Source organism: Schistocerca cancellata, chromosome 6 (assembly GCF_023864275.1).
Source record: "Schistocerca cancellata isolate TAMUIC-IGC-003103 chromosome 6, iqSchCanc2.1, whole genome shotgun sequence".
Lineage (NCBI taxonomy): Eukaryota > Metazoa > Arthropoda > Insecta > Orthoptera > Acrididae > Schistocerca > Schistocerca cancellata.
Genome location: NC_064631.1, coordinates 550,207,599 through 550,279,687, shown reverse-complemented (window position 1 = coordinate 550,279,687; position 72,089 = coordinate 550,207,599).

The following is a 72,089-nucleotide window of genomic DNA, read 5'->3' as shown; positions in this document are numbered from 1 at the left end:
TTCTGAAAACATTCGAATGCAATTTCAGTTCGTAAAAAAGCGTTTTATTCTCTTCAGCTTAGAAGAAAAAGCGGGGAAATTGAAGCAGTTGTTGATGACTTCAACAAACGAGTCATCAGGCACACAATAGACAAGTTTACACTGTGCAAAGGGTTGTGCCCACTGTAAGAAAACTTCTGCCAGTTCTTGAACAGAAAAGTGTTAAAGTCCATTGGTTTTATGTGGAGAAAAGTTGAAAACAAGAGGACTTTATTATTGGAATGTTGGGACTTTTGTGTATTGACGGTCCCGTTTTCTCGTCGAGTTGAAAAATATCAGGGAGGCTGGCACAGAAATTTTTTATTTGGACGAATCCTGGATGGAAAGTAACCTAACGTGCGGCAAATGCTGGCAAAAAAAAAAGGTGTTGTGGGTGTTATTGCGTGGGGAAGCGCCTCCAGAAGACTAATAGTTGGAAGAGTGAGTTCTAAAAACGGATACGTTAGCAGACAGAGCTAAAGTCCTGGGCCAAATCAACCCAGGGAGATTACCACGGGCAGATGAATTCCGCAATTTCGTAAAATGGTTCGAAGAACTTGTGCTCGCATCTTCTTCCACATTATGTAATAATCATGGACAGTGCACCTTATCACAGCAGACAACTCAACAAACCGCCCACCAAATACGATAGGAGAGTATCTATGATACGGTGGCTGCAGATTGGAAAAATCCAACCCACCCATCATTTTGCACGAGAATGCGCGGGCGCATACAGCGCAAGCTGTGGCTACTCCGTTCGGTCGATGGGACTGGGAAGTACTGTACCATCCACCATACTCCCCGGACTTAGTCCTGGTGACTTTGATTTGATTCCAAAGATGAAGGAACCACTTCGTGGCACTCGCTTCAGAACGGTTCCAGAGATTCGACAGGCAGTAGACCGCTCCATTCGCACCATCAACAGAACAGGCTCTGCTAACGGTATACTACGCCTCCCACTTCGCTGGCAACGGGTTCTACACAGCGCTGGTGACTACTTTGAAGGACAGTAACAGATGCAAACATGTAACTCTTTTGTATCGGTTTTGAATAAATAGTTGCCACTATTCAAGTTCCAACCCTCGTACAAAACGTCCTGCCCTGTTTTGAACTTTCTCGATGTACTCCGTCAATCCTCTAAAAGATGGTGGACAAGCGTAGTGTGGGCAGTCTCTTTAGTAGATCTGTTACATTTTCTAGGTCTCCTGCCAATAAAACGCAGTCATCGGTTAGCATTCCCCACAACATTTTCTACGGTTAAGTTATCTTAATTGTAATTCCTGGGTATTTAGTTGAACTTACGGCCCTTAGATTTGACTGATTTATCATGTATCCGAAGTTTAACGGATTTCTTTTAGCACACATGAGGATGACCTCACACGTTTCGTTATTCAGGGACAATTACCAATTTTCGCACTATACAGATATCTGGCAATAAGGTATGTAAACGAACGACTGATGTGGATAGATTTGACAGTGTCTAGCAAGAAAATTAGGATTGTGTCAGTATATTCGCATTGTGAAGGGACAGATCAAGATAAGATGAATAGTTTTTATGAGGCACTCAGTGATGTAGTTGTTAGAGTAAAGGACAAGGACAGTGTTCTGCTCATGGGTGATTTTAATGCCAGGATTGGAAATCGAACAGAAGGGTATGAAAACGTTATGGGTAAATTTGGAGAGGATATGGAGGCCAACAGGAACGGGAAACAACTCTTGGATTTCTGTGCCAGTATGGGCTTAGTAATCACAAACTCCTTTGTTAAACATAAGAACATTCACCGGTATACTTGGGAAGGCAGGGGAACCAGATCTGTCATTGACTATATAATAACAGATCAGGAATTCAGGAAGGCTGTTGGGGACACACGTGTATTCAGGGGATTCTTTGATGACACTGATCATTATTTAATCTGCAGTGAAATTGGGATTGTGAGGCCGAAAGTGCAGAGGTCAGGTCCATATGTAGAAGGATAAGAGTGGAGAAACTTCAGGATAAGGAAATCAGGCACAAGTACATAACAACGATCTCAGAAAGGTACCAGTTAATTGAATGTAGTCAATTACAGTCATTGGAAAAGGAATGGACAAGGTACAGGGACACAGTACTAGAAGTGGCTAAAGAATGTCTTGGAACAGTAGTGTGTAAAAGTAGGATGAAGCAAACAGCTTGGTGGAATGATACAGTCAAGGCAGCCTGTAAAAGGAAAAAGAAGGCGTATCAAAAACGGCTACATACCAGAACCCAGGTAGACAGAGAAAGTTATGCTGAAGAAAGAAACAAAGCCAAACAGATAATTGCAGCATCCAAGAAGAAATCTTGGGAAGACTTTGGAAACAGGTTGGAGACTATGGGTCAAGCTGCGGGAAAACCATTCTGGAGTGTAATTAGCAATCTTCGAAAGGGAGGTAAGAAGGAAATGACAAGTATTTTGGACAGGTCAGGAAAACTGCTGGTGAATCCTCTGGATGCCTTGGGCAGATGGAGGGAATATTTTGAAGAGTTGCTCAATGTAGGTGAAAATACGATCAGTAATGTTTCAGATTTCGAGGTAGAATGGGATAGGAATGATGATGGAAATAGAATCACATTTGAGGAAGTGGAAAAAATGGTCAATAGGTTGCAGTGCAATAAAGCAGCTGGGGTGGATGAAATTAAGTTGGAACTCATCAAATACAGTGGAATGTCAGGTCTTAAATAGCTACACAGGATAACTGAAATGGCCTGGGAGTCGGGAGAGGTTCCATCAGACTGGACAAAAGCAGTAATCACACCAATCTTTAAACATGGGAACAGAAAAGATTGTAACAACTACAGAGATATCTCTTTAATCAGCGTTGTGGGTAAAATCTTCTCAGGTATTGTTGAAAGGAAAGTGCGAGTATTAGTTGAAGACCAATTGGATGAAAATCAGTGTGGGTTTAGGCCTCTTAGAGGTTGTCAGGACCAGATCTTTAGCTTACGGCAAATAATGGAGAAGTGTTATGAGTGGAACAGGGAATTGTATCTATGCTTTATAGATCTAGAAAAGGCAAATGACCGGGTTCCTAGGAGGAAGTTATTGTCTGTTCTACGAGATTATGGAATAGGAGGCAAACTTTTGTAAACAAGTAAAGGACTTTACATGGATAGTCAGGCAGCAGTTAGAGTTGACGGTAAATTGAGTTCATAGTTCAGAGTAGTTTCAGGGGTAAGACAAGGCCGCAACCTGTCTCCACTGTTGTTCATATTTTTAATGGATCATATGTTGAAAACAATAGACTGGCTGGGTGAGATTAAGATACGTGAACACAAAATAAGCAGTCTTGCATGTGCGGATGACTTAGTTGTGATGGCAGATTCGATTGAAAGTTTGCAAAGTAATATTTCAGGGCTAGATCAGAAATGTAAGGACTATGGTATGAAGATTAGCATCTCCAAAACGAAAGTAATGTCAATGGGAAAGAAATATAAACGGATTGAGTGCCAAATAGGAGGAACAAAGTTAGAAGAGGTGAACGGTTTCAAGTACTTAGGATGCATATTCTCACAGGATGGCAACATAGTGAAAGAACTGGAAGCGAGGTGTAGCAAAGCTAATGCAGTGAGCGCTCAGCTACAATCTACTCTCTTCTGCAAGAAGGAAGTCAGTACCAAGACTAAATTATCTGTGCACCGTTCAATCTTTCGACCAACTTTGTTGTATGGGAGCGAAAGCTGGATGGATTCAGTTTACCTTATCAACAAGGTTGAGGTTACGGATATGAAAGTAGCTAGGATGATTGCAGGTACTAGTAGATGGGAACAATGGCAGGAGGGTGTCCACAATGAGGAAATCAAAGAAAAACTGGGAATGAACTCTATAGATGTAGCAGTCAGGGCGAACAGGCTTAGGTGGTGGGGTCATGTTACACGCATGGGAGAAGCAAGGTTACTCAAGAGACTCATGGGTTCAGCAGTAGAGCGTAGGAGGAGTCGGGGAAGACCAAGGAGAAGGTACCTGGATTCGGTTAAGAATGATTTTGAAGTAATAGGTTTAACATCAGAAGAGGCACCAATGTTAGCACTGAATAGGGGATCATGGAGGAATTTCATAAGGGGGCTGTGCTCCAGACTGAACGCTGCAAGGCATAATCAGTCTTAAATGATGATGATGATGATACAGATATCTTTTCTAAATCGTCTTGCAATTCGTTTTTATCATGTGATGACTTTACTAGTCGATAAACGACAGCGTCATCTGGAAACACCCTAAGACGGCTGCTCACATTGTCTCCGAAATCGTTTATATAGATGACGAACACCAGAGAGCCTGTAACACTACCTTGGGGAACGCCAGAAATCACTTCTGTTTTACTCGATGACTTTCCGTCAATCACTAGGAACTGTGATCTCTCTGGCAGGAAATCACGAATCCAGTCACTTAACTGGGACGATATTCCATAAACACGCAATTTCAAAATGGTTCAAATGGCTCTGAGCACTATGGGACTTAACTGCTACGGTCATCAGTCCCCTAGAACTTAGAACTACTTAAACCTAACTAACCTAAGGACAGCACACAACACCCAGCCATCACGAGGCAGAGAAAATCCCTGACCCCGCCGGGAATCGAACCCGGGAACCCGGGCGTGCACGCAATTTTACTACAAGTCGCTTGTGTGGTACAGTGTCAAAAGCCCTCTGGTAGTCTAGAAATACGGAATCAGTTGAAAGCCCTTGTCAATAGCACTCAACACTTAGTTTGAGTAAAGAGCTAGTAGTGTTTCACAAGAACGATGTTTTCTAAATCCATGTTGACCTTGTGTCATAGATCGTTTACTTCGAGGTAATTCAAAATGTTCGAACACGATGTGTGTTCCAAAATATGGTGCATATCGACGTTAATAATGTGGACCTGTCAATTAATGAATTACTCCTACTACCTTTTTGACTATTGGTGTGACCTGTGCAACTTTTCAGTCTTTAGGTACGGATCTTTCGTCGAGCGAACGGTTGTATATGATTTTTAAGTATGGAACTCTTGTATAAGCATACTTTGAAAGAAACCTAATTGGAATACAGTCTGAACCGGAGGACTTGCTTTTGTTAAGTGAGTTAAGATTCTTCACTACTCCGAGGATATCTACTTCTACGCTATACATGTTGGCAGCTGTTCTTGATTCGAATTTTGAAATACTTACTTTGTCTCCTTTGGTGAACGAATTACGAAAGGTTGTGTTTAGTAACTCTACTTTGGAAACATTGTTGTCGGTAGTATTTCCATTGCAAATCGCGCAGAAAAGCCATTGACTGTGTCTTGCCGCTAGCGTACTTCATATTCGACCAGAATCTCTTTGGATTTCTTGCCAGGTTTCAAGGCAAAGTTTCGTTGTGGAAACTATTGTAAGCATCTCGCATTGAAGTCCGCGCCAAATTTAGAGGTTCTGTAAAAGATCGTCAATCTTGGGGTTTTTCGTCCGTTTAAATTTGGCATGTTTGTTTCGTTGTTTTTGCAACAGTGTTCTAACGTGTTTTGTGTACCAAGGAGGATAAGCTCGGTTGTTTGTTAATTTATTTGGTATAAATCTCTCAATTGCTGCCGATACAATTTCTTTGAATTCAAGCCAAATCTGGTATACACTGATATTGTTAATTTGGAAGGAGTGAAGATTGTCTCTCAGGAAGGCGTTAAGCGAAGTTTTATCTGCTTTTTTGAATATTTTTCTTTTATTTTTGGAGGATTTGGGGGTTTAAATATTTAGTCCCGCCAGAACAACCCTGTGTTCACTAATCCCAGTATCCGTTTTGATGCTCGTTATTATCTTAGGATTATTCGTTGCTAAGAGGTCAAGTGTTTTTTCACAACCGTTTACTATTCGCGTGGGCTCATGTACTAACTGCTCGAAATAATTTTCAGAGAATGCGTTTAGCACAATTTCGGATGATGTTTTATGCGTAGCTCCCGAATTAAACATGTATTTTCGCCAACATATCGAGGATCAACTGAAGTCAACACCAACTATAATTGTATGAGGTGGGTACGTGTTTGAAATCAAACTCAAGTTTTCTTTGAACCTTTCAGCAACTGTATCATCTGAACTGGAAGGTCGGTAAAAGGATCCATTTATTATTTTATTCCAGTTGCCAATGACCTCTGCCCTTATTAACTCACAGGAACTATCTACTTCAATTTCGCGACAAGTTAAACTACTTCTAACAGCAAAAAAACGCCATCGCCAACTGAGTTCAGCCTGTCCTTCCGGAACACCGTTAGGTTCTTCGCAACAATTTCGGCTGACCTTATTTCCGTCTTCAGTGCCAATAACGATTTGAGCATCAGTGCTTTCTATTAGCGCTTGGAGCTGTGGTACTTCCCCAACATAGCTACGACAAATTAAAACTGTTATACCGTTGGTTGCTGCATCTACGTTCTTCCTGTGTTCGGCTTGCAACGTTTGTGGCTGAAGCCTTTTTTGTGTTTTCCCGAGACCCGATAACCTGAAAAACCACCCAGTCCACGCCATACAGCCTCTGCTACCAGTAGCTGCCTCCTGGGTGTGGTGGACTCCTGATCTATTCAGTGGAACCCGAAACCCAGCCTCAAAAATGGCTCTGGGCACGATAGGACTTTTAACTTCTGAGGTCATCAGTCCCCTAGAACTTAGAACTACTTAAACCTAACTAACCTAAGGACATCACACACATCCATGCCCGAGGCAGGATTCGAACCTGCGACCATAGCGGTCGCGCGGTTCCGGACTATAGCATCTAGAACCGCTCGGCCACCCCGGCCCGCAAACCCAGCCTCTCTATGGTGCAAGTCGAGGAATCTGCAGCTTACACGGTCGCAGAACCGTCTAAGCCTCTGATTCAGACCTTCCACTCGGCTCTGTACCGTAGATCCGCAATCGGTCCTGTCGACTATGCTGCAAATGGTGAGCTCTGCTTTCATCTCGCAAGCAAGACTGTCAGCCTTTACCACTTCTGTTAGCCGCTCGAAAATGGAGTTATCATTAACATAAAGACTACAGCTCATCATCCACTATCATCAAACAAATATACACTCCTGGAAATTGAAATAAGAACACCGTGAATTCATTGTCCCAGGAAGAGGAAACTTTATTGACACATTCCTGGGGTCAGATACATCACATGATCACACTGACAGAACCACAGGCACATAGACACAGGCAACAGAGCATGCACAATGTCGGCACTAGTACAGTGTATATCCACCTTTCGCAGCAATGCAGGCTGCTATTCTCCCATGGAGACGATCGTAGAGATGCTGGATGTAGTCCTGTGGAACGGCTTGCCATGCCATTTCCACCTGGCGCCTCAGTTGAACCAGCGTTCGTGCTGGACGTGCAGACCGCGTGAGACGACGCTTCATCCAGTCCCAAACATGCTCAATGGGGGACAGATCCGGAGATCTTGCTGGCCAGGGTAGTTGACTTACACCTTCTAGAGCACGTTGGGTGGCTCGGGATACATGCGGACGTGCATTGTCCTGTTGGAACAGCAAGTTCCCTTGCCGGTCTAGGAATGGTAGAACGATGGGTTCGATGACGGTTTGGATGTACCGTGCACTATTCAGTGTCCCCTCGACGATCACCAGTGGTGTACGGCCAGTGTAGGAGATCGCTCCCCACACCATGATGCCGGGTGTTGGCCCTGTGTGCCTCGGTCGTATGCAGTCCTGATTGTGGCGCTCACCTGCACGGCGCCAAACACGCATACGACCATCATTGGTACCAAGGCAGAAGCGACTCTCATCGCTGAAGACGACACGTCTCCATTCGTCCCTCCATTCACGCCTGTCGCGACACCACTGGAGGCGGGCTGCACGATGTTGGGGCGTGAGCGGAAGACGGCCTAACGGTGTGCGGGACCGTAGCCCAGCTTCATGGAGACGGTTGCGAATGGTCCTCGCCGATACCCCAGGAGCAACAGTGTCCCTAATTTGCTGGGAAGTGGCGGTGCGGTCGCCTACGGCACTGCGTAGGATCCTACGGTCTTGGCGTGCATCCGTGCGTCGCTGCGGTCCGGTCCCAGGTCGACGGGCACGTGCACCTTCCGCCGACCACTGGCGACAACATCGATGTACTGTGGAGACCTCACGCCCCACGTGTTGAGCAATTCGGCGGTACGTCCACCCGGCCTCCCGCATGCCCACTATACGCCCTCGCTCAAAGTCCGTCAACTGCACATACGGTTCACGTCCACGCTGTCGCGGCATGCTACCAGTGTTAAAGACTGCGATGGAGCTCCGTATGGCACGGCAAACTGGCTGACACTGACGGCGGCGGTGCACAAATGCTGCGCAGCTAGCGCCATTCGACGGCCAACACCGCGGTTCCTGGTGTGTCCGCTGTGCCGTGCGTGTGATCATTGCTTGTACAGCCCTCTCGCAGTGTCCGGAGAAAGTATGGTGGGTCTGACACACCGGTGACAATGTGTTCTTTTTTCCATTTCCAGGAGTGTATGTTAAGCAGGGAAAATTGGGAGAGGATCCAAAAATATGTAAGAGATAAACTGGTGCAAAACGCAGATGAAACTCTAGACCTAATGGCACACAGACTTCAGCAAATATTACAAACTTCCCAACGAAAATACATGGCGATTTTCACTAACCAGCGTAAGACAGATGCTCCCTAGAGCTTCGAGCTATTTAGAGTAAGACAGAATATGACATGCAAGAGGAAGTTCTACCAGACGACAATTACCATTCGAGACAGACAGCTTCGATTACAATAATACAGGGACTCAAAAACTACCATCAGAACCGAAGTAATCACGACTAGACAAGAACTTCTGGAGCAGAACGTCACGACACATCTACAACAGAACACATGAGGAATACCATACGAACTTATAACTAAGAAAATTAAGTCCCCTGTTGTCCTGGCTACGCTAAGGCAGGATGACGGAACTATGACACGGGGCATGGAGAAAAACAGCACAATATCTGCTCGACAATTTCATCCCCGACAACGATCCACCAACAGATACACAAGCACACACACATTAGGGAGACAATATATAGGGATTACACTACAGAAACCGTCACCTGCCCGTTTGCACGAGAAGAGGTCGCGCTAGCAAAACGCTGGCTTAAAAAAACGAGAAAGCACCAGAAGCAGACTATATCCACTCGGAAACATTATGCCGGGTATCACCACAGATAGCCCCAAATTTAATAAATCTAATAAATGATGCCCTGAGGCTGGGCCAGAGGGTGCCTCTAGTCTGTAAAACAGCCAACACATTAATTACAAGGTGCATTCAAGTTCTAAGGCCTCCGATTTTTTTTCTAATTAACTACTCACCCGAAATCGATGAAACTGGCGTTACTACTCGACGTAATCGGCCTGCAGACGTACACATTTTTCACAACGCTGACGCCATGATTCCATGGCAGCGGCGAAGGCTTCTTTAGGAGTCTGTTTCGACCACTGGAAAATCGCTGACGCAATAGCAGCACGGCTGGTGAATGTGCGGCCACAGAGAGTATCTTTCATTGTAGGAAAAAGCCAAAAGTCACTAGGAGCCAGGTCAGGTGAGTAGGGAGCATGAGGAATCACTTCAAAGTTGTTATCACGAAGAAACTGTTGCGTAACGTTAGCTCGATGTGCGGGTGCGTTGTCTTGGTGAAACATCACACGCGCAGCCCTACCCGGACGTTTTTGTTGCAGTGCAGGAAGGAATTTGTTCTTCAAAACATTTTCGTAGGATGCACCTGTTACCGTAGTGCCCTTTGGAACGCAATGGGTAACGATTACGCCCTCGCTGTCCCAGAACATGGACACCATCATTTTTTCAGCACTGGCGGTTACCCGAAATTTTTTTGATGGCGGTAAATCTGTGTGCTTCCATTGAGCTGACTGGCGCTTTGTTTCTGGATTGAAAAATGGCATCCACGTCTCATCCATTGTCACAACCGACGAAAAGAAAGTCCCATTCATGCTGTCGTTGCGCATAACATTGCTTGGCAACATGCCACACGCGCAGCCACTTGGTTGTCCGTCAGCATTCGTGGCACCCACCTGGATGACACTTTATGCATTTTCAGGTCGTCATGCAGGATTGTGTGCACAGAACCCACAGAAATGCCAACTCTGGAGGCAATCTGTTCAACAGTCATTCGGTGATCCCCTACAACAATTCTCTCCACTTTCTCGATCATGTCGTCAGACCAGCTTGTGCGAGCCCGAGGTTGTTTCGGTTTGTTGTCACACAATGTTCTGCCTTCATTAAACTATCGCACCCACAAACGCACTTTTGACACATCCATAACTCCATCACCACATGTCTCCTACAACTATCGATGAATTTCAATTGGTTTCACACCACGCAAATTCAGAAAACGAATGATTGCACGCTGTTCAAGTAAGGAAAACGTCGCCATTTTAAGTATTTAAAACAGTTCTCATTCTCGCCGCTGGCAGTAAAATTCCATCTGCCGTACGGTGCTGCCATCTCTGGGACGTATTGACAATGAACGCGGCCTCATTTTAAAACAATGCGCATGTTTCTATCTCTTTCCAGTCCAGAGATAAAAAATCGGAGGCCTTAGAACTTGAATGCATCTCGTATTAAAAAAGCTACAGATAGGGATCCATCAGAACCAAAATCCTACCGACCGATTTGCGTGTTAATTACATTGGCTAAAGTTCATGAGAGACTCCTAAGTAACCGCCTCCAGGCTCCCAGGGAACTCCTAGGCCTTGGTTAACACCAATTTGGCTTCAGACTGGGAAAGTCTATTGATGACGCGATTAGTCGGGCTTTCCATGTTGTACAAAAGACATTACAGAAGTACGCAGTTATGATTCTTATTAACATTGCTGACGCCTTTGATAATCTTTAGTGGCCAGCAGTGTTTGGACGATTCGGGGACCACAGATACCTGGATCCCTGTACAATAGTCTTCGAGACAACTGTTGGAACAGTGTGGCTGAGTGGCAAGAGGGCAACTGCAAAGGTTGTAAAAAGGATAACCAAAGGATGTCCAAGAGGCTCTATCTGCAAGTCCATCTTCTGGGATATCACAATTGAACCGCCCTTGAATTTAATCGAGGGAGACGAACGTTCAGACGGGATCGTTGTGTATGCTGACGACCTGTTAGTTGTTATATCAGCCAACACAAGAGCAATGCTGGAAAATAAGGCCAGTGGTATGCTACATACAATACAACAATGGTGCAACCAAATTATCCGTAGCAACACAAAAAAACAGCATACATAATGCTTACAAAACCGCTTCAGAGACACCCGACAATTACAATAAACAACAAAAACATAAAACGCGATGAAGTAACTACATGTCTTGGGGTAAACACTGACGACCGACATAGCTTCAACAAACACATACTACTAATCAAAAACAAAGCCGAAAGTATACTTCAGAAACTAGCGACACTAAATTCGACACGATACAGACTACCGTACACGCACATAAGAATGTACCACTGGGCACTTTTCGAGTCGGTATTGGACTTTGCAGCTAGTACATGGGCACATACATTCGCTCTCGTCATGAATAGGGTCACTGTCAGGCGGGGGCAAAGGAGTGGGCTACTTAGTCTATCTGGGGTACTTTTTTTCTTTTGTATGTGGTGCTTGGAATGTACCTGATCGATACAACCATCAGATATCGGGCTCCAAAAAGCAGATAAAATTCGCTTAACATCTTCCTGAGAGACAATCTCTTAACAATGTAAGTGTAGGCCAGATACGGCTTGAATTCAAAGAAATAGTATCGACAACAATTCAGAGATTTATACCAAGTGAATTAACAAACAACGGAGCTGATCCACCATGGCACACAAAACAGGTCAGACACTGTTGCAGAAACAACGAAATAAGCTTGCCAAATTCAAACGAATGCAAAATCTCCAAGATTGGCGATCTTTCACAGAAGCTCGAAATTTAGCGCGGACCTCAATGCGAGATGCTTATAATAGTTTCCACAACTAAATTTGGCTCGAAACCTGGTAGAAAATCCAAAGAAATTCCGGTCGTATGTAAAGTGTGTTAGCAGCAAGACACAATAACGCCTTCTCTGCGCGACAGCAACGGGACTACTATCGATGGCAGTGCCACTAAAGCAGATCTTAAACACAGCTTTTCGAAATTCCTTCACCAAAGAAGACGAAGTAAATGTTCCAGAATTCGAACAAAGAACAGCTGCCAACATGAGTAACTTAGAAGTACATATCCTCGGAGTGTTGAAGCAACTTAAATCACTTAATAAAAGTAAGTAATTGGATACAGTCTCCGGTTGAGACTATGATCCAATTACGTTCCTTTCAGAGAATGCTGGTGCAATACCTCCATACTTAAGAATCATATACAACTGTTCCCTCGACGAAAGACCCGTACCCAAAGACTGGAAAGTTGCGCAGGTCATATCAATAGTCAAGCAAAACAATAGCAGTATTCCACTAGATTACAGGCCCATATCATTAACGTCGATATGCAACAGAATTTTGGATCATCTATCGTGTTCGAACGATATCGACACATAGTCAACATGGATTTAGAAAACATCGTTTTACTCACACGAAGAGTTGAGTGCTGTTGACAAGGGATTTGTAATTGTATCCGTATTTCTAGATATACAGAAGGTTTTTTACACTGTAGTTCATAAGCGGCTTGTAATCAAATTATGTGCTTACAGAATATCGTCTCAGTTATGTGACTAGATTCGTGATTTCCTGTCAGAGAGGTCTCAGATCGTAGAAGCTGACGGAAAGTCATCGAGTAAAACAGAAGTGATTTCTGGCGTTCCCTAAGGTATTACAGGCCCTCTGCAGTTTCTAATCTATAAAGATGATTTAGGAGACAATCTGAGCACCCATCTAAGGTTGTCTGTACACGATGCTGTCGTTTAACGTCTAGTAAAGTCATCAGAAGATATAAAGCAAATACAAAACGATTTAGCAAAGATATCTGTTGTTGTTGTTGTTGTGGTCTTCAGTCCCGAGACTGGTTTGATGCAGCTCTCCATGCTACTCTATCCTGTGCAAGCTTCTTCATCTCCCAGTACCTACTGCAACCTACATCCTTCTGAATCTGCTTAGTATATTCATCTCTTGGTCTCCCCCTACGATTTTTACCCTCCACGCTGCCCTCCAATACTAAATTGGTGATCCCTTGATGCCTCAGAACATGTCCTACCAACCGATCCCTTCTTCTGGTCAAGTTGTGCCACAAACTTCTCTTCTCCACAATCCTATTCAATACTTCCTCATTAGTTATGTGATCTACCCATCTAATCTTCAGCATTCTTCTGTAGCACCACATTTCGAAAGCTTCTATTCTCTTCTTGTCCAAACTATTTACCGTCCATGTTTCACTTCCATACATGGCTACACTCCATACAAATACTTTCAGAAATGACTTCCTGACACTTAAATCTATACTCGATGTTAACAAATTTCTCTTCTTCAGAAACGCTTTCCTTGCCATAGCCAGTCTACATTTTATATCCTCTCTACTTCGACCATCATCAGTTATTTTGCTCCCCAAATAGCAAAACTCCTTTACTACTTTAAGTGTCTCATTTCCTAATCTAATACCCTCAACATCACCCGACTTAATTCGACTACATTCCATTATCCTCGTTTTGCTTTTGTTGATGTTCATCTTATATCCTCCCTTCAAGACACCATCCATTCCGTTCAACTGCTCTTCCAAGTCCTTTGCTGTCTCTGACAGAATTACAATGTCATCGGCGAACCTCAAAGTTTTTATTTCTTCTCCATGGATTTTAATACCTACACCGAATTTTTCTTTTGTTTCCTTTACTGCTTGCTCAATATACAGATTGAATAACATCGGGGAGAGGCTACAACCCTGTCTTACTCCCTTCCCAACCACTGCTTCCCTTTCATGTCCCTCGACTCTTATAACTGACATCTGGTTTCTGTACAAATTGTAAATAGCCTTTCGCTCCCTGTATTTTACCCCTGCCACCTTTAGAATTTGAAAGAGAGTATTCCAGTCAACATTGTCAAAAGCTTTCTCTAAGTCTACAAATGCTAGAAACGTAGGTTTGCCTTTCCTTAATCTTTCTTCTAAGATAAGTCGTAAGGTCAGTATTGCCTCACGTGTTCCAGTATTTCTATGGAATCCAAACTGATCTTCCCCGAGGTCAGCTTCTACTGGTTTTTCCATTCGTCTGCAAAGAATTCGTGTTAGTATTTTGCAGCTGTGGCTTATTAAACTGATAGTTCGGTAACTTTCACATCCGTCAACACCTGCTTTCTTTGGGATTGGAATTATTATATACTTCTTGAAGTCTGAGAGTATTTCGCCTGTTTCATACATCTTGCTCACCAGATGGTAGAGTTTTGTCAGGACTGGCTCTCCCAAGGCCGTCAGAAGTTCTAATGGTATGTTGTCTACTCCGGGGGCCTTGTTTCGACTCAGGTCTTTCAGTGCTCTGTCAAACTCTTCACGCAGTATCGTATCTCCCATTTCATCTTCATCTACATCCTCTTCCATTTCCATAATATTGTCCTCAGGTACATCGCCCTTGTATAGACCTTCTATATACTCCTTCCACCTTTCTGCTTTCCTTTCTTTGCTTAGAACTGGGTTTCCATCTGAGCTCTTGTAGAGCTGTATAGTGCGAAAATTGGCAGTTGATCCCAACTAACGAAAAGTATTCTTTAAACTTTGGTTACACAATAAATCAATCAAAACTGAAGGCCATAAATTCAACCAAATACCCAGAAATTACAATTACAAACAACTTAAATTGGAAAGGACACATAGAAAATGTGGGGAAGGCGAACAAGGAGTGCGTGCGTTTTATTGGCAGAACACTTAGAAAAAGCAACAGATCAACTAAAGAGCCTGCCTACACTACGCTTGTCCGTCCTCTTTTGGAGTACTGCTGTGCGGTGCGGGATCCTTACCAGATAGGATTAACGGAGTACACCGTAGAAGTACAAAGAAGAACAACACGTTTTGTGTTATGGAGAAACGGAGGAGAGAGTGTCTCAGACATGATACAGGATTTGGGGTGGACATCATTAAAACAAAGGCGTTTCTCGTTGCGGGATCTTCTCACAGAATTTCAATCAACAACTTTCTCATCCGAATGCAAAAATATTTTTTGACGCAGACTTACATAGGGAGAAACGATCATCATAATAAAATAGGGAAATCAGAGCTGTCACGGAAAGATAAATGTGTTCCTTTTTTTCGCACGCTGATCGAAAGTGGGATAACAGAGAATTATAGTGAAGGTGGTTCAATGAACCCTCTGCCAGGCACTGAAGTGTGATTTGCAGATTTCCACATAAATGTAGACATGGACTGAGGTGTAGAGACAGAGTGTATCACAATGACAACGAGGAAGAGAGAGATATTGATAGTGAGAAGAGTTAGCAGCGGTAGGACGGAAGGAATGAGATATTAGCAGTAAAAGAGAACAAGAGGGAGACAATGACAGTGAGAGGAGATTGTAGCAATAGGACAGAAGGTGACACAGTAGCCAGTGACAGAGAGATACAAGGAGGTAAATAAATTGAGTTGGACTGAATGCGTCAGTGAGAAAGTGCAACTGGGAGTGGATGGATGTCAGCGACTTAATAGCGATGGACTAGTGGGTATGAGTGAGTTACAGTTAGGGAAGCTTGTGGGAGTTTGAGGTGAGTTGCCTGTTAAAGAAAAAAGCGCCAATGTGTTCGCATGCCAAAATTTTTGGAAAGTTTTTACAAAGTGCTGAGGGAGGCAGAATGAGCCAGTTGGTTGCCCACTTTCCATTCAGAGTCTTCTAAATAAACAGGAACATATTCAGTTGTTTCATGATGGTGCCGTTTTTTCACCAGCATTGTGGAAAGAGCATAGTGTTACACTTCCACACTCACTACGGCTGTTTCTCGAAGCAGAAGAAAATCTGTGGTAGTCGCAGAGGCCACTTACGCAACCACTTGCCCTGATGACTCAAGTGGCAGAACGCTCCACTGTTGTGTATCCAAGTGAAGGACTGCATGCTTATCTGGCACGGCGGAAGGTATCACGGCTCTTTGATGGAGCCGGCCCGGCTTTTGTAGTTCTCTGGAAAGCCTGCAGTTGGCGCTAAACAACAGGCGATGCGAGGCGGACTGCTGTTCCGGCTCTCACTGTACAAGGCCATCAGCAGCCTCCAGACGCTGAGACTTCTGTTGCAGTTTCTGGTGAATCTGAACGAAAAATATCATCAAACCAGTATCGTCATACATCGACTCGATAACGGCCTCAATTCGCCGGGGAAGAGTATCTACAAATTTCTTTAGGTATGCAAAACATCAAGTTACAGGGACTCATCATTGATCCCGTATAGCCAACAAACTGCAGGGATGTTGAATGCTGCGTTTCGCCCTCTGCTACAAGTAGTCTTAGACATTTTACAAGCATGTGGGATAAAACTCGGGTAATCTAGCAGGACACGTGAAGTGCGATAGGGTGACTGAAACTTCTTCAAATCAGGAGTGTATATGTGCAGCCATGTCAACACAGCTGTTGTCACCTTGGAAGATGGGGTGTCCACACCACACATATTATGAAGATGGAGAAGAAAGGTCAACACACTGTCACCGAGAAGTAATAAATATCCTGGATCAGGTTCACAATAACCTGTATGAATGGACCAAAGTCATTGTGCAAAAAAAACATGTGCAAAACATCTCCGAACCACCTTTGAAGTGAACTTGGCTTTCCAGACACTGCATGTTAAACACCTCCACCTCCTCGATGCCTTGCGACATTTGAAAAGGGGCGAAATGTTGACTCCAGTCAGCTAATATCCAGTTTCTACGAGGGGTGCTCAATAAGTATTGCAGTACACTTTTGTCTCGGCCATTTTGGTTGAAAAAATACGGAATTTGTTGTGGGACATCTTGTAATATTCCCACTTCAGCCTCTGTAGTTTCATGAAGTTATTATAGGTGGCGGCGCTATATGTAGCCTTCAAAATGGCATCTGTGACGGAGGTGCGTTCGCCGGCCGGTGTGGCCGAGCGGTTCTAGGCACTTCAGTCTGGACCGCTACGGTCGCAGGTTCGAATCCTGCCTTGGGCATGGATGTGTGTGATGTCCTTAGGTTAGTTGGGTTTAAGTAGTTCTAAGTTCTAGCGGACTGATGACCTCAGAAGCCTCAGAGCCATTTGAAACATTTTGGAGGTGCGTTCCAAGCAGAGAGCTGCCATTGAGTATCTTTTGGCGAAAAACCAGAGCTTCGCAGATATTCACAGATACTTGCAGAATGTCTACGGAGACATGGCAGAGAGCAAAAGCATGGTGAGTCGTTGGGCAAGGTGTCTCCTCATTGCAACAACGGTGTGCAAACAAGTCTGATCTCCCATCTGCCAGCAGGGTGCGAACAGCTGTGATTCCCGCAATGTTGGAAGGTGCGGACATTGTCATTCGAGGTGATCGACATATCACAGTCAAACACCTCGCTGCACAATGGATGCCGGTGTTGGTAGTTCTGACACACTGATCCACCGGTTGGGGTCCTCAGAGATGATTGCTCGCTGGCTTCTTCGCCACCCAACACAAGACTATAAATAGCAACGAAGGAATTCCTTGCTCATTACAAAGCTGATCGTGATAATTTCTTGTCGAACATCTTCATAGGCGATAAAACATGGCTTCATCACTTCGAACCGAAAGAAAAACGGCAATCCATGGAGTATCATCACAGTACCTCTCCTCCACAGACAAATTCAAAGCCACACCCTCAGCCAGTAAAGTCATGCCGACGGTCTTCTGGGACTCTGAAGGGGTTATTCTGTTTGATATCCTCCCTCATTGGGCAACGATCAACTCTGAAGCATGTGCGCTACCCCGAGGAAACTGAAGAATTCAGTGTGTTTGTAGCCAAAAAAATGCAAACGAACTTCTCCTTCTCTATGACAATGCAAGGCCTCACACAAGTCTGCACAACCAAGAGGAGCTCACAAAACTCAGTAGTCTGTTCTTTCTCGTCCACTGTACAGCCTGGACTTCCATCTGATTGGCCCGATGAAGGATGTACTCCATGCGAAGCAGTGCATTGATGATGGGGTGGTTATTGATGCAGCAAGACGTTGGTTCCGACCTCGACCAGCAGAGTGGTACCATGCCCCAGTGCAGGCCCTCCCAGGAAGGTAGTGTAAGCTGTCGGATTAAACGGAGATTATGTTGGAAAACAGGATTCTGCAGCCTAAAGAGTGGGGAAAACATGGTGTACTGAAATCCTGAATTAAATCAACCTGATTTCAGCAAAAAATGTTACGTTATTCATTGAACGCCCCTTACATGATTTTATCCCGTTGAAGACTTAAAGATCCATTTCATGCAGTCCCTTCGCAGTATTCTCTAGGAAATTGGTTGGGATGGACTTACATCCACTGACAGTAGCAATTCCTATCGGCTTCCAAACCAACTTTTTTTTATTTTTTAAATAAATAAAAAACTGCCGTTGACAAGGCGTGATACTCATCGTCAGTCACTATCGGTTGATATTTTAGGATGAGTATTGTTATGCTGTATTACACTACTGGCCATTACAATTGCTACACCAAGAAGAAATGCCGATGATAAACAGGTATTCATTGGACAAATACCAGAACTGACATGTGATTACATTTTCACGCAATTTGGGTGCATAGATCCTGAGAAATCAGTACCCTGAACAACCACCTCTGGTCGTAGAAAAGGCCTTGATACGCCTGGGCATTGAGTCAAACAGAGCTTGGATGGCGTGTACAGGTACAGCTGCACATGCAGCTTCAACACGATACCACAGTTCTTCAAGAGTAGTGACTGGCGTATTGTGACGAGCTAGTTGCTCGGCCACCATTGACCAGACGTTTTAAATTGGTGAGAGATCTGGAGAATGTGCTGGACAGGGCAGCAATCGAACATTTTCTGTATCCAGAAAGGCCCGTACAGGACTTGCAACATGCGGTCGTACATTATCCTGCTGAAATGTAGGGTTTCGCAGGGATCGAATGAAGGGTAGAGCCACGGGTCGTAACACATCTGAAATGTAACGTCCACTGTTCAAAGTGCCGTCATTACGAACAAGAGGTGACCGAGACGTGTAACCAATCGCAACCCATACCATCTCGCCGGGTGATACGCCAGTATGGCGGTGACGAATGTGCGTTCATCGCGATGTCACCAAACACGGATGCGACCATCACGATGCTGTAAACAGAACCTGGATTCATCCGAAAAAATAACGTTTTGCCATTCGTGCACCCAGGCTCGTCGTTGAGTACACCATCGCAGGTGCTCCTGTCTGTGACGCAGCGTCAAGGGTAACCGCAGCCATGGTCTCCGAGCTGATAGTCCATGCTGCTGCAAATGTCGTCGAACTGTTCGTGCAGATGTTTGTTGTCTTGCAAACGTCCCCATCTGTTAACTCAAGGATCGAGACGTGGCTGCACGATCCGTTACAGCCATGCGGAAAAGATGCCTGTCATCTCAATTGCTAGTGATACGAGGCCTTTGGGATCCAGCACAGCATTCCATATTACCCTCCTGAACCCACCGATTCCATATTCTGCTAAGAGTCACTGGATCTCGAGCAACACCAGCAGTAATGTCGCGATACGATAAACCGCAATCGCGATAGGCTACAACTAGACCTTTATCAAAGTCGGAAACGCGATGGTACGCATTTCTCCTCCTTACACGAGGCATCACAACAACGTTTCACCAGGCAACGGCGGTCAACTGCTGTTTGTGTATGAGAAATCGGTTGGAAACTTTCCTCATGTCAGCACGTTGTAGGTGTCGCCACCGGCGCCAACCTTGTGTGATTGCTCTGAAAAGCTAATCATTTGCATATCACAGCATCTTCTTCCTGTCGGTTAAATTTCGCCTCTGTAACACGTTATCTTCGCGGTGTAGCAATTTTAATGGCCAGTAGTGTACATGGCTGTGGGTGGTGTGTCATTTCTTGTCGACACGTTGTAGAAACGTCGTTGATTTCACCAGGAATCAGATAGCTTCATTCAAAATGTGGTCATGGGCACTTCCAAAGACGATAGCTCCTTTCTATCATTCTGTCACACTGTGTTGCCTCCATACAACCGACTGACACATACAGATCACTTCACTGTAATGGAGAGTCATGTGGCTTCTCAGTATCAGTTCTACGCTCTCTAGAGCTCTCCAAAGCGATTAGTGTGCCATTTTAAGAGAGTGCCTCTTAGTTTCACTGGTGAGCTTGTCTGCAGTAATTTACCAACAAACGGAAGCCTCCGTCCTCAGTTTTACACCTAAACACTCTCCACATACTAGTCCAGTGAACCTCTAACCACCACCATCTACCTGACCACGTAATCTGCCCAGAGACAAACACATCCTTGTAGCTTTAACAGAAGACTCCTCTTCCTGTCCTTATCAGGGTTCCTTCCCACAGTTGTCCCCGCCTTTCCAACACCTTGGTTCAGAGTCATCATTCTCATCTTTTTCATCCAAAATGCTTCGAAACGCTCTCCCACAAAAACTCTCATCATCACCTGCTCGTCTTCTAACTATATAAAATCAACTTTTAATACAAGCTCAAGAAAGTTGCGTTATTTTCACTTATAAACATTGTGTAGTTTAACGTAATTAACGAATTGTGCTATTTTAAATCACTTTTATATCTTTTTCATTCGCTTGATCAAGAGCCAATATGAAACTTCCTAGCAGATTAAAACTGTGTACTAGAGCAAGACTCGAACTCAGTACCTTTGCTTTTTACAGCTAATTCCTATACCGACAGAGCTGCCCAAACATGTCTCTCGACCTGTCCTCACAGCTTTACTGCCGCCATTACCTCATTTCCTATCTTACTAACTTCACAGAAGCTCTCTTGCCATACTTGCAAGATTAGCACTGCTGGAAGAAAGGATATTGGGGAGACAGGGCTTAGTCACAGCCTGTGGGATGTTTCCAATATGCAGTGGAGTGTGCGCTGATATGAAATTTCCTGGCTGATTAAAACTGTTTGTTGGACTGAGACTCGAACTCAGGAAATTTGCCTTTCAAGGGCAAGTACTCTACCCACCTTTTTAATATACACTCCTGGAAATTGAAATAAGAACACCGTGAATTCATTGTCCCAGGAAGGGGAAACTTTATTGACACATTCCTGGGGTCAGATACATCACATGATCACACTGACAGAACCACAGGCACATAGACACAGGCAACAGAGCATGCACAATGTCGGCACTAGTACAGTGTATATCCACCTTTCGCAGCAATGCAGGCTGCTATTCTCCCATGGAGACGATCGTAAAGATGCTGGATGTAGTCCTGTGGAACGGCTTGCCATGCCATTTCCACCTGGCGCCTCAGTTGGACCAGCGTTCGTGCTGGACGTGCAGACCGCGTGAGACGACGCTTCATCCAGTCCCAAACATGCTCAATGGGGGACAGATCCGGAGATCTTGCAGGCCAGGGTAGTTGACTTACACCTTCCAGAGCACGTTGGGTGGCACGGGATACATGCGGACGTGCATTGTCCTGTTGGAACAGCAAGTTCCCTTGCCGGTCTAGGAATGGTAGAACGATGGGTTCGATGACGGTTTGGATGTACCGTGCACTATTCAGTGTCCCTCGACGATCACCAGTGGTGTACGGCCAGTGTAGGAGATCGCTCCCCACACCATGATGCCGGGTGTAGGCCCTGTGTGCCTCGGTCGTATGCAGTCCTGATTGTGGCGCTCACCTGCACGGCGCCAAACACGCATACGACCATCATTGGCACCAAGGCAGAAGCGACTCTCATCGCTGAAGACGACACGTCTCCATTCGTCCCTCCATTCACGCCTGTCGCGACACCACTGGAGGCGGGCTGCACGATGTTGGGGCGTGAGCGGAAGACGGCCTAACGGTGTGCGGGACCGTAGCCCAGCTTCATGGAGACGGTTGCGAATGGTCCTCGCCGATACCCCAGGAGCAACAGTGTCCCTAATTTGCTGGGAAGTGGCGGTGCGGTCCCCTACGGCACTGCGTAGGATCCTACAGTCTTGGCGTGCATCCGTGCGTCGCTGCGGTCCGGTCCCAGGTCGACGGGCACGTGCACCTTCCGCCGACCACTGGCGACAACATCGATGTACTGTGGAGACCTCACGCCCCACGTGTTGAGCAATTCGGCGGTACGTCCACCCGGCCTCCCGCATGCCCACTATACGCCCTCGCTCAAAGTCCGTCAACTGCACATACGGTTCACGTCCATGCTGTCGCGGCATGCTACCAGTGATAAAGACTGCGATGGAGCTCCGTATGCCACGGCAAACTGGCTGACACTGACGGCGGCGGTGCACAAATGCTGCGCAGCTAGCGCCATTCGACGGCCAACACCGCGGTTCCTGGTGTGTCCGCTGTGCCGTGCGTGTGATCATTGCTTGTACAGCCCTCTCGCAGTGTCCGGAGCAAGTATGGTGGGTCTGACACACCGGTGTCAATGTGTTCTTTTTTCCATTTCCAGGAGTGTAATTTATCAGCAAAATGGGGCTATACATCTGTCCATTTGGAGAGCCCGAGGGCAAGGAGGGCAGGGGTCATAATTGAGACATGGCTACAGTGCCCTCGGACCTCTCCTCTGTCCGATGCATTGCAGGGGAGTACATGTGGTAGTTGCAGTGGGACAGGGGAGACTTCCCTTTATGTATTCAATGCCAATTAGGGTGACGTGGGAGGAGAGAGCAGAGTGTTATGGTGCTATGAGAATATTATAATTTTTAACTAAGTCAAGTGGAGATTTAAATACCTTGCAAAACAGTTTTATTTGCTGTTTCAGTCACAAAAAACTTTATAGCAAGTATGACCAATTTTCAGTTATGTCCTCATCAGATAATCTGCCCATATGTTGAGCTGTAGTCTGGGAACTTAAAAAGCTTGTCAGCAGCTGCATGTTTAGCTTCCTGGAAACTCAGACAATGCCCCCTTACAGATCACGAATTACAAAAGATGAATATCAGGATGAAGAAATAATGAAAAAGCTGTTTGAAGTTTTTTGTGGTGAAAAATAAACGATTTTGTAATAAATGATAATCATTCACTCTGTTGCATTATGTTGCTAATCTAGACAATATAAATGTCCTTTTTTCAGGTGCATGAGTTAATCATGACAAAAATAGTAATATCTTAAACTGTAAGTTCAAAACTGAGCCTGATGGCACAGAGTTTAAGACAGTGGATTTTTAATCTGGAGGAGCAAGGTAGAAGTCTACAGCTATTCATACTTATTTACTTTGGTCTCCTTAAACCACCTTACACACATACCAGAATGGTTTCTTCAACAAAGCCAGATCTGGTTTCATTCATGTCGTTTGGCCAATTCATAAGTTGGGTTGGGTTAGGTTGTTTAGGGAAGGAGACCAGACAGCGAGGTCATCAGTCTAATCGGATTAGGGAAGGATGGGGAAGGAAGTCGGACATGCCCTTTCAAAGGAATCATCCCGGCATTTGCCTAGAGCGATTTTAGGGAAATCACGGAAAACCTAAATCAGGATGGCCGGACGTGGGATTGAACCGTCATCCTCCCGAATGCAATTCATAAGTCATTGACAAGATGTGCATGATGGGGGTACTAATCATTGTCCATGAAGATGAATACCTCGCCAATATGCTGCCGATATGGTTGCACTATCGGTGGGAGGATGGCATTCGTGCATCGTACAGCCATTACTGTCGCCTTCTATGACCACCAGTAGCATGTATCAGCCCCACATAATGACACCCCAAAACAGCAGGGAACCTACACCTTGCTGCACTCACTGGGCAGTGTGTCTAAGGCGTTCAGCCTGACTGGTTTGACTTCAAACACATTTCAACGAATGTCTGGTTGAAGGCATATGCGACACTCATCAGTGGAGAGAACATGATGCCAGTCCTGAGCAGTCCATTCGGCATGTTGCTGGGCCGATCTTTACCACCTTGCATGGTGTTGTGGTTGCAAAGATGGACCTTGCCATGGATGTCGGGAGTGAAGTTGTGCATCATGCAGCGTATTGTGCACAGTTTGAGTCATAACACAACGTCCTGTAGCTGCCCAAAAAGCATTATTCAACATGGTGGCATTGCTGTCAGGGTTTCTCCAAGCCATAATCCGTAGGTAGCAGTCATCCACTGCATTAGTAGCCCTCAGGCAGCCTAAGCAAGGCATGTCATCAACAGTTCTTCTCTCTCTGTATCTCATCTCCTCCATGTCCAAACAACATCGCTTTGGTTCACTCAAAGACACCTGGACACTTCTCTTGTTGAGAGCCCTTCCTGGCACAAAGTCACAATGCAGGCACGACCAAACTGTGGTATTGACCATCTAGGCATGGTTGAACTACAGACAACACGAGCAGTGTAGCTCCCTCCTGGTAGAATGACTGGAACTGATCGGCTGTTGGACCACCTCTCTCTAATAGGCACTGCTCATGCATGGTTGTTTACATCTTTGGGCAGGTTTAGTGACATCTCTGAACAGTCGAAGAGACTGTATCTGTGATACAATATCCACACTCAATGTCTATTTTCAGGAGTTCTGGGAACTGGGGTGATGCAAAACTTTTTTGATGTGTGTATTATATTGGCTGCAACTATTATCTCTCTTCATTAATATGCTTCCATAGCTGAACAGTCTGCACACCTTGAGGGGGTTCCATGTTTTATTCATGGCTGGGTCGGAGATTTTAACTGCTCAGGAACTAAGTGTTGTGTTGTCCTCATCATTATTTTATCATCGTCAACTTGCAAATCACTGATGTGATGTCAAATAAAAAGTCTTTCTCTAAGCAGCTGAGCAAACCCAGTTGGGGTCTCACAGCCAGTAATGCGATACAATCATTTCATTTCATTAATATGCTTAAGACAATGGTCAAGCTTCCAAAAAGTTCATTAACATCTTAAGTAGAGCATTTATGAATGTCAATAACATGATTGTCCAATGTACCAAATGTTGCAGAACGTTAAATTTCATGTTGTTGTTGTGATCTACAGTCTAAAGTAAAATTGATGGAGTTTTCTATTCCGTGCAAGCTTCTTCATCTGCAAATAACTACTGCAACTTACATCTTTTTGAACATGTTTGGTGTACTCATTCCTCAGCTTCTGCAATTCACCTCCTCCCCCCCCCCCTGCCGCCACCAATCCCCCTTCCAATACCATATTAACAGTTTCTTGATGCCTCAGAATATTTCCTAACAAGCAGTCTCTTATTTTTAGTCAAATTGTGACATAAATTTCTTTTCTCCTCAATTCAGTTTAATACCTCCTCATTAGTTATGTGATTCACATTTCACTTCCATAGACAGTTACAATCGATATAAATACCTTCAGAAAAAACATCCTACCACTTAAATTTATATTCAATGCTGACAGATTCCTCTTTTGTAGGAATGGTTTCATTGTGGTAGCCAGTCTGCATTTTATATCCTCTCTGCTTTAACCATAATTGTTTATTGTGCTACCAAACTAATATAGTTCATCTACTAGTTTTAGTGTCTCATTTCCTAATCTAATCGTCACTGTATTGACTAGTTTAATCTGACTACATTCCTTTACCCTTGTTTTACTTTTGTTAATGTTCATATCATAACCACTTTTCAAGACACTATACATTCTATTCAACTGTTCTTCCAAGTCCTTTGCTGTTTCTAACAGAATTACAATGTCATCACCAAACTTTAAAGTTTTTGTTTCTTCTCCCTGAACTGTAACTCCTTTCCATATTTCTTAATTTCCTTCACTGCTTGCTCAAAGTACTGATTCAACAACATGAGGGATAGGTTACAACCATTCCTAACTTCCTTCCCATATCCTGCTGCCCATCTACATCCTTCAACTGTGTAACTGCAGTCTGTAAATAACCTGTTGTGTATAACATTTTGCTCCCTGTATTTTATCCCTGATAATTTCAGAGTCTTAAAAAGTGTATTCCACTTACCACTGTCAAACACTTTCTCTGAGTCTACAGATGTTATAAACATAAGTTTGCCTTCCTCTAACATATCCTCTTAGGTAAGCTGTAGGGTCACATTTGCCTTGTGTTCCTACATTTCTTGGAACTCCAAACTGATCTACCCAGAGATCAGGAAACTAGTTTTCCATTCTTCTGTAAATTGTAGATGTCACTATCATGCAACTATGTCTACTCCAGGGGACCTTCTTTCAACTTAGACATTTCAGCACTCTGTTAAATTCTTCTCAATATTTTATCTCCCATCTTATCTCCATATATTTCCATTTCCTTTTCTATAACATTGTCTTCAAGTTCATTTCTCTAGTACAGTCTCTGTACATATATTCCTTCCACCAATCAGTTCTCCCTTCTTTGCTTAAAAATGGCTTGCCATCTGAACTCTTAATCATACAGCTGATTCTCTTTTCACCAAAAGTTTCATCAATCTTCCTGTGGGTGGTATTTGTCTTCCCCCTAGTTATGTATGCTTCTATAGCCTTGCATTCTTCTGATCTTATTTTTTAGAATTCAAGCTGCTTCATTTGCTGCATTTAATATTTTTTACATTTATTTTTAGTGAATTTTCATACATATAAACATGTCAGACAGTATTTACCAAGTAATGCACAGAGTGTTTACAGTATGGCTAGCTGTATCATTGAGGCACTCAAGTCAACTAGACTGCCACCTCAACAAGGCTTATGGTTCAGGGGGGAGAGGTGTTGTGAACTTAATTTCACCCTTACAGTGACACATCACCTTACAGGACAGTCAGGGTTTCCTAAAGACTGTATATTGGTGTGAACATGATACATGGCTGTATGCTTCATACATTCCTTGCAAACTTAGTCATTTCAAAAGTGCAGAAGGCAATTGTTGCCACTGAGCCAATTATTCCCATTTGATGTTTACTAACTCAACCTTTTGCAACTGTCAGATGGTTTGGAAAATAGTTTATATACACCAAGAACACCAGAGGGCCTAACACGGAAACCTGTGGCACTCCATAGCTAGTTTTTTTGAAGTCTGAAGAATACTCTTTGCCTTCATGACATATTTGCACTTTCTGTTGTTTCTCATAGAGATAAGACTGGAACCATTTGAAGGCAAGTCCCCAGACCTCATAAAATTCTAGTTTAAGAAAATCCCACAGCTTAATTCATTCTTGTCCAAGGCATTTAGAAACATTTTCATGAATTGGAAAACTGCCATTTCTGTGTATTTGTTCTTTCTGAAGCCATTTTGAGCATTAGTCAGTATTTTATTTTTATTCAGGAAGTCAGCTAGCGTCTCATACATTACTCATTCAATTACTTTAGAGAAACCTAACAATAACCACACTGGCCTGAAATTATTTATGTCAGCTGTACTATCCTTTTTGTGAAGCGGCTTTATAACGGAGAGTTTTATTTTTGATGGGCACACCCCCATCCTGAAAGAAGTATTAATAATGTCAGTTAGGTGAGTATCTATACTGATAGAACTATGTTTGATTGCCTTGTCTGGAATTCCGTCAATATCACAAGACATTTTATTTTTTAGTTTATTGCTTAGCCTTTTTGCTGCCTGTAAAACTTTCCTACAGATCCTTCTATATTTCCTACAGTATGGTTCTATTGTTGTATTTATTTTAGCGTGTTTGCTTAAGTTTCTAAGGGTGAATGCTGATTTTCTTAATCCCTTGTGTTACCCATGTGTTTGTCTTCCCAGAAACCATTAGCATTCGTGATGATATAAATGTTGTTGAAATCAAGTTTATATCAACTTTTCTGCTTGTTGAGCAATCACCTATTTCTCTGGATAGTGTAGTTGAAAACACCTCTCATGTTAAATTTGGCACTGTCCTATCAAGCACACTGTAACATGACTACATGACACTAAGTGGAAAAAAATGATGATAGCTGAACATGTACTGGAAAACTGATGTGAAAGATGGCAGTTGGCAATGGCTGAGAACCACTGTGCTGAAATTTCATGGATGTATAAACACGTGATGTAGCTGGAAGTGAAAGATGATTTTATTCAGTCACATTGCTGCAAGACCATTATCACATTGAATGTTGCACATCAATAATCTTCTTTACCTATGTGACCATTGTGCCCTTAGACTTTTCTCAAACTACTTCTTCTATTGCAATTGCTTAAAACTCAGAATTGCTACACCACATTTCTACAAAGTAATCTAAGAGAATCCTGTTGAGTAAGCAGTCTGAACATTCTCATCACCAATACATACATTAAACCACATACATTAACAACTTGGTTCAGTATCCATAATATGTATGAAAACCAGAGTTCATTTTAAATTTCTGATAACAAGTTTCCCTGTTAATATATTTATGCTTTGGAAGTCACCACATCTCCATGCCCATCCAGAGATCCACGAAATATGTGCATCTGTGTGGGTATTTCCTCCCATTAAGTCACTACAACCACTGTCTCCTGTTGAAAATGTGTGTCATCCTTCAATATAGCTCACCACATGAAAAATAAAAATAAAGCCCCCACACAATATCTGTACCTATACATAATCTTTTATAACCTTTAGTTATGAGTATTATTTGATGGTAAGAAGATGTAGGGATACACATCAATCCTCTGGAGTGATATGTATTACCCAATGCTCCTCCAAATAGGTGAATGATCTAGCTATAAATATATCTACAAGCTCCATGTAATATGTAAGATTTACATTTTTTAGAAGTCTCGAACTTAGCCAATAAGGTATGACTGCTTTTGGTAACAATCACTTTACTTTTCTCTGGACGATGATACATTAGAAAATTAATGACAGCTATTTGTAAAGGAGAGTAATGTGTTTCACATTTGCATTATTTAATCATGACAGACATTTATGAAAAATCTTTTGATTTTGTTAATCAGGATGCCTGACCAAATTTAAGTAATATTAATACAAACTTCCTTAAACAAAACTGTTCATGCTTTGATGCTGTAGGTAGAATAATTGATCGCTCATAAGAAAGTAACCTACACTGGCTACTCTTTTATTTCACATGGGGTTTTATTTTGCCTTGATGTTAATGTTGGTGAAGTTACATTCTGTGGACTTAAAAATCTTAAACTTTCACATAGCTTCTATAAGTACTTTCTTTTTGATCTATAGTATTTCTGCCAAACAGTTGGACAGTTTTCATATCTTTAGTATAATTCTCTTTGCTTAGCTTTAGTAATTCTTTACACTCATGCTAGTTTTATTTTGTACAACATTATTCACATTCTACTTCTTTCACATCATTCCTGAGCTTACCCCTTGCTCCTTTCAAATCAATTTTCCTTATTTTTCTTCAGAGATACTGTCCCTCTGTATACAACATCCAGGAAAAAGAAATTCAGTATCAAAAAAGGGGAAGTATGAAAAGAAAAAGATGATCAGTAATGCTGAGATCAAAGAATAAAAGATTATAGGCACAAAGACAGGTACCCACCTCAGAGTCTCTCCCTGGGTATCACTTTTCTGGTGGGCCAGACGATAGAGGCGTTCATCGATCTTATAGAATGGACACCACCAGCTTCACCACTATGGGCCTGGAAAAAGGGTCTCAGTAGCCTGCTATTGTGAGCCAATGTGGATTACACATCCTCTTCAGTAAATGTCTCTTGATTTCTAATCTGTACCAAATAAATGAAATATCTTAGCAGAAAGTCAGATTAACATCTTAGCCAGTAATGGCTTCATGCATTCAGTCAATGCAAAATACCTTTACCAGATGCTGAAGCAGTTGCACCTAGACACCAGCATCTTGCTGAACGCTAATAATTTCATAAACAGATTTGCTCTGTGATCCAGACATTGTGCCCAGTGCTCTACTATAAGCACTCAGCTAGGTATGGATCAGGTTTCATGTGTCAAAAATCAGCAATAGAGTGTTGACAACTTAATGTCACAAACCTAAAGAATAATGATCTTAATCAATTACTCTGTTTGTGGACACTGACTACTGTGGAGATGTCATCTGAAAGTAGTGAGAAAGCTGCCAAGAGGGTTGATACTAACACATAATCATTATGCTAAGGGTAACTATCATCACCTCTTCTCCCTTTGATGATACTAGCAGAATACATAAAAGTGAAAATCTGATACAACCTCATAACTCTTTTGGGCAGAATGAAGATGGCAGGAAGAGTAATGATAATAGTCAAATTGGAACCATTATGGACAAAATGAAACTGGTGGGAGGAATAATTATTACAGTGAAAAAATCAGAAACAACCATCAAAGGAATAAAAGAAACTTTTAAAAACTTTGCTTGATATTGATATTAGTATGCATAGGGATTTCAAAAACACTATCTGTCTTTTCTGTCCATCCAATTAGTGATTCATATAAATAAATGAGCAAGATTCCTACTGTCACTACATAATAACCAGTGAAATCACTTCCAAGGGAAGAGCTTTGAGAGTTTCTCTCCTGAATAACTAATGAAAAAGCATTCAAATAAATACAGACATATTATTCTTGTCAAGCAAAGTAAAGAACAAATTTAGCACCATAATTGAACTTATTGATTAAGACAGATACTGGTACTAAAAGAAACTACAGACAGATATACAGAATAATAAGAGAGTAAGATCTTTGCAACAAAAATTAAATATAAAAAAATAAGACAACATACTCAGAACTTTGTAGGAGCCAACAACAGGTTGACAGAGAATTTGAACTATCTGAGATCATTTTTTAAAAAAATATTAGTCTCTTTATCATACCAGTATTGTGTAGTCCTACATTTTCTTCGAGTTAGTGGCTCTACTTGAAATATGTCATGCCCACCACCCTATAAAGACCCTCATACCTGTCTCCTTCTTTATATCAGAATTAGGATGATAAGCCCTGATGAATACAATATCAGCCACTTCAAAATCAAATGTTGCAGCCATAATATTGTTCTATTTTACTCTATGGGATGCCTTTTGACTTAGTTTGTTTTTTACAATCATGGATATTATCTATCTATTGAATAACAACATCCAGCCATTTGAATATTTTTAATAAAGTTTCTCCCATAAATTTACTGTTTTTTTTTCCATCAGCTGGTCATTAAACACCAAAATTGTGCTAAATGATCGCCCTTAGCCTCTGTTTAAGCAATGAATACAGCTATGTCTTCTTATTAGATATAAGTTGACTATAGTTTGTGTGAGAGTTTCAAACAGCAGTCGAAATCTCATAGAACTGGAATAAGATTTGCTACATGATAGAACTTCGTTCCTGCTCCACCTTGCTGTGGCTGGTGAATTGCATGGCCTTCTAGAACTGAAATGGTCTCTTCAACGCAGCACCATAGACAAAATGAAACATAACTCTGCTTAAAGAGAATTCCTACATTGACAGTACTGGGCCACATGCAGGCTCATACTGGTGATCACTTTTCTTGGAATCCAATTATCTATACATGGAAGCATCCAACTTAAATATTCAATAAGTCATGGTAGTTTTAGTAAATGTCTCACATATGAACAGTATCTCTATTTATTTGCAGAGGTAATAATGTTTTGTAGCATTTATAGCAGTTCTCTGCATGAAATCACATTGTAGCTTTTAATAACACATTTAGGCATAAAGAAAATCAGTCATAAACAAAATCAGTCATGGAGCCCAATTAACTACAAAAATTCTCTGGAGGAGGCTGGCAAAATACCTGATTTTTTCTCTTCGTCCCCAAAAAATCAACCAGTTCAAATTAAATTTTACTCTTCCTTTTTTCAAACATAGAGTCAAGACAACATGCAGCACATCAAAGAATCTAGACCTAGCTGACAGTCGATTATAGTGAACTTGCTTTTAGATAAAATGTTTATATCATTGTTGTTGTACACTTGGCAAGAGGTCATTTTACCAATGTATTTGTACAATTAATGTATTACAGTATGACCACTCACACAGTATGTGTGGCAAAGAAGTCCTTCATAACTGTGCATGAGGATTTCATTGGGATGATCTTTAGAAATGGCACCATTGTGTAGCCCTTCCCAAGCTACAAATTCCGTAAAACTGACATTAACATACTGTGCATAATTATCAGTAATCTTCTAAGTTTTTCCAACATCTGTAAAGTAACCATTTAAACAATTAATTACTGTGGCAGTATTTGCTGACTTAGTGGGACATAACATTACATACTTAGATCAACACTCTTGTGCTGCCAAAAATATAAGCATCTCCTCTACCTTTTGGAAAGGAGCCAAACAAATCTGCTGCTGTTAAATAATTTTATCTCTTAGGTATTTTTGGCTACATCTTGTTACTAAAGGATCCTTCCCTTCACTCTCATACATTTCACAGGTACATAACATCTCCTTTACTCTTATACTTAAATTTTAAAAGTAATTGTATGTTCGGTACACTTCCTTATTGCAAATTGCCAGTATGCTTTGTGTAAATACCATGTTAGATCATTAATTGTTATGGTAGGTATACAGACTCTAAGGTTTGTTATATTCTCATATACCTTCCAAAATACATTTTCATTCAGTAATAAACATTTTTCTTTGTCTTTTTAAGATAATGTTCCCTACTTTCAAGATGTATAAAGGATGAAACTGTTCATCCAGACTCAACCTGTCTTTTATTATCGGAAACAACAACCTTGTTTTGTTATTACAAGAACTTATTCATTTAAAATTAAACCTAAATATTGCTCTAGTTTCTTCAGTACTACATTCATTAGTACATCTTAATAGTAAAAGAGAGAGCATGTGAGGAACTACATTTTATGATACTGTAATGTAATTAATTTCTATTTAAATTCTTGTAAAAATAAAGCCCATCTCTTAAAATGGTAGATAAATATGCCATGCCTAATTATATAAATAATTACTTTTTAAATGTACCCTAGACACTAAGCAGGAATCTTGGGGAGCAGATTAAGATGGAAGCACCCAAAGCAGCCAGCAGTATGATGGCAGTTCCAACAAACGAAAAAGAAGTTTTAAAAGTGATTAAAAGTCTGAAGTCCAAGATGTCAGCTGGAGTAGATGAGGTGCCAATAATATTAGTAAAGAAAACAGCTAATCAGATAGCGAAACCATTGACACACATAGCAAACTTGTCAATGGCTGAGGGCGTGTTTCCACAAAAACTGAAAATTTCTAAAGTCATTCCCCTGTTGAAAAAGGGTGATAAACTTAAAATAGAAAACTACAGACCTGTCTCACTCCTTCCAACTTTCTCCAAAGTTTTAGAGATACTAATGAAATATAGAGTCACACATTATCTTAATATGCACAATCTGATAAACAGTAATCAGCATGGATTTCAAGCTGGGAGAAGTACCGAAACAGATGTACTAGAATACACAAAAGAAATAATCACTAAATTGGAAGAGGGAAATAGTGTAGTTGGGATAAATCTAGATTTGTCAAAAGCCTTTGACACTGTTGACCACAGCATACTTTTGAAAAAGCTTGAAGTTATAGGTATCAGAGGACCGGTAAAAAAATGGTTTGAGTCTTATCTGGAAAAGAGGATGCAGGTGGTTGAAATTACAGCACCAAATATTAATCAAAAAATTAAACTAAGATCAGATCCAAGGGAGGCCACAGTAGGAGTACCTCAAGGAAGTGTATTAGGCCCCTTGCTGTTCCTCATTTACATTAATGATATTCAGGTGTCAGAGAGAAAAGCTAGAATCATGTTATTTGCTGATGATACTAGTTTAATAGTTAGTGATATGAAGCAGTCATTGCACAGTACTGTGGACCATGTCCTACAAGATATACAAAAATGGTTTAGTGCTAACAAGCTAACACTGAATGCAAAAAAAACTAATTATGTGCAATATGGAAAAATAAGTGAACAGGACAACCTAAATCCCACCATGGAGGGCAAACAACTTGAAAGAGTACTGTGTGCAAAAGTACTGGGTATGCACATTGATGAGAAGATTAATTGGAAGGACCATGTGGTGAACTTAGCACTAAAACTAAATTCAGCATGTTTTGTGCTTAGAATAATTTCAAGAGTTTGTAGTAATGACTGTACCAGATTAGTATATTTTGGCTATTTTCAGTCCATTGCATCCTATGGGATAGTATTCTGGGGAAAAACAAATTGTCGTCTAAATGAGATTTTCAAATTGCAAAAACGTGCTATTCGGATAATGACCCACAGCCCACCTCAAACACATTGTAGGCCTCTTTTTAAAGCATTGAAAATTTTAACAATTCCATCATTATACATTCTGAAATGTCTGTTGGTGATCAAAAGAAACCAGGACAAAATGAAAACCAATACAGACATCCATAATTACGATACACGGCAATGTAAAGATCTCCACATACAAGCTGTAACAAGGACCCGAAGCCAGAAACATGTATGTAATCAAGGCATCAAACTTTTTAATGCACTACCAAAACATATCAAAGAGCTGGAAAATGAGGATAAATTTAAAACTGTTCTAAAGAACCACATGCTTGACAAATGCTATTACAGCATAAGAGCATATCTCTGCGCAACTGTATAAAATATATGTTTAAGTTAATGTGACAAATGAAATTACATCAGTGCATAATAAATTATGTTATAAAAACGAATTACATCAGTGCATAATAAATTATGTTATAAAAACACGTATTAGTTGTATATTGTATTAAACATAAGATAGATTAGTATGAATTCAGCGCAGATACAAATTTTGTAAAGATATTATATAGTTGTTAAAATGTACCCTGACAAATCCTATATCACAAATGTGATCATTGGGATGATAATAAATAAATAAATAAATCGTCCATGTAATAATTTACTTTCCATCAAATATGCCAAAGCCTGACTGTCTGTATATGTTATTATTCTAGTGCCCCATATTAAAGTAGCAAATTTTTGTAGACTCAAGACAGCAGTGAGAAGTTCCTTTTCTGTTGCTGAATAATTCAGCTCACGTTTAATGAGGCATTGACTAGCAAATGTGTCGTTCAATGTTCACCTCTTTCTGGTTCCCATTCCCACGCCATTCCCAAGACTGTATTCTGACACGTACTGGCTCATTTTGGGATAAATTGAAATTTTAGTTTTGACTGATGCTTGCCCAATATTACTGAATGGCTCCTATAGAAATTCTTCACATATTTAAGTTCAGGACAACCCTTGTTGGCTCATATTCATTCAGGGCCAGGTTTTACTACTGCAGTTTCTATAACATGGCCTACAAATTTTAATTCTTACCTCACAAAATGCTATTTAGGAAGTTTTATTGTTATTCACTTTTCTTCTAATTGACTTAAGGTTTGTATTAGTAATTTACAATGATCTTCCATTAAAATAAATCATAAGAATGCTTAAACTTGTGGCAGTAACATTGAATAACAAGTTCTCAGGTTTCTAGCCATGCAAAGTTATTAAAATTACACAAGCTGTTGGCCAAGCACTTCTTGGGCATTGTCAAATGAGTGATGGCACTGTTTACAAATGTGTTCAACAAAGACTATTTGGACCTAGTACCCAGCTCTTTGTAAGTGACATCATCAAGCTATTTAGGTGCACTCTTATGTCTTCTTACTTTCTGTACAATGGCCAGTACTGTGGTCACACAGACAGCATTGTTGTTGGTAATCCATTAGCTCCAATTGCTGCAAACCTCTTCATGGAGAATTTTGAGGATATTGCCTTAGAAACTGTGCCATTAAAGCCTAGTTGTTCATTTTGATATGTTGATGACACATTCATCTTTTGGCCCCATAACCGTGAGAAACTTGGCAAGTTGTTCCACCACCACAACAGTACTGGCAGTAACATACAGTTCACCACGGAGAAAGAAAAAAACAGTGTATTGACCTCCCTTGATGTCCTTGTCTGCCACAAAATGAAATGAATGCTTTGGCCAAAGCATTTACAGAAAACCTACCCACACTGATCTATACTTGCACGCCATCAGCCACCATCATCCAGCACAGGAGCATACTGTGTCACAAACATTGGTGCATAGTGTACATAGTGCAAGAATGATATCAGACACTGACTACCTGCCCCATGAGCTGAGCCACCTGCCCAAAGCCTTCAGGAACAATGGCTCTAACATTCATCAAGTAAATGAAGTGATATCAAGCAAGAGCCACAATAAAACCTCTGATGAGGAGCAGGAAAAGAAATTGCTTTTATCCTCATTCTGCCACTCCATATTGGGCAAAAGAAGCTGCCTGCTAAAATGACTCAAGATCAATTCAATCTTCAGGCCTTTGACAAAAATCCATCAATTACTGAGACCAGCAGGTCTCAGAACACCTGGGATTTACAAGATACCTTGTGAGTGAGGCCAGTTTTATGTTGGATAAATAGTATGCACTGTGTATTCCATCTCTCTTACTACACCTCTCACTTTTTTACTGTTGTTGTTGTTGTGGTCTTCAGTCCTGAGACTGGTTTGAAGCAGCTCTCGTAAAGCTTTTTTACTACTGGAGTTAATTTTATTTGGCTTGTGGTTTTATTTAGTTAGATATGATTATATATGTGTAGCAGCAAGTAAGTTGGTGCATGGTAACTAGTAACTTTGCTTTACAATATTAAAGTTTGGATTTGCAATGTTCAGACTGATATAAAACTGAAACTGAGAGCTGATGAAAGTGCACAAAATTATTTGTAACAAGTTGCTATGGTTATGATTCAATGTTATTACACTGTCTATACTTGGTAATTCTTTCTTCATAAAAGCAAGTAACTTTTATGTTGAGTAAATATTTCAATTTGGATGTACGAGTCACACTAGCACACATATGTTAAGTTCAGACACGGAGTGGGATAGGGAATAAACACTTTTATCATAAATGTGGCACACCGTGAATCAAATTATTGCTTTTCCACGTCTGCTCTGGATAATCATGTAGGGAACATTCAGTTGCTACTGTAACATAATCAAGAAAGAAAGAAAACTGTATCTGAACTCACTACCTTGCATCGTATTCAGAAAAGTCAGTAATGAAATTCAAATGATCGTTATAGTACTGAATGATGGTTACGTTATGCAGTGGATTTTTGAATACTTTTAATTAGAACAGGTGTGTGGCTAGCCCACGTTTTCTTAATCTCAGGGAAAAAATGTTAAATATTGCTTTAGTTTCACAGAGCAGACCTTGCCACAAAATGTGAAAATGATAAAGTCATAACAGAGTTATTCGTTATATTTTTGTGCCCGATTAGAACATAACGCACAGTATCTTCCAAATCAAACTGAGAAATGCACTGAATAATATAATATAGTCTGCCGGCACTGCTGTAAGAAAATGTTAAATATTATTATGTTACCTCGCTTTACTGGCGAGGCGACTGCGATGCCTGAAATAAATATTTTTTAAATGTGCCTCGTCTGCGGCTGTTGCCCCTACAGATTGGTACAGCAGCTTCCACTAAATTAAATGCTGGAAATGTCTAAATTATTTATGGGACGAATGGCTGGTAACTTTACAAATTATTTTAAAAACATATTTGCTCAAACTCTATATATTCAAACAAAAATGCTTTAATTTTACACACCTTTTTACAACAACTCACCTAATGGCAGATCTCAAGCTTCATGAACAAAAGACTCACGGCCACCAGATACATTTACTTAACATGCAAGTGTTACTCGTAACGAAACCCAAAGAGAACAGAGAGATTATTTCAATGCTTTCTACTATTTATACATGTACTGAATTGTCCTTTTTATCTGAGGCACAGATCATAATCACTAATTCATTTAACAAGAATATGATTTTCAAAGATAATAATATATCATGGATTCAAAGTTAAAAAATGCATAAAACATCAAATAATTATGAATGTTCTACATACACACATAACATATTCGTGAAATGTTTACACAGTCTTGCTTTATTGCTTCACTTGGTCATGTTTATTCATGTTTAAATTATTTCTCTTTTGCCGTTTGCATGGCACTATATCGATACATGTTAATTGGTCTTACATACACAGAAAAAAATTCTATCACACGTTTTTTATGATGACTGGCCATGAGACGCTACATGTGGAACAAAGCAGAAAGGAGCATGAGAGGTTTTGTCACCTGTGCTACCCAGAGAAATCTGCTTTAGCTGAGCAAACTTTAGAAAAATGCTAAAACCTCCATCGTGGCTCACACTAATGGCTTCTGAGACTGTGTAATTAAAGAAGCTATTGAAATAAAAATCACCGATAACACAATAAATAGAGACGATGACGTGCAGCTGAGCAAGGTGTGGATCCAGTGATTATATGGTTGAAGTGGTCACATCGAACACTGAGTCATCATATGCCCATACATGAAAATGCTGCAAGCACCAGTGATGTCACACCAAGCAGATAGTGCATTTCAGGGACATATCAGAAGCTCCTTGGCAGTCATATCACTTGTCAATGGCCAGGGAGTGCTTGACCGAAAGGTCATGTAATTTTAATCACTTGATGTGGCTGTAAACCAGAGAAATTTTTGTTGGAAGTAAATAAACTACTTACATCATTAAAACCTGTACCAACACACTACCCAAGAGTCATCTTAAGCTTGAATAAAAATCACTATTGAAATATTTAATCCAAAAGTTAATAGGATTTACTTTTGAACAGAAAGGGTCTATACACTGTTGATTCTTCAGCTGTCAATATCTAACTGTTAGGTCCATTGAGCTAAAGAACTCTGCTTCCTCAGATTAGATAATAACTCTTCTATAGCTATGGGTCTACTCCTTTCAATCTCTACATTCTTACTCAGTGTTCTTGCACCAAAAACCAAGCAAACACTACCTGCTGATTTCTTTACTACCAACAATGGATTGTTAAATAAACTTATATTACAGTATACAATATCATTGTTGACAATCTTCTGAATTTCATCCCAAATGACAGCCCACTATGAGAAAATGTTTACAGAAGAAAGGTTTATTCTTCTTCTCTTAAACTTATATATGTAATCCTTATTGACACCTGGTTTATCTCAAAATACTTCCTTATAGTTCTGTAGAGTATGATATAGTTGAGCTTCTTGTTGTTAAGTCAAAATATTTGATTCTTGATATTTCAGTCTGATACTTTTCAATAATTCCTGTTCAGACTATTCTTGGTTATCTACTGCAATATTACCACATGATGCTACTAAATGAATATGCTTCACAACTTTTTATAGTTTCCTAAACTTCATTACATTATTTTGGAAAGGTATACGTGCCTCTCCACCATGCACATACTGCACAACACGTTTTCTATTGAAAATTAAAAATAATTTGTTCTCCAATAGCCAATCTAAATTCAGCAGTATGTCTAAGTTCAAATGAGGAACTACCGTATTTACTCGAATCTAAGCTGCACTTTTTTCTGGTTTTTGTAATCCAAAAAACCACCTGTGGCTTAGAATCGAGTGCAAAGTAAGCGGGAGTTCTGAAAAATGTTGGTAGGTGCCGCCACAACTAACTTTGGCCGTCGAATATATGTAGTGCTACACAGGCATGCTTTGCAGGCACAAAGATAAATACTGGCACCAAAACCTCTGCGTCAGTAAATAAATTAAAAAAAAAAAAGGTGGAAGACGAGCTTTTTTTCTCCGCCTCGAGTTTCGACCACGGCATTTTCATACATTATCCAAAGAAGTAAATACAAATTTCATATTGTTCATCTTCGAATGTAGCAACATTTCAATGTACTATGAAAATCCGACTGGCAAGACTGTTTGGGATGTTTGTCAATATGGCCAACTCTACGTTCTGAATTTTTTCCTACCTGTGAGAAGAGATGATTGCTAGTAGGAACTTTTATGAATTGTGAATCACATGCAATATTCTCTTCACCATAAGTATAATACCAATATAAGCATTTTGCCATGTATTCTTTTGTGTTTGCTGCTATCTCGTTTAAATACTGTCTGCCTAATAAACTACGAAACTAGAGTGAGACAACAGCGAACGCGGAAGAATATACATATCATGTCATGTTTATATTCGTATTATTCTTATGCCTAATAGTGATACAGTCAGAAATGAAGCACGGCAATTGACTAGAATTTTAAATCTAATATGATTCAATTTATGTGCAGAATGTAATGTACTGAAGAGGTGTCTGCAAAGATTTTCAAACGGAGAAAAATTTTTGCTAATCTCTCGTTCTGAAGGTCTTCTATCAAAAACAGTCTATTATTTGGTTCTTGTTGATCATTATCAAAGAAAGCAGCAATGTAAGTAACAACAAATAGCAGTCTCTTGCTATTGTTTCTCTAATGAGACGATTCCTCTCCTTTTTGTATTTTTTTTTATTGTAAGCGGCGGTAGCACGCACAAAAGCAAGCCACGCCGCGAGCAGGGACAGGACGTAAACACTCATTATCAGAATGCGACAAACAGTGCATGACACAGTACAGTAATGCATTTTCAGCTTAGAGTGTCGTAAACACCTATAACAAAGAGACCGGCACTTATCAGATCAAAGAAAAATAAGCAATTAGTTCAAACCAGACGAAGCACGTGAAAAAGGAAGGGTACCTGTATAAATACGGACGGAGCACTGACGGCCTGAAGCATAGCAACGGCTACCTGGTAAATATAGCTTAACTGCTGAGCTTACGACTCGAACCAAACTACTGTAGCTGTATCGTCATTCATTCAACCTAAATTGTGTCTCATATTACAATGGACCAACTTTGTTTCGATTTGGAGGTGCGATCTAAAACTTTTCTCTCCCCTTGAATTTCGAGTCTCAAATTTCAGGTGCAGCTTAGATTTCGGAAATTTTTTTTCCCTTGATTTCGAGTCTCATTTTTGAGGTGCGGCTTAGATTCGAGTGCGGCTTAGATTCGAGTAAATATGGTACAAGCGTTATTTGGTAGAAGGTGTATATGTTGATCATGAATGCTATTTGGGTTTCCTCTTTGAATAGTTTTCCTTTGTTTCTCAGAATTCGAACAGCATATACCCTTGTTACTGGAGGTATAAGACATGAAAACTTTTTTCAGTACTCCTGCTAGGAATTCCTGGCAATATGGAAGATATCTGGTTTCCAGAAACTAAATGAATGTCTACTCTTATTTCAGAAACTTTGCCTGCTGTAATAGGTCTTACCTATTACTTTTTGGGTCACATCTTCTGTTCCTAAAATTATCTATCATGAGTAGATATTGGTTGCATGGATACTATTATCTTTGGTGTATGAGGGCCTATAGTTCCAATGATACGTCCTATAGCCTGAACCTTGCTGCAGAATGTACAGCATACCAAAATGTTGCAATGTCATTAATGAAAGCTTCACTTTCATTTGTTGTGAAGAATCTGATGAAAGTTCTATCAACTCCCCTCTTCTGCAGTACTGAAATCAAAGAATTTTTACTGAAGGAATTTTGAACCCCTGAAACATATCACAGTTTTCAGGAAAACATTTTTCAAACTAACATGAAATTCAGATAAATGGCCTTAATTATAGAAAAAATATCTGCAATAAGGCCTATTTCTTCATAGTTTATACTGTGCTGCAGACATGGGAAGTAATCTGTTTCTCATCACTCATTCGTTTTTCTCTTCCAAAGAAGCAGCTTCTTTTTGAAGGAGGAAACTTCACCTCCTTGCAGAGACTTATTCAATGAGTTCAAATTCTCAAATACATCACATAAGTTTACAACCTGTAATAAAAAGTCAGTCTCTGCAAAGCATTTTGCACTAATATGATATTCTTCTTCCATGTAAGAAGAGACTTCTCGCATAAGTTCGGAAATGTGGTGTAATACATTTCCTCTGGAAAAGCATCAAGTGCTACTATAAAATAAGAGAGATATACAGGGTGTTACAAAAAGGTATGGCCAAACTTTCAGGAAACATTCCTCACACACAAATAAAGAAGAGATGTTATGTGGACATGTGTCCGGAAATGCTTAATTTCCATGTTAGAGCTCATTTTAGTTTCGTCAGTATGTACTGTACTTCCTCGATTCACCGCCAGTTGGCCCAATTAAAGGAAGGTAATGTTGAACATGTGCCTTTACAAGTATGACACAACATGTGGTTCATGCACAATGGAGCTCCTGCACATTTCAGTCGAAGTGTTCGTACGCTTCAAAACAACAGATTCGGTGACCTGATGGATTGGTAGAGGCAGACCAAATCCATGGCCTCCACGCTCTCCTGACCTCAACCCTCTTGACTTTCATTTATGGGGGCATTTGAAAGCTCTTGTCTACGCAACCCTGGTACCAAATGTAGAGACTCTTTGTGCTCATATTGTGGACGGCTGTGATACAATACGCCATTCTCCAGGGCTGCATCAGCGCATCAGGGATTCCATGTGACGGAGGGTGGATGCATGTATCCTCGCTAACGGAGGACATTTTGAACATTTCCTATAACAAAGTGTTTGAAGTCACGCTGGTACGTTCTGTTGCTGTGTTTCCATTCCATGATTAATGTGATTTGAAGAGAAGTAATAAAATGAGCTCTAACATGGAAAGTAAGCGTTTCCGGACACATGTCCACATAACATATTTTCTTTCTTTGCGTGTGAGGAATGTTTCCTGAAAGTTTGGCCGTACCTCTTTGTAACACCATGTATGTTGAGCCCCCTTATTGTGCCACATTTGTCTAAAAAATATAGCTTTCTGAGAATGAGTCTTAATAATGTAACGCCGGAAATGCATATCTTCCCATTTCCATCTATTGTACTATAATTTTTTTCCTTATTTTTGTTACCTGAATATATGACATTTCTGTCTCTTTATATATTGTAATTGTTTTACTATTTGTATATATATATTTATGCATTTATGTCGATGTATAATTGGTTTGTTTCGTAAATATTATTTGTATTTTTATGCTGGGTCTTGCCTAGCGAAAACTGCTATCGAACGATTACATCGATAGGTCGTGTGAAGAATCAAAGTGTGTAGGATCTTTGGTAGTGTTAACTCTGTCACGTGGAGCTCGGGCAGAGGGAGAGTCTGGCTGGAGTAGCGAGTGGAGCAGGTCTGTTGTGTGAAGCTCCCGCGAGTTGCCACGCTTTCGGGGTTTGGCAGCATTTAATTGCACTCGACTTGCGATGATAGTTTCTGACATGGTGTCGTGGATGGGAAGCATTAGCTGGCGCACATCAAGAGCCCGTTTCGTCTGGTGACCGTGTCGAGAAGAAGGCGCGCCAACATCCAGCTTTTGCAACAGCGACGGCCGACAATGAGTGACCGTCGCCACCTCCTTGATTGACGGTTTCAAACCTTCAATCAACCAACAAGGAAGCCTGGAAGCACGTAAAGTTTTAGAACTGTATGGCAGACCTCAGCTTTTCAAACTTTTAAAATTGTTGCATCACAAAATTACAGCAACTTAGCATGAACGTTTGTTGCTCATTGTCCCAATTGCATTACCAAGCAGGGTCCCTTCCTTTTCTGGAATGAACCCGAGTGTCGTTGAAATTCAAACACTAGCATCATTCCACTTCACTACTTTAATTTCAAAGTTCAGTTAAAGTATTCATAGCTGGCTACAATATTCAGATTACACAAGCACAAATTAAGAGTGCGAGTTTTGTTACCGTATTTTAGCTTACCTGTGACTGCAGCTCAGCTTGGTACGTACTAAATTTTACTATTGTTAATTGTTCAGAATCATTTAATTCAAGTTCAAAGTTAAATCTCTTATTTCTAAATTGCGTAGTTTCAAGTAGCTTTTGAAATGATTGTTGAGGTAGTCCAAGACTAACCATATTTTACTGAATTTCGATGTGCTTCAGAAAGAAAGCTCACTATTAACTTCAGTCACTAAATTAACTTTCGATTTTCCGGTTTTATTAATTCTTTTGCTAAATTAAGTCAGAGTGTAGCGAAATTTATTACTTCTGACAAACTTTCAGTTTTCACACCACACTTGTCAACCTTCAGTTGCCACGCTTCTAGTGCTAATTATATGTGTAATAATCTTTCTTTTTCAGTTACTATAGTAATTGTCCTTAGGACTGGCAACCGTAATTTCCCCCAAATCTCAAATATCTAATTACTGCTAGTTGATTGTTAACGTAACGGCCGCACATTTACTTTCTTTATTAACTTTACCCCTATTTCAAAATTAATTTCCACCAGTTTCATTAGCATTTTTCCTTTCATTTAGATGTAACCCTTTCCTCCCTCCTTACCGACAAATTAACCTTGGTGATGATTGCTTTTCCCGAATTTCCATTAGGTACACGCGGTTTAATTTTTCACTGTCATTAAGGTCGATAAGTGAGGGGGAGGTTACAATAAACTTCACCACATTTATGACAGTTTGCAATAACTGATTCATATCAACACTCAAATGTTGTGAAGTAGGTGCTTCTCTACAAATAATGCAATGAGTCCACATAATACCAGGAACTCTGCCATTGATAAATGCTTGTATACCACTGTAATGCCCCAAAATGGATGGCACACCATCAGTACACAAACCAACACAGTGAGCCCACTTAATTTGATTTTCTGGCATGAAGCTGTCCACTATTTCAAACAGATCATTGCCTGTCGTACCTGTATTTATTTCCATACAAAAAGTTCTTCCATAATTTTATTACGTATTTCATCAGAACCTGTCCTACCCAGATTCAGAAGGATGTAGGTTGCAGTAAGTACTGGGAGATGAAGAAGCTTGCACAGGATAGAGTAGCATGGAGAGCTGCATCAAACCAGTTTCAGGACTGAAGACCACAACAACAACAACTTTTCATCAGAAAATCACACACAGCAAATTAAATGAGCATCTCTATTGCTATCAAAGGCCTCATCATGTGCAAACCAAAATTCGTCTCTCTAACTTTTTGTGTAATTTTTTCATGAAGATCATCTCCTAAATCTCAAATTTGACAACTAAGACAACTCATAATTGCAGTGTCAGTCTTAGGGATGGGCAAAAGCTGTTTTGCCATAGAGTCTCCTAGCATAATGGACACCATTGTAATAGTATTCTATAAAATTAATTCTTCTGCAATTGTATGGGCTTTCTTACAGTTTGCTACTTGGTACACTACATCAGAAGCACTTTAATCAAGATTTTTGTGTGCATAGAACATGATGATTTTTTTTTTTTCATTTGACTCAGTTTCCCAAAAAAATATTCGTTTGGTCTTAACACATCATTCGTATGGACACTTTCTAAATGAAACTTTCTTTTTCCTAGGTAGCCTACATTCAGCAGAAAGTATTGTCAAACACTAAACACACTGTGAACACAACAGTTTGCAACAGTGCTCGTGAAACCAAAATGTAAGTAGCTATTGTCTTATTTTGTGTACTTACTTTTCCTATCTTTAGTCCCACATTTCTTGTTGTCCTCAGCAAATTCTCATTTTTCACTTCCGCTTCACAAATTTAAAATTTTTTATCACCTTTATTGACTTCATAAGAAATTAACAAAAAATAAAAGCTGTTTGAAAACACAACAATGACTGCTGAAGCTAACTGTAACGAGCAGTAATTCAGCTTCGAGGTTGTGACTACTTATGCTGGCTGACCAACATCTAAAGTGGAATTCCTCCAAAGCCACACAGGTTGACGTGAGAAATGAGATTTCCCACAACTCTCTTCTTTGCCAACTGCGAAACAAATGCATGGTGTCCAGGCAGGCATAATGGCACACTAGGGTGCCATGGCTCACAGTTTGCATACCACTGCTCTAACATATTGGCTTGTTGGTGAGTCCTTTAATTAGTTGGATCTTATTTGACATTCTCCTCAGTAATGTTACCATTGGTTTATCCTGTCTCTGCTTTCAGAACAGTACTTATGTCGGAAGTAGGTCATAAAATTTCCTCTATGTTTGTTGTTAATACTGGCATGTGTAGTTGCTTTAAAACTCAGAATGAGTAGACCCCATTTCTACATAATAAGTTGTGAGAATCCTGTTCAGTTAGCCAATTGTGTCTTCTCATCACTATTACCCATGTTAGCTCAGATTACATTAACATCTTGGTTCAATACTCAGGATACGAATGGAAACCAAAGTTCATTTTACATTTCTAATAACCAGTTTCCATATCTTTGGTTTGAAAGTTTGTGCATCTCCAAGGCATGCTGGAGATCCACACAATATTTATTTCCTCTTGCAAAGTCTCTTGATATAGCTCACAACATGCAAAATAAAAGTAACACCTCAGCACAATACCTGTGCCTTTACATTTGCCATTTTCTTTTATAACTTTTAGTTGTGAGTATCATTTGCTGGTAAGAAGATGTAGAGATACACACCATTCCTCTGGAGTGGTATGTATACACTCAACTTGCATTTGCGCATTGTGACAGTGCATTTTGATACACTGTAGATTTGTTCTAATGACCTAAGAAAGACAGTTCAAACAGTGCCCCATGATGCATGGATGCTTTCTAGCATCAGTATCTTCGCCAGTGGTCAAGGTATAGCTGCCACAGGCTACTGACCACAAGGCCTATTGCATTGTATGCATGCACATTCTGTTACATGCATGGCCTGATTGGCCACCCTCAGTCACATGCAGTCGCTGAGGACATACAGTTGCACAGGCTACAGTCAGCATACTGACCACCAGCACATTAGCCATTTGCCCATCACTGCCCAGGCATGCACTTGAGCTGGAACAGCTTCATCTAAAAGAATTCACCTGTTGTTAGGGGAGTGGGAAGTTAATTTCCAGTTCTTCTTGCATGTAGAAAATTTCTCAGAAAAGTATCTTCTGAGTTCCAAGTAAGGTTTCAGCTCTAGCTTGGAGCTTGTCAGACTGAACTTTAAAATCTGTCCAGTTAATTTTTGCATTTTCCTGGATTCTAAATTGCATATCTGACTGAAAGTGTGCAGATTGTCCACCTGTATCTCTTTGTATTTCTCAGTCTCTTATTCATAACTAACATTGCTTTAAACTTTCACAGCTTTAGCAGAAATAGTTCATCTACAATAACCAATCGAAAATAAAATGTTATTTTCCTTTCACACAGCACTGGTGGGGCATAAGCAAGTTATGCAGGTGTCACAAGTGTCATGATATGTATGTGGCTGGGGTGAGCAAATGAAACTATCTGAACAGGGCTTAGTGTAGTCTACAAAAAGAAATCCAATAGCGTGATGCCAGAGGAATAGGGAAATTACCATGTTATGTTTTTGTACACACAGATGTGCAGTCATTTTGTGAACTACTCAGGAACAGGCATTCTTGTGAAATGGTTTTTTATTTTCATTGCACTATTATATAACATGTGAACTAGCTAAACAAATCCCAACATGTCAATTGCTTGCCAGTTCTGTAATGTCTGTATTACGATTAATCAGTGTAATCTCTCTGCACACCGGAGATAAGATTACAGTCTCCACAATACCACCTGCAGATTACATCCATGGTCATAATCATTTGCCACTTTTATATCCTCTTTGTTCAGGTAGAACTATCTGATAGGACCCTAGAAACTCAAATTGCATTCTCCATAGTGGAAATTTAAAGTTCCATACAACAGGACAGAAGAGACATATTTTTAACAGCATATAAAAATCATGCTACTTCATAATATTCATCTCATATTCTCATTGTTTTGGCAGGATTGAGATTTAGTGAAGTATTTCACAACTTTTAATAATGTCCTGTAATCTATTCATTGGTAATGTTTAGTGCATGGATGTCCAACCTTTTAGCTCACTTGGCCCACAATGGAAGAAGACAAGTATTTTTGGGCTGCACTTAACACTAACAATAACTGCTGAGCAAAAATAAATAAATAAAAAAAGGATGGACCAATGAGAGAATAACATTGTGTGGCATGAGTTTCAGATTGAAAATATTCAATTATGATAACTTTAGATAAATGGAATTTATGTGTGTGTGTGTGTGTGTGTGTGTGTGTGTGGAGGGAGAGTCTCTCTCTCTCTCTCTCTCTCTCTCTCTCTCATACTGACCATATGATAAGTGTTCACTTATTCAGCTGCATTTGGGCCACAGGTTGTACATCCCTTGTTTAGTACACACCATGAAGGTATGCAAATAATATTGTGAAGACTTGAATTCATTAGGGTACACAAATGGAAAAAAAATCATTGAAGAAGGTAAAGTATGAAATTTTGTAGCAAAATAGTGAAATGTTATTGAAGAGATGAAAACCTTTTAGCTAGCTTCAGAATAAAAGTAAAGCAGCTGAATTCTTTCATTTTATTTTTAATTTCTGTTTCAGCTGGCAGCAGTAATTACAATGTCTTTGAAGATGTAATCAGCAATTTGCAAAAGATTGATCAAGCTGTATCCAGTTTAAAACAACTCTTTAGAGATATAGGAAACAAAGACGTTGAAGAAAATATTAATCTCCTGAACAACACAGTGGCAAAGCTGAAATCATTTCTGTTAATCAGTGATGGTGAAAATTCCTGACAGTATTCTTCCATGCCAGATAGTGTGATAAAGGTTGAAAATCTGTTAGAGAAAATAGATACATCTATTAGTCCTTCAGAGGCATGGAGAATGGACAGAAAGTATGATAGGCATCACCATGTAAAAGTAAAAAAGTCTGTAAGATTCATCTTGACAGACGGCCAACAATGGGTAAAGTTTGTTGATAAATTTGTGGCCCATAATGATAACTGAAAATTTGCACACATCAGATAATTGAAATCATACTTTTAATTTTAACTGTCAGAAGGATGGTACAGCATCGAAAGTGGTGAAGATAAAACAGTCATAATTTATTTTGCTTAATTGAACTGCAGAGGGTGGTTTTTGTTTGCATATCTTCAGGCAGATTCGGGATAGATTTGCCCCATCAGTGCCTTTTTATAAAATATACAAAAAATGTTCTATTAATTACTTTCATTATTAAATGGTTGGCTCTGAGCACTATGGGACTTAACAGCATTATTAAATACTTGCTTTACTATTCATTGTGTATTTTTGACAGAGCTTTGAAATAACTAAGCTGTAACAAGTTCCCTGGAGTAGATCAAATTCCCTCAGAATCACTGAGATCCTTGTACTTAAATAAGAATGTAATAATGACAATTCCAAAGCAAGCAGTTGCTGACAGATGGGGATATTATGGAAATGTAAGTTTAATAAGTCATGGTTGCAAAATACTAATACTTTTTTTTCTAGATCTGCATCTATATCTACATAGATACTCCTCGAGCCACCATACAATGCATGGCAGAGGGTACCGTGTACCGTTACTGATCAGTTCCTTTCCTTTTCCATCCACAAATAGAACAAAGATAAAATGACTGTCTTTAGGTCTCTGTATGAGCTCTAATTTCTTGTATCTTATCTTTGTGGTCCTTATTTGCAATGTATGTTGGCAGCAGTAGAACTGTTTGACAGTCAGCTTCAAATGCTGATTCTCTAAGCTTTCTCAATAGAGTTTCTCATAAAGAATGTTGTCTTGCCTCCATGGATTCCCATTTGAGTTCCTGAAGCATCTTCATAACACTCATGTGTTGTTCAGACCTGCTGGTTACAAACCTAGCAGCACGCCTCTGAATTGCTTCAATGGCCTTCAATCTGACCTGGTATGGATCCCAAAAACTTGAGCAGTACTCAACAGTAGGTTGCACCAACATCCTACATGCAGCCTCCTTTACATGTGAGCCACTATTTTCTAAAAATCCCTCAATAAACCACAGTCAAGCATTCGCCTTCCCTACCACAGTTCTCATAAGCTCATTCCATTTCATATCACTTTGCAGTGTTATGCCCAGATATTTAAATGAATTGATTGTGTCAAGCAGGACACTAGTAATACTGTACAGGTTTGTTCTTGTTACTCATTTACATTAACATAAATTTTTCCACATTTGGAGCTAGCTGCCATTTATCACACCAACTAGAAATTTTGTCTAACAAGGGGAGGCCACAACTTGGGATCACAGAATTACTTCAACATTGTATACCTTTAGTAGGCCATTAAAACAACATAATGAACAAGTTGTAAGGTGCACTATTCTGGCAATTCTGAGAAAATCACTGAGAAGTTTTACACATCTATTATGTGACATATATTTGTATGTAGCTACATGATGTTAGAGGTCATGGTGGTCGTCGAATGGTGGGGTAAAATAAATGTGTATGAGGTGATGTTTCGAATCCTCCCTTTTTTTCATCACTGATCATATTATTTAATTTTAAAAATGCCAACGAGGTGTTTTACCTTATAAAATCTGAACATTCCCTGTAAATGCAGAAAAACTGCATTCATTTGAAGTAACAGATGTTGTTTCAATTTATGTTTTCCATGTCTATCTGACAAATGCCATCCTGAAATGTGTGATGTTGAGAGCTCATCTGAAGAGTAATTGGACATTACTCTTGTGGTCTGGCACATTGTGACTTACTAAATTACTGATTGTGAATAACATCATTCACATCATTATTTATTGAGATTTGACTTGGTCTTTCCAAGCCTGTTCCTTGTCCTTGAAAATTTAGTTAAAATAGTAAGTAGTCAAATAAGATATGAAATTTACTTTAACTTCATGAAAATGCACGTGGTCTTTTTCATTATATTAGATCTCAAATATCATATAAATTAAATATTGTGACCAGTGATGGAGGAGAAGGAAAAAAAAAATTTTTTTTAAAAATTAGAAAATAAGTGTTGGCAGGATTTGAGCCGTCGTCTCATCCACAACCTTCTTGCAATGCTTGAACTCTAACTACTTTTTTACTCCTAGGGAGTACAAAAGGGATTTAAAAAAAAGGAAGGAAAATTGCCACCGCCACTTTTGCCCTTAATAAAATAAAATAAAAACAGCACTTCAGTTGTTGGTCCAGTATGACTAACCTAGAGCTATGAGGGGTTGAGAAAGGATAAAACCGTAGGGGAGCCATGAAAATTAAACATAATTAATTTATTTCATTTATTTTATTTTTTTGTATTACTTTTGTTTTATATATTAGCGCCTTGAGTAGTGTGTCTTGCATCGGCCAGCACGTCCAAGCATGTCTTCTCACTGATTGGGCGTAGATTCCATTATCAGTTCTGCTCCAGTCGAGAAGGATCAGATCAGTTTTCAGCTTCTCGTGGCTTGGAGATTCCTGCTGCGAGGCGGATCATTAAAGTTGCTTCCTAAGAAATTGGAGAAGTATTGCTGATAGCGTGGATTGCGTGTTAGGATGCAGTGTCATTCATTGAGATAATTCCAATATTCTAGCACTGACTTGTGGCCAGAATTAAAAAGATATAACGGATCGTGTGGTCACAGATACAATTCATAAAGTGAGTTTTGGTGATGGGGTAAAAAGTCCCCTCCGGGAATAAAAGAGTGTGGATGTCGATCTGAGGGGGTGTTCGGCGTGTAAGAAATGCCAAAATATGCTGCACAAGTATCCAGACATCGCACGCTAGACCACAGTGTAACATGTGGTCGTCTGTCTCATCCACTCCACAATGGCTGCAGACGGCCTAGTCGGCTAGATGGATGCGATGCAGTTGATGTTGGTTAACTTGTCTGCCATTCACTGTAATAAACGACGCTGATTGGATGTCGGATTCAAGAAAGCAGGCATGGACCGCCTTCCATATGTGCCGCCTCACACATTGAGGATACTCTGGATGATGTCATCCAAATACGGTGTGATGTGTGGTCTCATGCTTATTACATCGAAAAAGTGCTTTTTTCGTTTTACTTTTCCCACTAGCTCAACTGTGCTTTTTCCAGCGTATTTAGTTTTGATTGTTTTATTTTGTTTGTGTGGGTGGCAAGGGAGTGGGAGGGGAAGGGCATGGTCGCACAGTGCATTCAATGCCAATCTCAAGGTCAACGACATAAGTCATTGATATAGTTCACATGACGCCACAAATCTAAACAAAGTGTACCATAAAAATCGACATCACGGCGACTAGGATTTCGTACTCCCTTTATTGTATCTCGCCTGCTCACAACTAAATAATCACCTTTCAATCTACATGGATCTCAGGTTAGACAACAGATCATTGTGTCAGCACAACTTCCATTGTAAGCAAAATCAATATTTCCAGTGTCCTGTTCTACCTCAGTTTGCGCAAATTTGGCGACACTGCTCAAAGCCGACATCCAGTACCGGTAGGCTCAACACACACATCCGTACTTACACTTCTAGATATTCTACGTGTACGTCGTTGGCAGAACTGCGCAGAATGGCTCACTAACGACCCGGGAAATCTGTGGCACTTGTTTGCGAGAATGGCAAGCAAGCCAAGTCAGTGTGTTCAGCTTGTGCACCAGGCGCTGATTACGTAACGGCTAACTGTACGGACTGACATTAACGGAAACACTCACAGGTCCGTCCTGTTAGCGACAAGCCGAGTATTAATTAAAAACTTGTTGCAGCGTCCACCGCCCTGGCACACGCTGTGATGGGCAACGAGGTAGCCACATACAGTGAGTCCAAAAAGTACTCGTCTAGCTGCATACCTTTTCGAAAACAAAGTCTGTGTGACATGAAAAGATATGTATACAAAATCTAAAGAGCCAGTCATGTAAGAAGTACCTCGGTAAGTCATTTTGTTGAAAAGCAAGGAAAGAAATACATCCAAATCGACAGCAAGGTTAACAAAATAGAAAATGTAATACAAGAGCTAGTTCATACAGTATTCGTCCACGATCTGAACATGCCCAAATTCTGCGCGTAGTGATTAAACTATAACGCTGACCCACGGCACACACTAGAGTCAACCGGGCGCACTCAATCGCCTGTTGTGGTTCTGAACGGCGCCGATACAGTGCAATTAGCGCCATGCGCCGTAAGGGTAGTGAGTAGACGCTGATCGAAACTTATTCTGCGCTATATAATGAGTGCAAATCTTCTTACGAGGTTGCTAAGGTAGTCGGTAGACCTAGATCGACGGTTCAGTCGACAATAGATTGATTTTGCTTATCAAAATCATTAAGAAACCAGCCACGTACCGGAACCCCTCACACTTTGACTGATGCAGAGGGAAATGAAGAAGAAACCTAAAATCAGCGCTCCCAAGTTGGCTGGAGAATTAGAGTCTAGGGGAAAGAAGGTATGTGCCAACACAATCAGAAATACCTTCAAAACGTATGGGTGCCGCGGCCGGGTAGAGCGTAAGAAATTTTGGGTCAGTGAACAGAATCGAAAGAAACGTCTTCATTTTGCGATAGAACATAGATTCAAAAAGGAAGACTTCTGGAATATAGTAATATTTTCTGATGAGAGTAAATATAGCGTATTCGAGTTGGATGGCAGGCGAATGGTGTGGAGTAAGAAGAATGGAGATGTCGTCACGCAGTCTTCTGCCAAAGGTTAAACGCAGTGGTGGCTCCCTGATGGTCCTGATGGTATGGGGCTGTATGAGTGCTGCAGGTGTTGGAAAATTACATTTCATAGAAGGTACAATGGATCACCATATGTACATCAACGTTTTAAAGGACAATCTGAATCCTAGAGCCGAAAATTAGGTCTACGAGGAAATTACATCACCTCTCCTCAGACCCCAGACGTTAATGCTATTGAACACCTTTGGAAAGATAGCATCTGGAGAAGAGACATTTATAAGAGAGACCTCAAAGAAGCACTTCAAGACGAATGGGACAAAATTCCAGCCCCTCTGACGGCAAACTTGGTCAATTCGATGCCCAGACGACTACAAGTAGTAATAGCTGCAAAGGGAGACCCCACTAAATATTAATTTTTGTAATTGAAATCATATTTTCAGATTGTAAATTAAAAAAAAAGATATATGAGTGGACGAATACTTTTTGAAGTAGACCTTGAATAAATTCTCCATTTTGTCACATTTGTTATCGCCATGAATGTATTTATTTCCTTGTCCATCAACAAAAATGACTTACCAAGGTTCGTTGCATATGACTGGATGTCCACATTTTATGTTCCCTTCCTTTCACGTGGCATATACTTAGTTTTTTAAAACAATTACAAGTAGACGAATTAGTTTTGGACTCACTGTAGCTCACTAGATGGGGACACTGCAAATGTTGTACATGGACCACAACCGCTGGCTTATCCATTGCCCATGTCGATCCACACGGGCGTCGAGATGGCAACGATAAATTGATACGTCGGAAATACTGATACTGTGTAGAAACGCTATCGCGAGTCTGTCGACGAAGTCGTAACCTTTCTCCAGTATAACGGGCTTCCGTGATTCTGTTTTCTAATTACTATTACTGGGTATTGCAAAAACGAGGGTAATAAATAAGTTTTAATTATCACCTCAAGCACGTTACGTAATTAATTATTTGTTTGTTTGCAGTTTCTCTCTGTCAGCTTTGCAAGTATGGTTCGGCAACCAGCTATCAGCACCATTCAGCAGTCGAAACGGATTGAAATAAGGAGATCAGCTGGCACCAATACTATCCAACTTGGCCTTGTCAAAAGTAAGCCGTGATGATGAACGAATCACGGAAATGGAGATGTCAGGAGCAGACACAATCCTGGCATTTGCTGACGTTGTTGTGATTCTTGGTGACACCCTGGAGCAAGTATGTGCTGATACTTCCCCATTTTTCTACAATGTGGGGAAAATTGGGCTGGTGATGAATGAGGATTAAACCAAATACCTCGTTGCGTCACGGCATTATTGTTGTTGTCGGGTATACTTTAGAACGAGTTCAAGAAATCAAGTACCTGGGTTCCATATTAACTAATAAAAGTGAAGTCACGAAAGAAGCGCATCAAATAGTACCGAACGCCAGTCGCATGTTTTGTTTTTGTCTGAACATTTTATTCGAGTCACGACTGACAGCGCAGATGATTAAGATCCAGCACTGCATGACACAAGTATGGCCAGTACCTTTACACTGAGATGACCAAAGTTATGGGACAGCGATAGGGACATATACAGATGGCAGTAGTATCTCTTACATAAGTTGTAAAAGAGCAGTTCATAGCCAGAGCTTTCATTTGTACTCAAGTGATTCATGCGAAAAGGTTTCCGGCGTGGTTATGACCGAACGGCGAAATTAACCCACTTTGAATGCGGAATAGCAGTTGGAGCTAGATGTGACGGTCATTCAGTCTCGAAAATAGTTACGGAATTCAATATTCCGAGATCCAAAGTGTCAAACAGTGTGACGAGAATACCAAATTTCAGGCATTATCTCTCACCACAGACAACGCAGTGACCGACTGCCTTCACTTAACGGACGAGAGCAGGCGCGTTTGCTTAGAGTTGTCATTGCCAACAGATAAGCAACACTGTATGAAGTAACCGCTGAAATCAATGTGGCACACACGACGAACGTATCCGTTAGGACAGTGCGGCAAAATTTGGTGTCATTGGTCTGCAGCACCAGACGACCAACGCGAGTGCCTTTGCTAACAGCACATCGCCCACAGCGCCTCTTCTGAGCTCATGACCATTGTACTCTAGGCGACTGGAAAATCGTCGTCTGGTTGTAACCTCCCCCTCACTTATCGACCTTAATGACAGTGAAAAATTAAACCGCGTGTACCTAATGGAAATTTGGGAATAGCAATCGTCACCGAAGTTAATCTGTCGGTAAACAGAGAGGAAAGGGTTACATCTAAATGAAAGGAAAAATGCTAATGAAACTGGTGGAAATTAATTTTGAAAAGGGGTAAAGTTAATAAAGGAAGTAAATGTGCGGCCGTTACGTTAACAACCAACTAGCGGTAATTTGATATTTGAGATTTGGGGGAAATTACGGTCGCCAGTCCTAAGGACAATTACTATAGTAACTGAAAAAGTAAGATTATTACACATATAATTAGCACTAGAAGCATGGCAACTGAAGGTTGACACGTGTAGTGTGAAAACTGAAAGTTTGTCAGAAGTAATAAATTTCGCTACACTCTGACTTAATTTAGCAAAAGAATTAATAAAACGGAAAATCAAATGTTAATTTAGTGACTGAAGTTAATAGTGAGCTTTCTTTCTGAAGCACATCGAAATTCAGTAAAATGCGGTTAGTCTTGGACTACCTCAACAATCATTTCAAAAGCTACTTGAATCTACGCAATTTAGAAATAAGAGATTTAACTTTGAACTTGAATTAAATGATTCTGAACAATTAACAATAGTAAAATTTAGTACGTACCAAGCTGAGCTGCAGTCACAGGTAAGCTAAAATACGGTAACAAAACTCGCACTCTTAATTTGTGCTTGTGCAATCTAAATATTGTAGCCAGCTATGAATACCTTAACTGAACTTTGAAATTAAAGCAGTGAAATAAAATGGTGCTGGCGTTTGAATTTCAACGACACTCGGACTCATTTCGGAAAAGGAAGGGACCCTGCTTGATAATGCAATTGGGACAATGAGCAACAAAGGTTCATGCTACGTTGCTGTAATTTTGTGATTTGAACAGTTTTAAAAGCTGAGGTCTGCCATACAGTTCTAAAACTTTACGTGCTTGCAGTCTTCCTTGTTGGTTGATTGAAGGTTTGAAGCCGTCGATCGAGGAGGTGGCGACAGTCACTCATTGTCGGCCGTCGCTGTTGCAGAAGCTGGATGTTGGCGCGCCTTCTTCTCGACACGGTCACCAGACGAAACGGGCTCTTGATGTGCGCTAGCTAATGTTTCCCGTCCGCGACACCATGTCAGAAACTATCATCGCAAGTCGAGCGCAATTACATGCTGCCAAACCCCGAAAGCGCGGCAACTCGCGGGAGCTTCACACAACACACCTGCTCCACTCGCTACTCCAGCCAGACTCTCCCTGCCCGCGCTCCACGCGGCAGACTTAACACTACCAAAGATCCTACACCCTTTGATTCTTCACACGACCTATCGATGTAATCGTTCGATAGCAGTTTTCCCTAGGCAAGACCCAGCGTAAAAATACAAATAATATTTACAAAACAACCAATTATACATCGACATAAGTGCATAAATATATATACACAAACAGTAAAACAATTACAATATATAAAGAGACAGAAATGTCATATCTTGAGGTAACAAAACAAGGAAAAAAATAATAGTACAATAGATGGAAATAGGAGGATATGCATTTCCGGCGTTACATGGTCAAATGTACCAATTTTGCTTGGCAAGAGCTGATGGTAGATACGAGTGTGGCGCAGACCCCACGAAGCCATGGACTTAAGTTGTTAATAAGGCAGTAATGCAAGGTGATGGCGGCTCCATGGGATGGACTGGGTGCTCTGGTCCAACTGAACCGATCATTGACTGGAAACGTTTAAGTTCGGCTACCTGGAAACCACTTGCACCCATTCGTGGCCTTCATGTCGCCAAACATCTATGGAGTTTTTAAGGGTGACAATGCACCTTGTCACCAAGCCACAGTTGTTCGCAATTGGTTTGAAGAACTTTCTGGACAGTTAGAGCGAATGATTTGGCCACCCAGATCGCCCGACATGAATCCCATCGAACATTTATTGGACATAAACGGGAGGACAGTTCGCGCATAAGATCCTACACAGGCAACACTTCCATAATTACGCACAAACTTTAATGTTCACAGTCAGTCATCAGGTTGAACAGTGAATACAATTTTCATTTCATTTATTAGCAAGCTGTTTTAGGCTTCCGTACCTCAGTCTGTATAAACGGAACCCTTGTAGGGTCACTTTACTGTCCGTCCGTCTTCATATCTGCCTGGCTCCCTGCCTGCCTATCTGTCCGACTGTAACAAACCATTTTACTCAGAAACTGGTTGACATATCGAGTTGAAATTTATACCACGTACTAAGGTCTGCGGTCCCTTCGTGGTACAAAAAATATAAGCTTCGAAGTCAATGGAGTCAAAAGATACGGCAAATTATGTCACGTTTTACCTATATTTTTATTTATTTATTTATTTTATTTATGCTCCCAAACTAGCTCATGAATACCTATAGGTTACTCCCCCTCGACTTAGAATCATGCAATTTTGGAAGAAGCAAGGTTTCACACTGCAGCCAAATGAAAAAAAAACCGAAATTATTTATTTGTAATTATATCACACGAAAAAACAATTTGTCTCATTTGTAATCCGACTGCATGTCTGTTAACCCATGTCTTAAGACTCTTTCTCCTCAGGATCAGCTAGACATATCAAGTTGAAATGTACGTCAAATACTAAGGTCCATAGTACACTGGCAGTTCAGTGAATATAAGCTTCCAAGTCGACGCAATCAAAACATACGGCTATTCATGTCACATATTTTGGCATCACAATTCATTCGTCAAAACCCACAAGGTACTTCCCGTTGACCTACAATCGTGAAATTTGCTAGGCAGTAAGCTTTCACAGTAAAAGTAAAGCAGAAAGTCAGAAAATTGTTAATTTGTGGTTATATCACACAAAGAATAATTTTGTCATTTGTTGTCAGACTGTCTGTCTGTTCTCCTTTTAAGACCCCTTTTTCTGGGGAACGGACAGATGTGTCAAGATGAAATGTATGTCGCTTACTGAGGTCTAAGTTCCTTTGATAGCTTAAAAAATTATAGATTCTAAGGCAATTCAATTACAAAATACGCCATTTATGTCACACGTTTGATACTCGTAAAACCACTTATCAAAACCTGTAGGGTACTCCCCTTTGACGGAGACTCATTAAATATGGCAAGAAGCAACGCTTACCAATAAAAGTAAAGCAAAAACTCAAAAAGTTTTAACTTGTTAATTATATCACATCAAGAAAAGTATTTCTTTTCATTTGTTGTGCAGGTGTCTGCCCCATTTGCTGTCCGACTGTCTGTCGATCCATCCGTTAAGACACCTTTTTCTCATAAACGGATAGATGTATCAAGTTGAAATCTATGTCACATACTAAGGACTACAGTCCCTTGGTGGTGCAACAAAACTGAGGCCTCTAAGGCAATGTAATCAAAAGATACGGCCATTTATGTCACATATTTTGCAACTCTCAAAAACATTCATTAAAACCTGTAGGGTACTTCCCCTTGACCTAGAATCGGGAAATTTGGCAAGAAGCTAGGTTTCACAGTACAAGTAAAGGAAAAACTCAGAAAACTGTTAATTTTTTTACTGTATCAAAAAAATTAATATTTTGCCGCTACCAGTGCCTACAACAGGGATAAATCGTCGAGAATTTATATTCGCGGGATGGATGAACAGTCGCTATACATAATTAAGTTTGTGCGAAACCCTCATAGCGTAAGTCCTACTCGCACCTCGCCAGCTTGTTAATAATTAAATTCAGGCTCGGCGGTGTCTTTCAGGTCCCCACCCGGTAGCCGTCGGTTGGACGTCAACACTGCCCAGTACACCCGCTGCCGCGTCCTCAGAGGAGCACTGGAACATCTTGCCGAACTGGATGGCGAATTATGAAACAAATACAAATAAATATTTTTAGTACATCAATTCATTTAAAATCTAGAATAAAAAACTGTAGCACCTATTTATACTTGCCTGGCGTCGCACAGCGGAACCTATCAGTGTTTGTCGCAATTTTTCGTAAATACTACAAAGTGTACTATACGTCTGGGTATGCCTAAATCAGCATCTAATTGCAACCGCACAAGCTAGCCAGGAGTAATGCTACATTATGTATATGGCGAAAGATTACACAGCATGTTTTTCATTTAAGGACCTTATATGGATGCTGGTTTTTGTGAGGAGATCGAGCTATTTCTCATGTAAGGAGGAGGAGCGTCTACCAGCACGTGTCGCCATTCGTCACCATCCCAGCAGGATCGTGGCTGTCGAGACCCCATTTTGTCGTTCTGTGGTATTGCTCCTCACTTGTCTCGGAACCCAACAACTGTCAAGTGAATGTGGAATCGACTGGTTCAAGAGGGCGTATTCTTAACACTATAAACGATCTCATCGGCTCAGAACGACTAGCACCCGAGAGAGCATATATGTTGTTCGTTAGCCGTGCAGGATCTTACAGGCACGCCACGTACTTTGAGTCAGGAAATGGGCATGATTGTAGACAGGTATCCACACACGGAATGATACTTCTGGAACACCACACGATGGACGTATTCGTGTATGTTGCGAGGAGAACGAACTAACCCATCGCGGCTCCCTTTCCAGCTACAAATTGCCCGCCTCGTCCGCATGAGTTCACAGCCGCGGTATGGAGTATGCTGTTGATCTAGGGCTTCCCAACCTAGGGGTAACTACCCCTAGGTTTTTGAGGGGTAAAAACCAAAAGCGATGAATTTTTCCTGGCAGATTAAATCTGTGTGCTGACTGAGACTCGGACTCGGGACTTTTGCCTTTAACGGACAAGTGCTCTAACAACTGAGTTACCGAAGCACTTCTCACGACCCGTCCTCAAAGTTTCACTTTCGTCAATATCTCGTCTCCTACCTTCCAAACTTCACGGAACTTCTCTTGCAAAACTTCCAGAACCAGCACTCCTGGAAGAAAGAATACTGCAGAGACATGGCTTAGCCACAGCCTGAGAGATGTTTCCAGAATGAGATTTTCACTCTGCAGCGGAGTGTGCGCTGATATGAAATTTACTGACAGATTCAACCTGAGTGCCGGACCGAGACTTGACCCCGGAACCTTTGCAAAGGAAGTGTCATATCAGCGCACATTCCGCTGCAGAGTGAAAATGTCATTCTGGAAACATTTTTTTTTCACATTCCAACCTCTAAATTCATGCTTGGTGCTTCGCAACATGGATCTATGGCAATAAAAGTGAGACACGCAAGAAATGCTAATGCTAAATATCTCACGAAAGTTTCTTCTCCAAGTTGTAAGTAGTTCCTGCAGTGGACCAGAAATTACTTCATTGCTCACTTTGAAAGACATAAACGAACTAATTGACACCACAACACAACCATTAACTACATAATGTTGACCATAGTGCTGTATGCAGTATTATTATTATCGATAATTATTATTATTTATCAGTGATAGCGGTCACACACAAAGCATAAGCAGCCTCATCTCTTTCAGTTTCTGCTAGTTCAGAAGTAAGGTGCCCAACAATCAAGTAAGTGTAGTGCACGAATTTTAACTTGGTTGATTTTAAATGCGGGTGCAGGGGACGGGTGAAGCAACTGTCGCTACAGACAAGAGTGCTGCAAAGGAAGCGTGTTTTGCAACAAATGTTTACTCTTACTGTGAATAGTTAGCATTCTTTTCTAAGAAGTTGTACGTAGCATTTACAATGTACAGAATTGCTTTATCACTCTTTCTAACTCACAGACCTCGCATGGAAAATGAACGTGGCATTCAAGATTTGTAGATGACAGCAATGAAAACAAAAACAAACAGCTGAATAGACTTGGAGCATGACTAATGTTGGTTTGATGTTGCGTGAGTTTGGGACAGGGACGGGGGTAGGGGTACTAGCTAATATCTGATTGTATTCATGGGTAATGGTCTCAGAAAGGCTGGGAACCACTGATCTAGGAGGCATGGTGGTGGTGTCACTATTGGGAAGCGAGGCGTTGTCGCAGGGAGTTGTGAGCTGGGAACGGTGCAGCGACATCCTGTTCTCTCGGTGTCAACGGGGTCACGTACCTCGTATTTCAGAAGAGGCGTACTGACTTTGGGAAGTTTGTGTGTGTACATCGGCTTTCTGGGATCAGGCCATTTCTCAGTGTAGATCTCACTCAAGTCTTCCGGAATTGATTACTCTGCCGTGTGGTAATCTAATTGCGTGTGGTAGCTAGTTTGTGGCCGCGCTATTAAGCCCCTTTGTTGCCTGTTCGCCTAGCGTGAATTTTGACTCTGAGGAATCCACCTCTTGTCTGGAAGCGTAGATCGAACTTTTCCAACTGAGTGTGACTGCTCCGCCCATATGAGTCTCACTGCCCCGTCTGTCTCGTTCCCGTTACTTTGGTAAATTGGAGAGGAGTCGACGTGAGTTGCAAATTTCTGGCTGTTTAGGTTTCTTAGTCCATGCTCGGCAGTATTTCTGGAATAATCTTTCTATTCTACCATCTTGTTTTGTGATACCCAAAGTGTGTGTGTGATACAACAAGTTTTCTCAACTTTATCCATCTCGCTGAGTGACCTAACTGTGGCAGCGTTGAGTGTGCAGTGGAGGCCCGAACGTAGACGCGCCTTTTGTCTGTTGCAGCGTCACGGTCATAGACACGGCTTCCCAGGTAGATGCCGAGTTTGTTGACTTCCGCAAGGCGTTCGATACATTTCCCCACAGTCGTTTAATGAACAAAGTAAGAGCATATGGACTATCAGACCAATTGTGTGATTGGATTGAAGAGTTCTTAGATAACAGAACGCAGCTTGTCATTCTCAGTGGAGAGAAGTTTTCCGAAGTAAGAGTGATTTCAGGTGTGCCACAGGGGAGTGTCTTAGGACCGTTGCTATTCACAATATACACAAATGACCTTGTGGCTGACATCGGAAGTTCACTGACGATTTTTGCTGATGATGCTGTGGTATATCGAGAGGTTGTAACACTGGAAAATTGTACTGAAATGCAGGAGGATCTGCAGTGAATTGACGCATGGTGCAGGGAATGGCAATTGAATCTCAATGTAGACAAGTGTAATGTGCTGCGAATACATAGAAAGAAAGATCCCATATCATTTAGCTACAATATAGCAGGTCAGCAACTGGAAGCAGTTAATTCTATAAATTATCTGGGAGTAGGCATTATGAGTGATTTAAAATGGAATGATCATATGAAGTCGATCGTCGGTAAAGCAGATGCCAGACTGAGATTCGTTGGAAGAATCCTAAGGAAATGCAATCCGAAAACAAAGGAAGTAGGTTACAGTACGCTTGTTCGCCCACTGCTTGAAAACTGCTCAGCAGTGTGGGATCCGTACCAGATAGGGTTGATAGAAGAGAGAGAGAGAGAAGATCCAACGGAGAGCAGCGCGCTTCGTTTCAGGATCATTTAGTAATCGCGAAAGCGTTACGGAGATGATACACTCCTGGAAATTGAAATAAGAACACCGTGAATTCATTGTCCCAGGAAGGGGAAACTTTATTGACACATTCCTGGGGTCAGATACATCACATGATCACACTGACAGAACCACAGGCACATAGACACAGGCAACAGAGCATGCACAATGTCGGCACTGGTACAGTGTATATCCACCTTTCGCAGCAATGCAGGCTGCTATTCTCCCATGGAGACGATCGTAGAGATGCTGGATGTAGTCCTGTGGAACGGCTTGCCATGCCATTTCCACCTGGCGCCTCAGTTGGACCAGCGTTCGTGCTGGACGTGCAGACCGCGTGAGACGACGCTTCATCCAGTCCCAAACATGCTCAATGCGGGACAGATCCGGAGATCTTGCTGGCCAGGGTAGTTGACTTACACCTTCTAGAGCACGTTGGGTGGCACGGGATACATGCGGACGTGCATTGTCCTGTTGGAACAGCAAGTTCCCTTGCCGGTCTAGGAATGGTAGAACGATGGGTTCGATGACGGTTTGGATGTACCGTGCACTATTCAGTGTCCCCTCGACGATCACCAGTGGTGTATGGCCAGTGTAGGAGATCGCTCCCCACACCATGATGCCGGGTGTTGGCCCTGTGTGCCTCGGTCGTATGCAGTCCTGATTGTGGCGCTCACCTGCACGGCGCCAAACACGCATACGACCATCATTGGCACCAAGGCAGAAGCGACTCTCATCGCTGAAGACGACACGTCTCCATTCGTCCCTCCATTCACGCCTGTCGCGACACCACTGGAGGCGGGCTGCACGATGTTGGGGCGTGAGCGGAAGACGGCCTAACGGTGTGCGGGACCGTAGCCCAGCTTCATGGAGACGGTTGCGAATGGTCCTCGCCGATACCCCAGGAGCAACAGTGTCCCTAATTTGCTGGGAAGTGGCGGTGCGGTCCCCTACGGCACTGCGTAGGATCCTACGGTCTTGGCGTGCATCCGTGCGTCGCTGCGGTCCGGTCCCAGGTCGACGGGCACGTGCACCTTCCGCCGACCACTGGCGACAACATCGATGTACTGTGGAGACCTCACGCCCCACGTGTTGAGCAATTCGGCGGTACGTCCACCCGGCCTCCCGCATGCCCACTATACGCCCTCGCTCAAAGTCCGTCAGCTGCACATACGGTTCACGTCCACGCTGTCGCGGCATGCTACCAGTGTTAAAGACTGCGATGGAGCTCCGTATGCCACGGCAAACTGGCTGACACTGACGGCGGCGGTGCACAAATGCTGCGCAGCTAGCGCCATTCGACGGCCAACACCGCGGGTCCTGGTGTGTCCGCTGTGCCGTGCGTGTGATCATTGCTTGTACAGCCCTCTCGCAGTGTCCGGAGCAAGTATGGTGGGTCTGACACACCGGTGTCAATGTGTTCTTTTTTCAATTTCCAGGAGTGTAGATAAACTCCAGTGGAAGTCTCTGCAGGAGAGACGCTCAATAGCTCGGTACGGGCTTTTGTTGAAGTTTCGAGAACATACCTTCACCGAGGAGTGAAGCAGTATATTGCTCCCTCCTACGTATATCTCGCGAAGAGACCATGAGGATAAAATCAGAGAGAGAGCCCACACAGAGGCATACCGACAATCCTTCTTTCCACGAACAATACGAGACTGGCATAGAAGGGAGAACCGATAGAGGTACTCAAGGTACCCTTCGCCACACACCGTCATGTGGCTTGCGGAGTATGGATGTAGATGGTCTGCTTCCCTACGGGATTCTTGGACCGAGGTGCCTTTGCAACTGTGCTTCTATACGCCACGTCGACCTGCACTTTTTTCTCCGAGGAGGTCACCGCTCGCTAAGTTATGTGATTGCAATAAAAAAAATGGCTCTGAGCACTATGGGACTCAACTGCTGTGGTCATAAGTCCCCGAGAACTTAGAACTACTTAAACCTAACTAACCTAAGGACAGCACACAACACCCAGCCATCACTAGGCAGAGAAAATCCCTGACCCCGCCGGGAATCGAACCCGGGCGTGGGAAGCGAGAACGCTACCGCACGACCACGAGATGCGGGTTAATTGCAATCTCTTAACTGTTTCATGTAACGGCTGTTTTTCTGTTTATAAAGGCCTAAATGATCAGTGGAGGTCACCGCTCGCTAAATTACGTAACTGTAATCTAGTAAGTTTTTCATACAACTGCTGTTTTTCTCATTCTAAGCGGTCAGTTATTCTATGCCAATTTGGTGCCCCTTGTCTTAACAGTGTAATATGTTTTAAACTTGACCAGTTTTTTTTAAATTACTGTGGGAAGCCACCCCTTTTGAAAACTGCTCATTCTTTTGGTTTATTAGTTTATTTAATGTGGTAGTCCTCCTCCCCTTTCTTTTAAAATGGGAGGCTGTAACAGCACTGCCTTTGGGCACCTCACACATAGTTTGGCCACAGTTGACTCTGCGAGTATTTCCTACGCGCGGTACCTAGATGCAGCCGGCAAGGTAGCTCAGCGTGTTCGGTCAGAGGGTTACCTGCCCTCCGTAATGAAAAAAGAACTGAGTTAATGAATCACCAATCAACTCGAACAAGCGTCATTGGACGTCCGTCCGAACAAATAGAACGAACACTAACGAACAAAATGAGATTGAAAAAAAAAAGATGCCAACAAATTGTTTTTTTCTTAGTCATAATTTTGTCAGGTGTTCGCCCTGTGATTCTATTTGTTGTCTAGTGTTGCCAGTCGAATATTGTAAGAGGAGAAGCATATAATCTGCACTGCATAGCTTAAACCTTGTGCTTAAGGGATTTATCTCTGCCGAACATTCTGGTCACGCGTTGTTAACTGTGTCAGATCTTGCGCGGGTTAGAGTTGATTGATACTATACCTTCTTTTTTTCTTTATTTTAAAAAAATATTAAATTTGTTTTTCCACTCATAGAATTCTAAGGTTAGCTACGGCGCCTGAATTTGTTTCTCGCTGGAAATATAGAGGCAGCGCCTAGCCATGACATTTCATGTTTGTTATTTTGTTTTTGTTCTAATTTTCAGGTCGTTGAGCCTTAGTTCCGTGATTGTTTAAACGTCGTGTCAGCCCAGTGGGGCGAGTTAGTAACGTTCTTGTCAAAGGTTATGGAAGAGGGTATCTGACTTATTTACACTCGTTATTGTTCTTCCAAGCTGTGTCCTTTGTTAAAATATATATCGTCTGTGGTTTAAATGATAATAACATTTAGTCGTAATGCGACATTAGAGGCTAGTAGTTTTATGGGCCTGTCTATAAAGAGATATAATTCGATAAAAGACCTCGCTTCATTTTAGAACTGTTGTTAGTATTCAGACTGTTGTTCCCTTTTTTTTTTGTACTTGTTTAATGTACCGGGTGATCAAAAAGTCAGTATAAATTTGAAAACTGAGTAAATATCGGAATAATGTAGATAGAGAGGTACAAGTGGACACACATGCTTGGAATGACATGGGGTTTTATTAGAACCAAAAAAATACAAAAGTTCACAAAATGTCCGACAGATGGCGCTTCATCTGATCAGAATAGCAATAATTAGCATAACAAAGTAAGACAAAGCAAAGATGATGTTCTTTACAGGAAATGCTCAATATGTCCACTATTCTTCCTCAACAGCACTGTAAAGCATGTCCGGAGTTATGGTGAGGCATTGGCCTCGGATGTTGTCTTTCAGCATCCCTAGAGACGTCAGTCGATCACGATACACGTGCGACTTCAGGTAACCCAAAAGCCAATAATCGCACGGAATGAGGTCTGGGGACCTGGGAGGTCAAGCATGACGAAAGTGGCGACTGAGCACACGATCATCACCAAACGACGCGCGCAAGAGATATTTCAAGCGTCTAGCAATTTTTTTTTTTTTTGGTTCTAATAAAACCCCATGTCATTCCAAGCACGTGTGTCAATTTTTACCTCTCTATCTACATTATTCCGTGGTTTATTAAGTTTTCAAATTTATACTGACTTTTTAATCACCCGATATTTGTTGCGGATCTCAGAAATTGTTTCTCTTAGTGTATATAGTCTCTTTTTTAATGGTAATAAAATTTGTCCAATGGTGAATGATGTGTACTTAAAACCCTAGCCCAGTCTTTTCACGTGTTTGATTTTCGTTAAGCCGCACTTTGAAAGGTCAGATTCCATGAACGTTGCCACATTATATGCATTGTCTTTTTATGGGCACAGTACATAGCGCAATTGTACGGAGTGCCATTGGGTACGCAAAACTATCGTTTCTGGGTCACATAGCCAGTAATTTGGACAGCAGACGTTACATTTCTAACGTATTAAGGCCGGGGCCTGTGCCCTATCCTCGAGGTTTCCATGACGACGTCTTTCAACAAGATAACGCAAGACCGTGTGATAACTTTGCTGTCCTGATCTACCTCGATACAGACGGTGTGCGACTGTTGCTCTGGCCAGCACATTCAGAAGATCTTTCATCCACCGAAAATTTCTTGCCACTCAGCACACACTATTATTTATGATATCTGGCATAGATTTGAAGCAGCACGGAATTATATACCTGTATCCATATTCTAAGCTCATTTTTACTCGATGCACAACTCAGGTAGAACTATAGCTGCTGCCACATGTGGCAGCACTGTGTACTAAATTTCGCATCTTGTATATCCCCAAATCACCTACAGCTGTAAACATGTAATCTTCCTGCTGTACAGTACATGTGCAATGCTAAAATTTCGTTATGTGATACTCCTTCTAGTGTTGCAAATTTTTTCACGGGCAGTGAACATTATTAGAAATGAAATTGTGGGGAGGAAAGAGGGAATATTGCGTTTTGTACTTTTCTCTGGCTACTTCCTCACGTGATCAATTACGGGTCATTTAAGGGAGCTGATATACTATCATCGTCAATTGCAACCTGATAATACATGAGGGACGTTCAATAAGTAAAGCTCAGATGGTAGAGCACTTGCCCGCGAAAGGCAAAGGTCCTGAGTTCGAGTCTCGGTTCGGCACACAGTTTTAATCTGCCAGGGAGTTTCGTATCAGCGCACATTCCGCTGCAGAGTGAAAATCTCATTCTGGAAACATCCCCCAGGCTGTGGCTAAGCCATGTCTCCGCAATATCCTTTCTTTCTGGAGTGCTAGTTCTGCAAGGTTCGCAGGAGAGCTTCTGTAAAGTTTGGAAGGTAGGAGACGAGGTACTGGCAGAAGTAAAGCTGTGAGGACGGGGCGTGAGTCGTGCTTGGTTAGCTCAGATGGTAGAGCACATGCCCGCGAAAGGCAAAGGTCCCGAGTTTGAGTCTCGGTCCGGCACACAGTTTTAATCTGCCAGGAAGCTTCGTATCAGCGCACATTCCGCTGCAGAGTGAAAATCTCATTCTGGATAAATGAAGGATAATTGCAGAATTTGGAGCCACACAACGTGGTACTACACAAAACTGGCGCTAATAGCATAGGCACATAGGGAACACACACGACACAGATCTGTAAGTCCACGGTATTGGTGATAAGTTGAAAAAACCGTCACGATCACATGTGCTACAAAACGCCACTGTTTCCTGCACATGTACCCCGACATATATATGATCACCATGCACATGTACACAGGCCGCACAACGGGTTGGCATCCTCTGGATCAGGTGGTCGAGCAGCTGTTGGGGTATAGCCTCCCATTCTTGCATCAGTGCCTGTCGGACCTCCTGATGTGTCGTAGGGGTTTGAAGACGTGCAGCGATACGTCGACCGAGCGCATCGCAGACGTGCTCGATGGGGTTTAGGTCTGGAGAACAGGCAGGCCACTCCATTCGCCTGATATCTTCTCTTTCAAGGTACTGCTCCACGATGGGAGCTCGATGGCACCATGCGCTATCATCCATCAGGAGGAAGGTGGAACCCACTACACTCCTGAAAAGGCGGACATACTGGTGCAAAATGACGTCCCGATACACTTGACCTGTTACAGTTCCTCTATAAAAGACATGCAGAGGTGTATGTGCACCAATCATAATCCGATCCCACACCATCAAACCACGACCTCCATACAGGTCCCTATCAAGGACATTAAGGAGCTGGTATCTGGTTCCTGGTTCACGGCAGATGAAAACCCGGCGAGGATCACTGTTCAGACTATACCTGGACTCGTCCGTGAACATAACCTGGGACCACTGTTCCTATGACCATGCACGGTGTTCTTGACACCAGGCTTTACGGGCTCTCCTGTGACCAGGGGTCAGTGGAAAGCAGCTTGCAGGTCTCTGAGCGAATAAACCACGTCTGTTCAGTCGTCTGTAGACTGTGTCTCTGGAGACAACTGTTCCAGTGGCTGCGGTAAGGCCCCGAGCTAGGCTACTTGCAGTACTCCGTGACCGTCTGCGGGCACCGATGGTGAGATATCGGTCTTCTTGTGGTGTTGTACACTGTGGACGTCCCGTACTGTAGCGCCTGGACACGTTTCCCGTCTGCTGGAATCGTTGCCATAATCTTGAGATCACACTTTGTGGCACACAGAGGGCCTGTGCTGTGTTTGACCAGCCTCCAGTCGCCCTAGTATTCTACCCCTCATAACGTCATCAATGTGTTCTGTGAGCCATTTTCAACACAGTCACCATTAGCACGTCTGAAAACGTCTGCACGCTTACTCGCTGCACCGTACTCTGACATGCACCAACACACCTCTGCGTATGTGGGTTGCTGCCAGCGCCACCGTGCGACGACCGCAGGTCAAATGCACCGCGTGGTCGTACCCCCGAGGTGATTTAAACCCGCAAACCTCCCACCAGAGCGTTGTTTCACCCTGTATCAGCATCCTTAATTTATGAGCATGAGTGTAGTTATTCTGTTTGATGTCCCCCCGCATGGTGCGACGATTAAGTCTGAAATGTGTTGTGCTAGCCTCAGGAAATTGAAGAAACAACTTCACCGTGTTCGTCACCACAAAAATGCAAACGAATTTGTCTTTCCCCATGATAACGCAAAGCCTCACACAAGTCTGCAAAACTTCATTGGACCGTTCTTCCTCATCCACCCCACAGCCCAGATCTCGCACCTTCCGAATTCCATCTGCTTGGCCCAACGAAGGATGCACCGCGCAGGAAGCAGCACGTGGATAAGGGGGAGGTTATTGATGCAGCAAGACATCGGTATCGACGTCGTCCAGTAAAGCGATACCGTACAGGCGAATAGGCTCTCCCAGTAAGGTCACGTAAGACCGTCGCATCTAGCGGAGATTACGCTGAAAAATAGGGTTTTGTAGCCAAAAGAATGGGGAATAATACAGTGTATTAAAACCTTGAACGAAACCAATCTCTTGTCAGAAAAGAATGTGTTAATTACTTATTGAAGGCCACTCGTACTTATATAAAGTAGTGCTATCCTGTGGCGTCTGCTCGGAAACAGTGTGAAGGAGCGTCACCATACAAAACCTGGCTGTTTTAGTGGTTCAAATGGCTCTGAGCACTATAGGACTTAACATCTGAGGTCATCAGTCCCCTAGAACTTAGAACTACTTAAGCCTAACTAACCTAAGGACATCAAACACAGCAGTGCCCGAGGCAGGATTCGAACCTGCGACCGTAGCGGTCGCGCGGTTCCGGACTGGAGCGCCTAGAACCGCTCGGCCACCGCGGCCGTCTCCTGGCTGTTTTAGATCCAGCCAAGTCCTTATCGCTGAAAAAGAACTCCCTGGCCACAGTTTGCGACCATGGAGTGTGAGGAACTCATGAAGCATAGAAATTCTACGTATGAACTACTATTTACTTATTTATCGGTTGGCAGCACGAAACATCAGCAACCTTAAGTATACATTTCACCGGCTAATTAATATTACAACAGATAAAACACAATACAGCGCAACATACGTAAGAGCGACATTTGCTGCGGCATGTATGAGCTTCCATCAGACTTCCACATCCATTCTCTTCAGCCAATCCAATGAAGGAGGAGTCACATTAATAATATCTTTGAAAGAACCTGTGCACTCCCTCAAAGGGCATTCCTAGGCATTGTGCTCTACGGTTCAGTCACCGATACCGCAGCCATAGACCAGCCTATTGGATAGTCTCCATTCACACAACCTGAAATCGCATTTTAACGAGCTGTTCAAATTCGGCTGAACTTGTTCAGATGTCCCACTTCAGATCAAAATCAGGGTACAACAACAGTCCAGTCTACTATACCTTGTTTGCGTATTGGTACTAGGGTTCCATTTTTGTCGCCAGCCTTCTCTAATCAGGAAGTTAAGTTCAGTGTTGCAGATTGTAGGTGTTCAAGCGTTTAAGACGGTTCGACGGAGGGTTACTACGCTCTCGTAAATTGGGAGATCATGTGCCTGGTTTGGAAGTTTTAGTGTCACCATTGCCTTATAGTGGCAATCATTCGTCTTAGTTCTGACGGTGCAACAATATTACTGGTAGTATGCAGCCAGGAAATTGGTGTGGATTTCAGTGTACCCTTAATGGTTCTCATGAAGTCGTCCAGGTGGACATCAGTCTTCCTGGTACAGGCACTCCACTACTACAGAGGAACGCAATATTCAACTTCTGGATACACCATGGTCAAAACCTCAGAGCGCAGGGTGCATGAATCAGCTCCCCATGAGGTCCCAACAAGCTTCCTTATGAAATTATTACGTCTTTCTACTTTCTCTCTCGTATTTTCCAGGAGCTCCTTGTAAATAAGTGAACGGTATAGCATAATGCAGAAGTCCTGATAACAGAAACTGTTTCTCACACTTTTTTGACAAAACCTGATGCTGAGCTATTGTTTAACTATTCGGTTATGTGAGTGAAACACGAGTGCCTCTGTCGAAGATCGGTTTGTCCAGAGTCTCCACTTTTTATAATATTGGTTCATTGTTTTTAAATCTCTTGACAGACAGCTTTACCTTCTGCTAGTGTTTCGGTTTGGATTGCTATTGCTGAGCCGGCCGCGGTGGTCTCGCGGTTCTAGGCGCTCAGTCCGGAACCGCGCGACTGCTACGGTCGCAGGTTCGAATCCTGCCTCGGGCATGGATGTGTGTGATGTCCTTAGGTTAGTTAGGTTTAAGTAGTTCTAAGTTCTAGGGGACTTATGACCACAGATGTTTAGTCCCATAGTTCTCAGAGCCATTTGAACCATTTTTTGCTATTGCTGAGTCGTCCATTTAGCAAAATTCCTTGTTGGATATAAGTGGCAGGTAATTGGCGTACGGACTGGAGAGCGTTGGGGTAGTAATGCAGAGACAAAAGCGTGTTCTGTGATTCCGTTCTGGTCAAGTCTTGTTTCTGGCAACGTACATACCATACGTAAACGCGATCATACAAAGCTGGTAAAACAATTATTGTCTAAAAGATGTTTCAAAGTAAGATAATTATTTTTCTTTTGAAAGTTATTAGTCTGAAGCGCAATGACATAGACGATGAAGTTTCGAGATTTTTGCTGAACACAAGTTGTAAATAATTGATTTCGATGAAAAAGATTTAGTTTGCTGAACCTAAAAGCTTTAACTGATTATGTGTAAAAGATAATGCTACAGGGTAGATTAATTATGGTAGCTAAGCATTTGTACA